The sequence below is a fragment of the Bidens hawaiensis genome, unplaced genomic scaffold (assembly GCF_021521415.1).
Source record: "Bidens hawaiensis isolate Kalapana, Puna unplaced genomic scaffold, B.hawaiensis_p1.1 tig00019313_1, whole genome shotgun sequence".
In the NCBI taxonomy this organism is placed as follows: domain Eukaryota; kingdom Viridiplantae; phylum Streptophyta; class Magnoliopsida; order Asterales; family Asteraceae; genus Bidens; species Bidens hawaiensis.
The window spans coordinates 17,567-89,655 of NW_027492924.1; the positions used below are offsets into that span (position 1 = coordinate 17,567).

General features: G+C 36.4%; 4 protein-coding genes and 1 pseudogene across 5 annotated transcripts; 1 reads left to right on the forward strand and 4 right to left on the reverse strand.

The window, feature by feature from the left end:
- Positions 1-11,625: 11,625 nt before the first annotated feature.
- Positions 11,626-13,541, reverse strand: LOC143557996 (uncharacterized). The gene is made up of 6 exons (XM_077046930.1): positions 13,318-13,541; positions 12,808-12,930; positions 12,537-12,695; positions 12,273-12,445; positions 12,090-12,195; positions 11,626-11,843 (listed from the first exon to the last, which is right to left on the reverse strand). The coding sequence occupies exons 1-6, from the start codon at positions 13,528-13,530 to the stop codon at positions 11,814-11,816; spliced, it is 804 nt and encodes a 267-aa protein (XP_076903045.1). The 5' UTR covers positions 13,531-13,541; the 3' UTR covers positions 11,626-11,813.
- A 2,510-nt stretch (positions 13,542-16,051) lies between these two features.
- LOC143558002 (dihydrolipoyllysine-residue succinyltransferase component of 2-oxoglutarate dehydrogenase complex 1, mitochondrial-like) lies at positions 16,052-24,046 on the reverse strand (annotated as a pseudogene). Its single transcript, XR_013139658.1, has 13 exons — positions 23,991-24,046; positions 23,444-23,530; positions 19,697-19,745; positions 19,504-19,596; positions 19,336-19,403; positions 19,197-19,252; positions 19,082-19,126; positions 17,935-18,198; positions 17,752-17,846; positions 17,577-17,667; positions 17,361-17,471; positions 17,075-17,269; positions 16,052-16,491 (listed from the first exon to the last, which is right to left on the reverse strand). The product of XR_013139658.1 is annotated as a dihydrolipoyllysine-residue succinyltransferase component of 2-oxoglutarate dehydrogenase complex 1, mitochondrial-like (transcript).
- LOC143558001 (eukaryotic translation initiation factor 5A-like) lies at positions 20,584-22,657 on the reverse strand. The gene is made up of 5 exons (XM_077046932.1): positions 22,535-22,657; positions 21,322-21,444; positions 21,185-21,241; positions 21,032-21,106; positions 20,584-20,946 (listed from the first exon to the last, which is right to left on the reverse strand). Exons 1-5 carry the CDS (start codon positions 22,655-22,657, stop codon positions 20,845-20,847), a joined length of 480 nt encoding a protein of 159 aa, XP_076903047.1. The 3' UTR covers positions 20,584-20,844.
- An 8,604-nt stretch (positions 24,047-32,650) lies between the features above and the next one.
- Positions 32,651-33,496, forward strand: LOC143558005 (uncharacterized). The gene has a single exon (XM_077046936.1). The coding sequence runs from the start codon at positions 32,651-32,653 to the stop codon at positions 33,494-33,496; it is 846 nt and encodes a 281-aa protein (XP_076903051.1).
- A 16,006-nt stretch (positions 33,497-49,502) lies between these two features.
- On the reverse strand, positions 49,503-53,077 carry LOC143557992 (uncharacterized). Its single transcript, XM_077046926.1, has 4 exons — positions 52,701-53,077; positions 52,076-52,604; positions 50,459-50,810; positions 49,503-49,996 (listed from the first exon to the last, which is right to left on the reverse strand). Exons 1-4 carry the CDS (start codon positions 53,075-53,077, stop codon positions 49,503-49,505), a joined length of 1,752 nt encoding a protein of 583 aa, XP_076903041.1.
- Positions 53,078-72,089: the final 19,012 nt, after the last annotated feature.

Genomic DNA, 72,089 nt, shown 5'->3' on the forward strand with positions numbered 1-72,089 from the left:
GTATTTTAGCTATTTTTCCTAAATAAACTTCCTAATTTGGTAATAAATTCGCCAAATATTATCGGATGGTCGAAAAATTACCAAATTTGAACAGGGACTCAATGACATGGTCCCTGATGTTATTTAAAAGTTTCAAGTCCTAAAAATATGCACATCATAAACTTAACCAAAACAGCCCGTAAGCGAGTGTTTCGGCATTACTTTAGCGGGTGTGGCTCGTTTTCGACTTTCTAACCAAGTTTTCAGGTTCCTGTGCTTCTATGCAATCTAGATACAAGTCCTATATCACAAACAAAGCAATTTTTCATCAACATAACAGCTCTTAACTTAGGGTTTCGGCTAGTGCACAAAAACGAACTTTTGAACCGTAAAAACGCCGTTTCAACCCTTTAATCCGTGTTTATGGCCAAAAAATTTTATGTTTCTGATTTGAAACTAGGTTTAACATCAAAGTATGTTTTTGAATGATTTTTGAGAGTTTTACATGGTTAACTATGATTTTTAACAATCAAGACATGTTTATATGTTGTTAAACGAGTTTAAACAAGCCGAAAATCGATTATTTAAGACCTCTTTCCCTTGTTTCTTGCTGGTTTTGGTAGGGGAAGAAGATTTCCAGAAGTTGAATGTGGAAAATTGTGTGAAAATATCTAAAATCTAGTTTATATGTGAAAGGAAAATAAAGGGGAAAAGTCTTCTTTGGTGGGCTGGGCTCGTTGGGTCCCCTTTTGGGCCCATTTGGCCCACTTTTCTTGATTAACGTGCCCAAACGTGAAATTCCAAGTCCAAATTTATTTCGGGTTCGGTTTTTGGTACGAAAAATATATCGGGTATGACAAACAGTGCGAAAACGAGTGTTTTTCGGCTATTTTTGTGTAAATTTATAAAAACATACTATACGTTTGTAAAAATCAAAAATATTTTCACGGATCGCTTAAAACATTTCAATTAAGTATCTGGTAAGTCTTTTTCGGCTTAACGGATGATACAATGCTTGTTTTGTAACTATCTTTCGCGTTTAAATCTATAGCGGGTAGTTAAACGAGCATGTTTTCGTTTAACTTGTTTGCTATCGAACTTAGGCCATATTACTAATATTTTAGCTTGCATAGATCGTATATCACTTATAGATGGCACCCCGGGATATCCGGACCATAACCAGACCCGTTTGGTTATTCGTTTGTTCGCTACGCAATAAACAGTTAAACGCTTATTCGAGTTTGTAAGTACTAAGGTGTACTTGGTATTGCCACGGATGTCACAGAGGCATCTATGTAAGTGTTAAGATGACCAAAATCGTTTAAGTATATATAATAAAGTATATTATATTAAATTATGACCATGTTCTGTTTTTATTGAAACTTAGGTCAAAACGTAGAGAAAAATGAGCTCGTTTTAATGGTATATTCATAATTTTATAAAACTCTATATTTTAACAGTTATTAGGAAAAAACAAAATTTGAGCTAAATTAATTATAATAATAATAATAATAATAATAATAATAATAATAATAAAAGGTGCACGTGTGTGCATGAGAAACAAATGGAGTGTACCAAATTTAATATTAAAATAATATATTTTAAGAATACATAACAAATAGAATTCTTAATCCTACATGTAGACTAAACCGACGTGCCATAAACCGACTAAGAAAAGTCGGTCAAATATCCTCTTTATATATAGAAAATCAGTTTTAGTTTTGAACCATATACAACCGTGACCTTCAACCTTCACGTAGCGAAACATGTAGGCTTTCTATAGTATAAATAATTGTTAATATTTATAATATAAATATTAGGAGTATGGTTTAAGGTTATAATCAAGGTAGGTGTTGAGTGACACCAATCTAGTATAGGCATGAACCGATCACTCATTCTTAAATTAGATGGAGTTACTCAAAGCTAACCATGGTAATGACTAGCTAGTACCCCCCACTCCTTATGCGACGAGTGTTTAAGATTGTTCTGTTTCTAATCAGGAAATAAAGTTCGGATTGACTATAGTACATCCATAAAGACTAAGGTGAGTTTTGCGAATGCTTTCCATACGTGAACATGCTTGTCTAAACTGTAACTATTATAAACATGTCAACTCATGACTGGATGTACGCATGTGATATATCATGAATAACTCCCAGGCATAAATACACATGTATACATACATGCCGCTACGGCGGGACTGATTGGCGAGGCGTGGTTGAATCTAATTGTATGTGGGGCTAAACACCAATGATCCCGTAGAGATCTGCGGTGTAGGGAAACATTATGAACATTGCATGGGCGGGTACAAGTCATGAATGTGTTAATATGCTTTTGATAAATTATTGATATTCGTGAACTCACCAACATAAGCTGACGTGTATTTTAAGCATGTGTCACAGGTAATGACGCTTGAGGGCTAGTTACCATAAATTATGAACCTATGAGGCTGGAAGAACCGTTGGACCCCAAATCGATAGTGTTTGGGAAATTTTGTATCTTAAGCTAAGAATAGTTTGATTAAGTTTTGTATTTCAAGTTTCAACCTCACAATGTATGTAAATTAAATAAGATATTACACTAATAGTTGGTATCAATTGTGTAATTTTCATCCTTATCTGGGTAAGGTGTCACAAGTTGAGGATCAAGAGTGGCTAAAACTATAGTTTAGGGATCTAGATGCACATGTTTTTTACATTAAACGATTTTTGAATAAATTAAATCGAGCCATGCGTAAATACAATAAGGATAAAATCGGTTAACATAGATAATAGTCTAACATATATAATAAATATGAAGATCTGATAACGAGTACATTAAACAGATACAAAAATTAAACCAAAATTGGCGGATGTCACATAAACCTAGAATGCTAAAGATATGCTGGGATATACAACCGATTGAAGGGACCCAGTTGACATAGCATGGAAACGACGCCAACATCTAATCTCGAGCATTAACCGATGTTCGAACTCAAGGGCAACCTGAAGGGCGGCAAGGAAAGGCGTTTAAGTATTTAACTTCATGGGAGAAACTTAGGGTTTTCCCGAAATGGTTCGGGGCACCCACCATTCTGGACGCTCGACGATCTAACGTATCATTCTGGGCTACTAAAAAGTCGAAGACCTCATCTTCGACAAATCCGAGCACACTCGCAACACCCTCTGATGCTCATAAATTCGACCTCGTTGACGAAGACGAGGATGACGCGGTTAATTTAGGGGACAACAGAGTACAAGAGTTAGCTCGACCCCGCGAGAGAGGGAAAAAAAGAATACAAAAATGTGGAGAGTTTTTCGTCGCCACAAGCCGATGTGGGGGACCATGAAGAACTCGACCGACTAAACGATGTGTTCAATCATTTCGAAACCCATAGCATGGAACGTACCGCTACCTTCCAACAAACCAACCAAACAAACGAACGACTTGCCGCTATATTTGAATTGCGGAAAATGGGACGAGAATACGACGTCCTCGTCTCCAATGGGTTTAACGAAGAGGCCGCATTATTGGAAGAACGACGGGTACAAAAAAATTGCGAAATTTACAACCTAGGAAATTAGTTTTTAGTTTTATGGGGTTTTTTTTTTGTTATGTATTTTTTTCGGTGTTTCTGTTTTTAATTTTAATGTATTTTTCTTCTATTTAATATATTGTGTTTTTATTTGTTTAATTTGATTATAAAAAGAAATTTAAAAAAAAAGATGATGTGGCAATAATGAGGCTACAAAATCATTACCCCCCTAAAACAAAAATACTTCATTTGCTGACTGAGCGCCACATGTCACTTATCCCCACAAATTTGTAGTCCTCCACTACACATAGCCTAAGTACCACTTTTGTAATTAACTTTACTTTAATGAATCTCGTCATGATGTCAATTGACTAAAATAACCATGTGAAGAAGATAGAGTCCGAGGGTTATATAAACGGACAACATTTAATTGACAATAATAGTTAAATTTACATCATAGACAAAAAATATCCTCTCTTTAAACCATGGGTGACTCTGTCGATGAGCAATCAAAGGTTTCTCATCGACGACTAATTGAAAGTTCGGTTAACAAAAATTCGCATAATTCAATCCTCCAATCTTCCTATAGGTCAAGAGCTCCTCGTTTGCGTTGGTCAAGTGAACTTCATCGGTTGTTTGAAAACGCAATTGGAAGCCTTGGTGGTGTAGAACGTATGTAAATGTGTCTCTTTTAAACATTTCCTTTTAGGTTTAATAATTTAATATTAACAATTACACAAATTGAACGATCAAAAGAGACCCTCTTATTAGAGCACTCATATTCGAGTATCTATCTCCATCTCTATATTTTAGAGATTTGTTTTTCATTTCTATTCTAATCTTCGTCTCCAGATTTTAAAGAAATTAAAATAGTGATTCTCTAAATGTATGGATTCACTGTTCACCATCTCTATAATTTAATTTTTATAAAAGGAGACGTGAATTGCGAATTGATACGTGAGGTTAAAGAAAATTTAGAGTAAACCTAAAAATAAAATTGATTTTCTATAGATGAAGGTAGAGAATCTAATGTGAATGAATCCTTTTGTTAATTGTTAAGATTTTATATTATTTTTAAGGGGCAACTCCAAAAATGGTATTGCAATTAATGAATGTTCAAGGGGTGACGATGTCTAACATCAAGAGCCATCTCCAGGTTAATTACTTTTTCATCATTTAAATTTCTCTCTCTCTCTCTCTCAAAAGATGAAATTCGTTGTAGAACACTAAACTATAGCTATAAAAAAAAGAGACAACTCCATAGTTTTTGTATCAATCGTTTATTTTTCTTATAAAACTTTGTGATTGTTTTACGTGTGTGTCTATATATATATATAAAAGAGAGTGAGAGAAATATCCCTCTCTCTTCTAAAAAATAGTTTTTTTCAAAAGAAAATTAACACATATTGTCTTTACTTTTTAGCCATATTATTAAAAAAACAAAATTCATGTGGTGTCCAATTTATTTTTTTGCACATGATTAATATTACATCATGTATAATGGCTCTAATTTTAAGACCTCATATTTTAACATTTAAATGTATTAATTTTCTTTTATACTTTTTAAGGAAAAAAAATCATTTTTAGCAAAACCTAAACATAATCTATTGGCAGATAATAATCCATACCTATACTAGACATATGATAATCCTAAATTTCATTTAGTTCTTAAGAGTAATCCGGACAACATAATCATCATAGATTTATACTTGAATTTCATTCATTTACTCTTACAAACATAACTATGAATGAAATAAAGAAGCATATTTGCGAAACCTAACATGAATCACATGTAAACTGAAAGTAAAATTATGGTTTTTGTGTCACATGGATTACTCTTGGAAGAAAAAGTGAAAACTATATTTATTACTGGGCAAAGTATAAGTATGAAGCATTTATTATCAACCAACAAGTGGATAATATGGATTATTAAAAGGAACCATATCTTTTACATGTAAAAAATATCATAAATTTTTTTACATGTAAAAAACATATTTTTTTATAATCTTTTTAGAACTTTTACATGTAAAAAAAATATAGAAGCCATTTTAATAATATTTAATTTTTTTAAAATTAGTTAGTAAAAGGTAAAATAATAACTCTTACCAAATTATTTTTTTTCTATCTATTGAAATGTCCTCTGCATGTATTTATTTGTAAAGCTCCAAAAAGTTTTTGCTAAAACTAATTTTTGTTTTACATTTGAAATCAACTTTTATATTATTTTTTTTTACAATATAAACAGGTATACCGCTCGATGAAAAAGAAGATGGGTTCGGAAGGTATTTCAACAAATGTTTGATTAATCGTTTTTTGCTTTGATGACATTGTCATGTGAAGAAATTTCGAGGGTGTTTGGAATTGACTTATTGGTTTTTCCAGGAAACCAATAAGTTAAAATAAGTTAAAAGAGTTTTTGCTATAAATAAAAGTGGCTTTTGCTTTCGATTTCGAAAAGAGTTAAAAAATTGTTTACCAAAAGCAACAAAAACCTCACTTTTTAATAGCATTTGGGTTATTGAACGTTAATTAAATGGTCTTAAAATAAATGACATTGTCCTTTTGGGAGGCTTTTCCCATCATAAAATTAGCTAATTCAAACATTTTTTAAACTCCTTTTAAAATGATAATAAGTCAATCAGCACTATTAATAGAAAGAACTTCTGGGATTAAATAAGCAATCCTAAAAACCCTCTTCATATATCACCATTTTTGTTAACATATAAAAAGGAATTGAATAAGTAATCCAAACACCCTATTCATATTTCATATGTCACATTTTTTTTATTGAACAGTCAAATGTAGTATGCTATAGGCATTGAACCCTTACTTTTTATTTCATACCTAAATCACCATACTACTCTATTAAAGTGGGAATGACCATATATCACCATTAAAACCTATAAACTATCATACACACACACGTTAGCTTTTAAACCGTGTGTTACACAAGATTTGTCAAATAATAAAAATATATAAGGTCTGTTATTTGAAAGAAATAAACAAAATTAAAAGTAAAAAGAAAATAAAATATATAGTACAAACAATAAGAAGTCTAAAATCTCAAATTTACAAATTCTAAAACATATCTTTATATACAACACTTGCCAAAATTGTTTTAACCCATTACCAATGGATAGCTATGATGAATGAAATGATATATTAGAGAATTAGAAGGGAAATTATAGCCCATTTGTCAAAATTGTTTTGACCAATGGCTCATGGATAGGTAGGATAAATAAGATGAGAAATTAAAGAATTAGAAAGGAAATTATAACTCATTTGCAAAAATTATTTTGATTCATAACCCATGAATAGCTATGATGAATAAGATAAGAGATTACAGAATTAAAAGGCAAATTATAACTCATTTGTCAAAATAGTTTTGGATCATAACCTATGAATATGTAAAATGAATGAGAAGAGGAATTAGACATAAAATAAATATAAAATTGCCACATCATCCTCATTATTTTCTTTCATTATTAGATTAGATAAATAAAATACAAGGTATAATGCATAGTATATCATAATTAAATTAAGGGAAAATTCTCAAAATAAGCATTTATCAAAACAAATTTCTAGTTTTAGGTACCATCTGCAAAAAATTCCATAAATATGTATTATTAACTAGTCGTGACGAGTAGTTTGTAGAAACCAATTAGAACTTGCCACGTGTCCTTAAACTAACCGTAATGAGGACGTTCACTAATCAGTTACTCGTCACAACTAAATAAGTGTTCATGCCTCGTAATCAATGCCCACGAGTAATTCATAAGTCCTTTAGTCGTGACGAGTAGATTATAAAGTTAAACTAGTCGCGACGAGTTAACTACTAATAAACTACTCGTGTAGGGCATGTAAACTTGGTAAACTAGTCGTCGCGACTAAAGAACGTATAAATTACTCGTGGCTGTTGATTACGAGGCATGAAACTTATTTAGTCGTGACAAGTAAATGATTAGTGGACGTGCTCGTTACAGTTAGTTTAAGGACACGAGGCAAGTTTTAATTGGTTCTACAAATTACTCGTCACGACTAGTTTATAATACATATTTCTGGAATTTTTTACAAATGATACATAAAACTAGAAATTTGTTTTCATAAATGCTTATTTTTGGAATTTTCCCTTAAATTAAATCACTGATTTAGATAAATATGATTTTTAAGAGTTATAGGAAATTGTCGTTTCCAATTTGTTGAACAGCTTGCGTGTTTACCCCGCTTGAGCCGGATAGGACGGTAAAATTCAGGCAATTAGTTGACACGTATTCGGTTGGTTTCAGTTATGCACGTTATGGTATCTGAACTAAAACAATAAATAAAAAAATATATAAAAACTGAGTTTGACCGATGGGGTGGCATCCATCAGTAAATCCCAAACATTGTCGATCCCAATGTTGAGGCGGCCGGTCTAAGCAAATTCGGTCGGTTTCCGTTACATTTGTTAGGACACCAGAACTAAAACAAAACTCGGTGACTCTATGTGCATTTGGTCGGTTTCCATTACGTTCATTACAGTACCAGAACTAAAACTAAAAAAAATTGGCACCCGACCAGTTTTCCTTACGTTCGTTATGGTACTGGAACTAAAACAAATAAAAAAAACAAATGGCATCAAAAACTAAGCCTTTTCGGTCCCGGAAGTTGATGTGGTGAGTTTACGCGAATTCAGTCGGTTTTTATCACGTAAAAGAACAAAATTGGCCTTTTATCAGCATCCATTGCGTTCATTACGCTACCAATGCTAAAATAAAAAAAAATCACAATGATGTGGACCAGTTTGGCGCCGCCACTTGGCCCAATGAGAACTTAACGGCACCAACCTTATCTTTTACTTTTACGTGAATTCAGTCGGTTTCCGTCACGTAAAAGAACAAAATTGGTCTTCTATTAGTTTTCGTTACGCTACAAATACTAAAACAAAAAGAAAATCAAAATGATGGACCAGTTCGATACTGCCACTTGGCCCAATGACAATTTAACAACACCAGCCTTCTCTTTTACTATATATAATAATAATAATAATAATAATAATAATAATAGTAATTGAGATTTGAAAGCCAAACTTACAATAAGAGAATATATCAATTATGAAATTATTGGTAATATATAAAATATATTCATACTAACTAGAATAATACGTTATAATCTGATATGAATATAGAGGAAAATTAGCGTACAAATTTAAAGTGTACTAAACATGCGAATCAAAGAGTATAATTATATATACAAGTAGTGTAATTACAATGCATACAATGTTTTGTATGCATTGTAATTACACTACTTTTGTATACAATTACACCATTTAATTTGATTGTTAATTTAATTTGTATTTGACCTAAATCATATTATAGTAGAATTTAACTGACAACTCTAAATAGCATTGCTTAAATGCTCCCATTTAATCTTCAATATTCAAGATAAAGAAAAAAAGGGTAGTAATTATAAAGAAAAATGTAATAAAATAGTAATCAAGTTTCAAAAGTGTTTCAATTAGATCACTTATGCATATTTTCTTTAAATCGGGTCACTAAATTTTTAAATCAAGTCTCATCGATTTTTTTTTGTGCATCAAGAAATAACTGGAGAATAAGATGTAGGGGTCGGAATTTGCAATATATGTAGTTAAATTTAAAAAATAAAAAAAACCGTTAATTATATTAAAATTTAAAAATAAAAAGTAAAATTCACGTCACCATTCAATGTCAACACAAAAAAAAGATAAAAAGATTTTCTATGAAATAAAAAAGAAAAGGGCTAAAAAATATGTCAAAAGCTTTAATTTAATAAAATAAAAAGTTGAATGACTTAAGTGGAACATTTTTTAAACTAAATAGTAAACTAATTAGAAAATTTTTTAAACTTGGTTATTATTCTATGAAATTGCGCTGTAAATATTTTTTTTTATTTTCACAATAGACAAAAATATCTTAGATATAATAATAAAAAAAATTATATTCAACTATAAATTTCTGCCTCTAAATTCTGTTAGTTATTGCCCTGTTCGGTATATATATATATATATATATATATTAATTATTGATGGTGGTTACTAATGTACTTTTATATCGTATTATATTATATACACTAGTTTATTTTGTAAGTATAATCAGGGGTGGCTAGTGGGACAGTGGAAACAAGTTGGGGCTTTAGGCTCATATTTAATTAAGGCCCTCAAGTCTAAAAAAACATTATATATAGATATATATTATAACGAGTAAAGTAAACTCAAAGTAATCTATTGGTGTTGTTGTGGTAGGCTTGGTTGTTACTAAAGTATAGGTTATAAGTTTAGAACTTTTAATAGGCAAAATTTGTTTCTAAACAATTGTCATAAAAAGGGCTCAAAATCTTGTTTTGATTTAGACCTCCACATTCGTTGAGCCGGACCCTGAGTATAATATGATGTATAATATGAGTATAATATGTTTGAAAATTACATGATAAATTATATTTTATTTACTTTAATTATATACATATAATCACATCAATAAACGAAATATATAGATAATAAGCTATAGCTTTCTATGAATCAAGATATCTCCAAAAAGGATATTAACGGAGGGAATGGGTATAAAAGGTTGGTGAGGGTTTGAAGTAAAGAGTCAATATTTTTTTTATTGTAGCTGTCACTTTAAAACTATGCGTAGGCAAAACTTTTCACACTTTTACAACACGCGGTAGTTTAATCAGTATTAGAGAGTTTTGTAAAAAGTGGTGTGATAGTAAAAAAAAATCCATAACTCTCATGCAATCTCTCTCTCTCTCTTAAAACGCCTCCCCTTCAAAGTTATGTATACCTTCAAATCCCAACATGAATATTATAAACAAATTTGAAATTCAGAAAGTTAAATCATGGATCCAATCAAAACTTAAAACAACGAATTAGCAATGAATTAATTTTGATTCATTGTATTAAGGAGAAATTCTAGAAGTTAAATGTGATTTAATATAATTTTGAATTATTTTATTAGTAAGAAATTATGAGAATGCATGTTATTTATGAAAATAATTATTTAATTTAATTTTAAGTTATTTTATTAGTAAGAAAGTATAAATGTACATGTTATTGATAGAAAGAAATCTTGGTTCAATATATATATATAGATTTGTATCTAACTTCATTCTAACTCTATTATTTAAACAATATTACATGATTTTTTTAAAAAAGTCGTGACAGGAGGTGAAATGGTAGATGGAGCTATAGCAAATTCCAGCGGTGACCAGTCTACCAGTGTACGTAAACGTTTATATTTTTGTAGGTTTTTTTTTTATTATTCTTGAAATTAACTGGTTTAAATATCAAGGTGACATAATTAATAACGCAGGGAGGTCATGATGAAGCTGCAATTGCTTCTAATGTTGAAGTCAAGGATGATGTCTCCCTTGAGCTAAGTCTTGGTCTTTGCTAGACTGTTAATTTCCTAGCTTTTTTACTGACTATAATAATGTGGCCATGTAAACCTTAAATGGCTTTGAATTTCAAACTGTGTGTGCTTTGAATGGTATGGATATTGCCGGTTTTTGTGATGACATATCAAAGTTTAGTTATGCAATTATGTAGAAATTATGGACACTCCGAGCGGTGTTTTATGCCAAGTTTATATGTTGTTGATGCAAAGGCCACACTAGAAAATAGAGGACAATTATTGTTACAAATCCGCCAGTAAAGGAACTATCCGTTGATGAAACGTTGTCACAAAATAAGACACGGGCAATGGTGTTATTGGCATATCACCAATAGAATGAGTATACCTACAATTATACTTTGATATAGATGTTTGGTCCCTCTGTTTTTCAGTAATTTGTTTATTTTATTGACGTCACCAACCATTTTTTAAAACTGCTCGTCCTAACCCGAACCAAATTAATTGGTTCTGACTTGTGATAACAAATAAACAACCTACTCAGTAAAATACCACTAACACTAAAAGCTGTAGTAGGGTCTGAGAGAATGAGATGATGACAGACCTTTTCCTATCAAAACAACCATTTTTATAATGGTCTAACGCGGCCAGGTATACAAACACATACAAAGACAGCAATGGTTTGAATAAATTTAATAAAATAAAATAAAAAATTAACATTAATGCAGTATCACAGAGAGTAAGAGTTTTATATAATTTTTTTCTCATTATTTTATATCTTAACTCATGTTTTTCTTATGTAACATGACTAATTCTTAGTAGATCAAATGCACACTTTTACAGTAAATAACATCATTAAATGAATGTATTCTTGGCCTAAAATACATCCTTTTTTTTCTTCCTAAGGATTCATAAACATAACAACTTCGTTCTTACCCGTAATTGACCTGCTACACCCGTGGCCATTGTGGACTAACAACCTACAAAAAAACCAACTCACCATATTAACATTAATTACAGGAAAAAAAATCATTTTTTTGAAAAAAAAAAAGTGTTTTCGAGTTAAAATCAATTCCACCCGAGTCGACCCCTGCCTAGAAAAATTTAACATGTTTTGAGACAATACGTTATTCAACTTACCCATTTTTGACACTTTTAACGACAAAATATACAAATTTTTACTGTCTAGTTTCGCATTAAGACTTGTTAAATGATGACACACTAACCTCAAGCGTGCTAAAAACTAATCTCATTCGGCTAGCAACAACCGAAGGCTCTTCTGACCGCCCCACAACTGCCATCTGCTCCATCTGAAGTGTTTTCACCGGAAGCCTTACGCCAAGAAACAGAAATTTAACTATATTTTGCTTCTTAGAATAATTTATCTAAAAGAATATTAATTTTCTCACCATGCCATTCCTCTTAAATAATAAGCATTTGCTATGATAGCACAAAACCCTTTCCATTGAAGCTTGATCTCATCTGAAACCGGAGACGTTGGAGACCACCGCACTATGGTAGGTTGAGGCGTACACAATATAGTTATAAAGATGATACTCAACCACAGTATGCACTCGTTCACCTATATCACAAGACATTATTAAATCAAATAAAGCTGGTCAGCCCAGTCTTAAAATATGTATAAAACTTAAAAACCTGATCCCAAACCTTACCTCTTCATAACAAATCTTGGATTTTAGACTAGTACCTCCTCCATAAGTTTGCATTTCTTCGATTTCAAAGCTGGATTCTTTCATATTTGTAAGTTCTTTTCGTAAGCCTTCATCGGTACACCCCAAAGCGTACGCGTTTACCCCCGCACTAATGAACTCCTAATCAAATAATGTCAAAAACTAGTTAGTGAACTGAGTTTGTCAATGAAATTTGGACTCTGCATATATCAATGAACTGAGTTTAAATTAAATAAAGGTTAAGTGACTTTACTTTCAGATTGTCACCTCCGCCTTTGTCAATGAAGTTTCGATATCTTTTAAACAAGCTGATAGCTATGTTTCTTGATGACCGGTACTCGTCATCATCCGAAGAAACCGAGTCTTGTTGTTGACACTAGGACAGTTACAATAATCAGTTTTGGTCAAAATGGAGTAAATGTGGCCTATCTCAACTCATTTACATAAGAAACAGGCCGATTCAGGTTGTATTCGTTTGATAACGGGTTAAAAGGTAAAGTATAAAAAAAAATTCTAAAAATAAACGGCTCATTGTCAATAATGATAAAACGGTCAAAAGTCGTCTAACATGTATTTAAACGCTTACCACCTTCTAAATCGCTTTATTTACAAGAACTTACAGTTTTATCATAACATGGAGATCTTTAATCATATAAGAAAATTCGATGATTTGTAAAAGTAATAAAAAGAAAAAAGACCAGATTAAACCGGCATATCAAACGCTTACCACCTTCTAAATCGTTTAATTTACAATTCAGCCTACCAGCAATCTTTTGGGTGCTGTTTGGTGTGACGGTTGATGGATTTTGTCGCGAGTAAAGCCTTTCCAGGAAAAAGGTGAAATCTGAAATCCATTACTGCAACATCCTTTTGGTACCACTACAGAAACATTTGTAACTTTACAAGGAGTTATTGTGCAAGGATCTGATATTGTGCATAACTTGTTGATAGCTCCTGGATTTTGAGTCATCAACATGATTTAACCATGATATAGCGCCTACCTTCAAAAGTTCAAAGCTTTGGTTCAAAATGAACCAAAATGCATATATAAACACAAACTGGATCAAAGATGAGACAAAATTGAATAGTTTTCCCTTATTATTGTATGTTCATACACATTTGAATGAAATTTCTAGGTATAATTTGAAGCATCCACCTCAAGAAATCACAATAAGATCATGGCAATAGGGGTGTGCAAAGTCGTTAGGTTATGAAATTAAGACTGCTTAACCATAACCCAATGGTCGGTTAACCATAGGTCGGTTAATTGTCGATGTATTTTTGTTTGAGATTGGTTCTGTTATGGTTTTTAAAGCTCAATTATGAAGTTTCGAAGCTGAAATATACGGGTGTTCCAACATATGTTATAGACCGTTGCAACATAAAAGATAGGTACAAAATTTGGAAAAATATAAAAATTCACTTAGGCATGCATAACCATGGGGGTTATGGTTAATTTAACCGGTTAAGGGTATATTCAGTTTGGGTTATGGTTGGTAAGCTATGACTATTCAAATGCCAAAAGTGAATGAAATACCTAATAAAATAAATAATCAGTGGGCTGCATAAACACACCTGCAACACAAACACAAAACGTGAGTGAAGTAATTATGGGATCATGATCATATATTTATAAAACTGAAAACAGAAAGGTTGGTACTTACGAAATAAAAATAAAAATATAAGAAGATTAAGGTCTTTTGAGCCACAGATGGATGAGATGATATCTGAATGTAATTAAACAGTCTTCTATCTACGTAAACGTCAGCTGAGACGGGGCCACGAATAATAATAATAATAATGAATGGCTCCGGATCCTTTGCCTGCAAAGCTTCTGGTGGTCTTGATTCTTCCATGTATGCGTGGCACCTTAATCCATTGCAACTTACTTCATGCTTCCATTTTTCTTTTTCTTTCTCTTTTTCTTTTTTACAAACATATGCATAAAAGAAGAAGATTTTGGGTTTTAAAAACTTGAAACTACTCAACTTAACAATTTTTTTTGAATTTTTTTTACATATATGTAATATATGTATGTTACATATACGTAACGTAAAAAAATTACATAATTTTTTACGCACCGAATCGATTTTTTACATATGTGTAACGGACATTTAAGTTAATGTAATCAGTGGACATCTTTATTCGCTCTCATACTTAAATTTTTTAATCACATTTAATCTCAACCACATAATCTAATCTATTTAATTAAGAATGAAGTTATTAAGTTCTTAAAACTCAACAAGTTTCTCAAATTATCTCTTCCATACATATATATATATAGGCAAAGTATAGAATGAAAACTCACTTGAGTTGTGAAAACCCATGAAAACCCTATGTAACATCGTTTTTTTTTTTTGGTTACATATAATATAAGTTGTTACATTTAATACAAAATATCGAAAATATAAAAAAAATGTTTTGCTATTTTTTTATATTTTTTTACTAATTTTTTTATATGTTTTCAAGAGATAGAGTATAAATAACTTTTACATTTTTTTATTAACTTTAACTGTAGACCAGGAGATTTAATATTTAATTAAAAACATGTGGTTGAGAATGGGTTTCTAGAGTTTTCACAACTCAAGTTGGTGGGTTTTTATTTTAACCTAATCCTATATATATATATATATATATATATATATATATAGGGGAAGTATAAAATGAAAACCCACTTGAGTTGTGAAAACCCATAAAAACCCTGTGTAATATCGTTTTTTTTTTGTTTTTTTTATTACACACGTAATATGTGTTGTTACATTTAATACAAAACATCGAAAAATCAAAAAAACATTTTTTTTTGCTATTTTTTAACATTTTTGTACTAATTTTTGTATATGTTTTCAAGAAAGAGAAAATGTTATATATATATATGTTTACATTTTTTATTAACTTTAATTGTAGACCACAAGATTTAAAATTTAATTAAAAACATATGGTTGAGAATGAGTTTCTAGATTTTTCACAACTCAAGTAGGTTTTTATTTTAACCTATATATATATATGTGTATGCGTGTTTTGGATGAATTAGTTGGTAATTCATAAATTAATTTTTTTTTATTTAATTTTACAAGTTGCCAATTTACATATTACAAAGTCGTACTAGATGTATTTTATATGATTCTTTTGGTCCTCTCAAAATGTAGTTTCTATGATATACGTAAATCATAGGAGGATTATTTTAGAAAACTCAATACAAACAATTTATAAAATAAAAAATTATTTCAAACCATCAAAAGGTTCTTGCTTTTGCTACAACAACCATACACAGTAAAATCTCAATCATAGCAAAGCTATTAGATGGGTACAAAGGGAGTGAGATATAGGCAAACCATACCTCTAGACCCTCGTTAGACCCTCGTCTCAAAACAGATTTTGTTTGCCGTTTTCAAAAGTGTAGTTGACAGTTCGACCAGAAATTTCCTCAACCTTGCTAAAAAGACCTTATTTTCTTGACAATTACCAATTCTGAGTTTTCAACATCAGTCAACTTATGACAAAAGACACCCCAAACTGTAACAAAACACATTGTATCATCCATTCTACCCTTTTCTAAATTAAAAGAGCTTGTTTGCTGCATAAATAAAACAAAAACCCAAAGCTTCAAACGCACACAAAAAAATAAAAACCCGATCAACTGTATCGTCAAAGTGACTCAATAGCCTACGACATAACAGTTTTTTTATTCTGGCTTTTTGCAAAAAAGAAAGTGAAACACGCGCGCGTTGTTTGTTCATGTGTTTCTTTAGATGTCAAGGAGCAATCTTCTAGGGTCTTCAACAACATCCTTAATACGCCTCAAGAAAAACACAGCCTCTCTTCCATCAATCAACCGATGGCCATAGGTTAACGCCACATACATTATAGGCCTAGCTTTGATTTCACCCCCAACAACCATCGGTTTGTTCACTATCGAGTGCATACCCAAAATAGCCGACTACAAAAGAAAAAAAACATATAAGATCGTTGTTTGACTGCTATCAGTTTTGCTTTCTCAATGCTATTTTAAAGCAGGGGCATAAATGAGCCGAACCGCTCATGCGCTACTTGAGATGGGCTCACTAAAAGCTTGAATCGAATCAAGCTTAAACGAGCTCGAGCAAAATGGGAGCTCGTTTAATAAAACCAACTTGAGTCCAAGCTTCACATACCGAGCTGACTTGACCCGACTGACAAGCCTAAACAAGCATATTATTTATAAAAATATAATAAATTGTATTTGATATATAAAATATTTAATTCATAAAATATTATTTTATACATAACTAGGATAAAATACAAAAATAATATACATTATGTATATACAACATGAATAATTATGTGTATATAAACAAAAGAAACAATTAATTAGCTTAAAAACAAACAAACCGAGCCGACCTTAAAAACTTGCTCAGCACGCTAAGTTCATGCTCGGGAGCTCAAGCCTTCTCAAATTAACGAGCCAAGCGTAAGCTTAGGCAATCTCGGGCTCGGCTCGTTTACACCCCCATGTCAAATAAAATTACTCTAGTTTAGCATACCTGTGGCGGGTTAATGATGGGGGTACTTAAAAGGCTTCCATACACACCCCCGTTAGAGATTGTAAACGAACCACCGGCCATTTCATCAATTGACAGGGAGCCACTGTTGGCCTTCTTAGCAAGAGTGTTGATTGTTTTCTCTATTTCAGCAAAATTCATTGTATCAGCATCACGGATCACCGGGACCACCAAACCCTTCCAAAACATACACAAAAACATATTTTAAAAAATAAAAAAATAATACAAAATAAGAAAACTTTGTAAAAAGATAAAAGTGGAGGTATACCTTAGGAGTACCAACTGCAATACTGATATCAATATAATCTCTGTATATGATGTCGTCTCCATCAATGACAGCATTGATTATTGGTTGATTCTGAAGCCCACTAACAGCAGCCTAGAATATAAAACCAAAACGATAAATTAAAAAAATAAAAAATTAAAACAAATTTTGATGAAATAATGTTAAAAATTTGGTTTTGTAAAAAAAAAAGCAACTTACTTTCACAAATCCAGACATGAGTCCTAACTTCACTCCATGCTTCTCAAGGAAAGCATCTTTATATTCAGATCGAAGCTTCATCAAATTAGTCCTGAATTTATGAAAATCTTTGTGAATTGCAAAGAAAATTCAGTTATAAAATGGTTTAGGTAATTACAAAAATGGCTCAACTTACATATCAACTTCATTAAACGTCGTCAACAATGCAAAAGTATTTTGAGAATCTTTCAACCGTGTGGCAACACGCTTCCTGAGCCTCGTCATTGGAACCTATGATCAATTTTAAAATGTTTAGCTAATTCTGAAATCCTGATAATTAGGTTTTTAACTAATGATTAATGAGATGCCTTATGCTTACCCTTCTTTCTCTATCTTTTGGAGGCAATTGAGGTTCTGTGGCAGAAGGTTTAGAAGGTGGTTGTTTAGGTGCCGCCTTTGGCGGTTGGGTTTCAGATGTAGGCGGTGATGATGGTGGTGGTGATGGTTTCTCCACTTTTGCAGGTGCATCCTGAGTAGACGGCTCAGATGGTGCCACATGTGTAGTCACACCTTCACCTGATTTTGTTGATATTATTGCAACCTTTGTACCTGGCTCTACCGTATCTCCTTCTTTTGCCACAAACTGATAAAAATTAAAAGAAAAAAACATAAATAAGAAAGCGTTACATATACAAAATCCTATCAGTATAATATCAAAATTTATAGATCGGCATGTTTACTTATACACGGGTCATTTTGGGTTATGATTTATCTCTAAGAGATCAAATAGATAAAATAATTAAAAAGTGGCTACAAATGAAGCAGGTCAAACAGGTCAAAAGTCACCTGACTGTATTTCTAATGCATACAAGTAGGGGCGGCAATTTCTGACATGACCCGAACACGGCACAAAAATAATCAGGTTTTGGGTTGACATATCTACCCCGTTTAAAAACGGGTAGTTTTCCGTTGACCTATTTAATAAAATGAGTCATGTTCGGTTGACTTGTTTAACCCATTTAGCTAAACAGGTCAACCTGCCAACCTGTCTATGACCCGTTTAACCAATATCTTTACAGCCCAACAACCCGATTAACACGTTTGCATCTTAATTATTACCCGCCAACCCATTCACATTTAGATATAGGGGTTAAATAGGCCGTGTTTGGGTTACACGACTAAGCGTGTGCGGATTAAGACTGATGTCTTTTAAACGAATAAAAAAATAGGTCTTGTTCTGGTTGAGCATTTCAATCCGTCAACCCGCCAATCGACAGAATTGGCACCCTACAAGCTCTACTAAATCACCGTCTTCAAAAATTCAGATAGTATTTGCAATAATATAATATTTGAATCACATTAAAAACATAAATTAATTATCAACACACATATAATATAAATGTTTGTTTGGTCAACCTAACCTAAACTAGATGGCTGGACGCACATACAAAATTACAAATTTTGGCACATCACCAACCCACACAACCTGCCCATTTTGCACACGATCTACTACAGTTACAGTTTACCTCTTGGATAACACCAGCTTCAGGGCTAGCAACATCAATTGTCACCTGCAAGATTATTAATATTTTTTAGGTATAATAGTAACATATTTTAAGAATGTAAAAAGGCAATTACTACCTTATCAGTTTCAATCTGGGCAATTGGCTCATCAACCTCAACATGATCGCCAGGTTCTGTTACAAGTCAATATAAAGGCCAAAGAAACAAATAAAATTAATAACGCCAGCAAAAAATTCGAAATAAATAGTCAGCATACTCTTTAGAAAGGTTGCCAGTGTGCCATCACTAATGGATTCACCCATAAAAGGCACCTTCAAATCAAGATACAGTATCATAATTAGTTCACAGAAGTTATAAAAAGAACGGGTCAAACAGGTTGGTAAATAAAGTAATAAACCTTTATAAGGTATTATGATATAAGAAAAATGTTCCACTATCTGATGAAAAAGATCGACTCCACATCTGGGTTTAAATGATGATGCAACATTCCTTACAGACTTCGAATAACTAGGAACGCCTTCGATTAAAACATTAATGAAGTAAATGATCAAGTTATACAAGATGCTTTAGTGTGAAGATTAAAGAACAAACACTTTATGTTGGACTGAAAAAACTACCTTGATGAAATTGACGTGCTAATTTAGGATTTCTTCCAAGAGTTAGTGCCTATAACAATAACATAAGAAATAACAAATTAACTAGCAACTGAATGCTCATTCACTTCTAGCTACTCACAAAATAAGACTATAAGGTGGTGTTTGGTATTGAGAATGGAATTGTAGAGAAATGGAATTGAAGAGAAAGGGAATTGGTCTGTAGAATGAGAATTGACTGTTCTGTTTGGTAGTACAGAGATTTCAGTAGAGAAATATAGCTGAGAATCATTTCTCTTGTTTGGTACATAGAAAATAAACAGATAATTATATCAACTTTATCATTAGCACAAGTATTTTTTTCATAACAAATATTTATTAAAAAATAAAAAATATATAAAAAGATGCATAAATTCCAACCAAAATATGCATTGATCAAACCAATTCACATACAAAACATAGTTTTTAAGCAAAAAACATTAACCATAGTTAAAACCAAATCACATACAAAACATACTTCAACCATACACAACTATCTCATTGAACCATCGGTATACAACTCGACCATCTCAATTTTCTCTTCTATTGTCAACGCAAGAAAAGAACGTCCTAGATCCACATCTTTACCAATCAAATGAGCTGCTTTGAACCGTTTTTTCGTAGTGATACCTGGTAAAGCTTTCAACTCATCACTAACCTTTTCATAGATTTCACGAGCCTCCATACCTTCTTGGCGCCAGAAATACCAACTGTCTAGATTATTCGTTAACTACAAGACTGTCTATGTATCATTCCAATGTGCCATCCGACTTAAACTTATGGCAAAACAACCACATACATTGTATTACCTGGCTGCCAGTCGGTCTAAGAACAAGTTCCTAAGTCCATATTATTAAAATAAATACGATGGGTCAACAAACAGCAGAATATAGAGCACCAAGAAAACAAAATGATAAAAAGTAGAAGTGTACATATAACATCTCCCCAATAGCCAAAAAGTCAAAAGACTTCAACACAATAACAAAAACCGGAAACAAAGCAAAGATTGTAAAAAAAAATAAACGGAAACCTAAACAAACATTCTTCAAATAACCACCACCATAATCCAAACATACGGTTCTAAATCAGCCCTTAATTGCATGAAACCGTCATATGAAACATAATAAAAATGTTTACTTGGGACCAATATCCTTGAGAGCACAGATCTGCTCTTCTCCCATGGCAGACATAACAGTCACAACAAGATCCTTCCCTTCATTGAAACCATCCTTAATCTGCACATGTTTTGTTTTATTTAGTCGTGATTTTGAATATATAACAAATAATTGAAGTCGCATAAACCAAATGTTTTCAACTAACCTGTGTAAGCAGAGTGTCATCGGTTGGAAGCTTGAGGTCATCCTTGGTACCACCACTTTCGGTCAACAAACTCACCTAAACAAGCACCAAATAAGATATCAACATATGCACAGTAACGCTCAACAAAACTTCAAAATAGTAAAATGGGCTTACAAATCCATCCTCAGAGATATCGATGAGCTGGTAATCAGTACGGTTAACATGTGGAACCTACAAACAACGAGAAAGTCACATAAGCGAAAAAGAAAGAAAATTCTATGAAAATAATAAATGAGGAGTATAAAACATACATCACAATTGTGGGAAGATGGAACAATATCTTCAAGTTTCTTGCCATTGAAGATATCAATTGCAACAAAGTGACACTTAGCGTGACCGTGCTTGCCAGTCTTCGAAGTCGAGACTTCAACAACCTTCAAAAAATATTTACACAAGTTTAGCACACGAAACATATATAAACAAGAAAACCATATGATAACTTTAAATTGTTTTCATCTCCGAATTCAGTATCTTTATAAGGTCAAAACCCTAAACCAAAATAAAGGTGGATCAAAACCCTAAACCAAAATCATCCCAAACAGGTGTGCATAAAATCAAAATAACCTATCTGAAACCGGAACAAAAACCAACAGTTTGGTTTTATGTTTTCGTAAAAACCGAACCGGCCCAACTTTATAGATTCTTAATTTTACTTTTAAATTACAAAAATTTATTTGATATTTAGCTCAAATATTTTAGCCCAAATGTAAAATAAATCATTTAGTTAATAATTAACAAAATGATTTAGGCCCAAATTCATTAATTTAAGCCAATTTTCTTTCTCATCCCAACAAGTTTCAAGCTCAAATAGCAAAACCAAAAAAATCAAAACCAAATGGTTTTCAAAAACTAAAAGTTTCGGTTTTTAGTTCAGTTTTAGCACTAAACGAATTCGTGCAGACCCCTACCAAATAAGACCAAAATAATCAGCTCATCGAACGAACATGATTGTGAGCAATACATCTCATCACAAACATTATCAAATCCATAACTTCATCCAAAACTTTGTAACAGTAACTTTAAATCAGTAACATATAAAGTTTATTTCCAAACAACTAACCCTATCAAATCCATATATTACTCTGTTTGCTGCTCGTAAACTATTCACTCGCTCAACAAACAAACATGAACAAGACTTTGTTCAGTTCGATTCGGTTCACTACCAGCCCTAAGTCCATAATAATCATATCAACAAATGAACATAATTTACAACAATAGAGCTAATTAACTATTCTTCAATCAATCAAAACCCTATCAAATTAGATCAAAAACATAAAATTTATACTCCAAACAATCAAACTCCTATCAAACAAAATCAAAAACATAAAATCAATTATTCAAACAATCAAAAAACTAACAAATCCATAAACCTAGCATACGAATCAGAGATTATTATTATTACAAGTACTATTAACATCAATAATATCAGATCTGAATTACAATAATAATAATAATAATATAAACCTTGCAAGCACGATTCTTAATAACGATGTAACCGTTCTTCCTGATGGTACCGGCTTGCTGCAGGAAGGTCTTTGAAGCTCCGGCATCGGCCTTTGACTCAAACTGATGCTCTTCGTCAGACATGATTCTACAAGGTTAGGTTTAAACTAGTAAATTATAAGCAAGATATTTTGATTGATGCTGTTTAATCCAGCAGTAACATAAATCTTCTAGGTTAGGTTAAGAAGTTAGTTGATCCAGCAGCAGCGTTAGCCTAATTGCAATTACACATACATATAATATAACAAATCATCACTTTGACATCAGATCTTGGCTAAAATAACAGTTGTGAGCAATTATTCGTGAAATTAGGGCAAAATTAAATAAAATTAAAATTAATAATTACCTGTTGTTGTCTGGCGACTTGTTCTTGAAGCTTTGTTGCCTGTTACCTGATGGCTTCCATTCACCGGAAAAAACAAACTGATGGCTTCCATTCACCGGAAAAACAAGCTTTGTTGCCTGTTTCCTGTTTCCTGATGGCTTCCTGTTGTTGTCCCCCGCTGTGTTCCTGAGTTCTATACACGGAGAGAAAAGAAAGAGTTTGAAAGGAAAAGGAGGAAAATGGGAGAAATGAAATCCTGGAAATCCATTTCTCCGCTTTTTGTAGAGAAACAAAATCAGAGAAATGGAAATGGTTTATTTCCATTTCTCACCTCTTTCTTTCATAAACAAACAAGAGAATTCTTTCCAATTCCATTTCTCACCCCTCAATTCCCTCTACCAAACACCCCCTAAGAGTATTCAAAAAGAAATATTGATAGAAACGGGATGAAAGTGCTTTATTATTTATTACTAAACGTTAAAAAAGGTTAACGCACATATAATCATAAACATAAGAACATATAAATGACAAGATAGATGTACTACCTCAGGTGTCAAGGTTGCATCAACATAACCTTGCGACATAGATCCTGTCAATGCAGGCCGAACCACCCCCAAAGATTGTTTTGTGCTCTAGAAACAACTCAAACAAGTTATACGGACAGATGAACAAATATCTATATACATGCATGTATATCTATGTATATGTGTATGCGTGTCTGTGTGTATATGTATGTCTACAATCTATATCTTTACTCGTCCCTTAATGTTACTTAGTTTGCAAATATTCACCTATTCATCAACTGTGCATGAGAAAATGTGAATGTCATTTTATAGATGGACAAATTCCGTACTCTGTTGTGGTGACAAGCTTTTAACTAATATATGCCTACAAGCTAAATCAATTTACAAATTACAATAATGGATGATGGATGTGAGCTTTGAACATATTTGATTTGAGTATCATCGAGGGCCAATGTCTTCAAAAGTCAAGTAGCAAATAGATTAAAGTTCAATTAATCAAAATCCCTATATCTAATCAATGAAAACAAACTAACAGTTTTTTTTTTTCTGAAGAATAACAAAAACTTACATAAGCCAGGAGATTTGACGAAGCCGCTTTCCGCCTGAGGGCCGCCCACATGATGCCTGCCTCAAATTTTGCCTACAATATCAACACAAACCCTAATTTAGACAAGCACTAGCCAGCCCTAATTGGTAATCAAATCATATGCTCAGATCAGCAGTCAATAGTATGAAAATGAATACAGCTGTACCAAACTATGAGATCGCTAGGGTTTGAAAACGCACAAAAGGGGGATAGATTCGTGTGATCGAGTAAACAACTAGAAGCATAAACAGCAATTTGGATGGTGAAAAAATTAAAGGAATCTGAGTTTACCTTTGGTTGAAGAAGATGAAGAATTGCAGACCGATAGACGTGGGTTTTACAGACAAATGAACCAATTTATTTATTATTCGAATAATAAAAGACGATGGAAGTAGGAGCAGCCAGATTTTCCGCCTCTTTCTTTCTAGAATTATTATTATTCAATTATTTTGCAAAATATATTAAGCATTTAAATATAAACACGTTTAAACTTTTAAATTCAAACAGATTAAACAAACAAAACATTAATCATTGATCCATCCAGAAAAACAAACTTTTCAACAATAATAAGTTAACTATTTGAAAATTAATACAAAAAAAAATAACTAAAATTGGTCTAGCAGGTTAAACATGGTTTATTAGTTCAAATTGTAATTCGCTAAAGTGACTGATATTAGAGGGTAGCGTTTGTTAGGTAGGAATTAGAGGGGAAATGGAATGAGTCATTGCTAAATAATGAAAAATGATGTTTGGTTGATCAATGGAATTAACCCAACGATTACACAAAGAACTTCATTTCATCAAATCCACCCCCCCCCCCCCCATTTTCAATTCATGCTTCTTCCACCTTACTCTCTAGATAGCAGCACCTGACAACCAACACCACCACCGCCACCACCACCATCGTCACTGCCACCACCACCATCATCATCACCACCACCATTGTCGCCGCCGCCACCACCTGACCATCACAGGCGGATCTTTCTTCGCCCCGAACCAGGCCGTGGCCCCATCATGTTTTTCACTCGGTAGTATCCTTCTTTCGGAAAAATCCAGAAAATATATATATGTATTGGGTGCGGCACAGCCAAGTTATTTGAGTCTGGCATATCCATATTTTTGAGTCAAGGCCAGCCTTGAATTTTTATAAATGTAAAGTTTGTTTAAAGGCGAAGATGAAAAATTGTTTACGAAATAAACGTAAAGATAAAGAAAGGAAGGCTAAGAAATAAAACTTCATAAGATCAACCGCAATCCCAAATAAGTTTTAAACAAAAAAAACTAAACATTAAGCCCAAAATCCAACTCTAATGTATGGCCGATGTGTGACTTACTGACTTATGAGGTTCGGCACAGAAGTCAAAATAGAAGCTGGAGAAGCAAGCAAGTGAATTGATGAAATCGTTTGGATGTGAAATCGATTGATTGGGCACTGTCATTGTCTGCTGAGGCCTGAGGTTCAAAACTGACTCCTGTGGGAGTGAAATCGATTAATCAAAACAGTCAACAGAAGCAAACAAAGACCAAATTCGGTAATTCGCATTTCACCATTTTCTATTTCTTTCAATTTGGTAGGTTAGGGTTTTAAATTATAGTTTGACCCGACCTAACCCGAACCGCATTGCCGACCCGAAACTTAAAAGTAGGGAAAAAAATTTGATTGTTGTGACTTTCGGTCTATCCATGCTAGATGCTCAAGATCCGCCACTGCTGACCATCACCTAGGGATGAGCAAATGTAGTACTGGTACCGATTGGTATATGTACCGAAATCGGTATCAAGGTTTTGAGTTTCGGTATCGGTACATGCACCGATATTTCCCGAATTTTTTTACCTTCGGTACCGGTACAAAAAATTTGCGATTTTCGGGACCGGGATTTTTGGTACCGGTATTGGTTCATCCCTACCACCACCGCCGCCACCATAACTGTCGCTGCCTGACCACAACCATCGCCACCATCACCGTCGCCGACGCCACCATCACCATTGCAATTTTCTTTTTTTATTTTTTAGTTTTGATATATGAGTATTTTTATCATTTATATTTTATTCATATGCTTTTTTTATTATTTATTATATTTTTGCTACAAAACAACGTAAAATAATAATTCATTATATTATCACAGGTTAACCAAACATAATAAAGTAATGGTAGTGAGTCATTTCATTTCCTTATCCATTCCATTCCTCCACCATTACATTATCCCCAACCAAGAATACCCTAGTTGTTGACCATATGCATGTTTTGCAGTATGGTTCTTTGTCAAAAGGTAGAAGTAACGATTGTGTGTGAGGTTAAGATTGGATATTAGTTGACTTGGTTGTTAGTCGTATATGAATTTACGAAGGCTATTTAGTTTCGGTTATGATTATTTGATTAGTTTCGGTCAAAGAGTGGTTCAGTTAATTTGCCATTTCGCAATCCATAAGTAAATGTTGCACGATTCTTGATCCTGATCACTCAAAGCCCGCACAATGTGTCATTAAGATTGATCCCCTTTTATGAAGGTTGGAAAACAATTTTGTTGTAATCTTCAAACAAGAAAGTTGAGGTTAAGGGTGTTACTCAGTTGTTTCATTGAACTTAAAAGAACCACCTTGGTCCTAGATTTTTCCCATGACGCTTGAAGATATTTTGAGCATTGCAGGATGCCACAAGCATCATCACGTCCTTTTTTTAGGTGTTCCTCCTCTATGTACAATGTTCATTTCACATGCATCTCCGGTAGATTCCTTCTTCTACCCTCTTTTACCTAAATACAATTAATACACAAATTTCTAGTGGTGAAAAACTTTCTGACTTTCACAGTGCTCTCCTTGGTACTCATGTTCAATATCGTACACTAAAACGCTGTTCTACAAAGGTTAGGTTTTTATTGATGATCAGTGGTGTATACTTGTGCTTTCTTCCAAACTTTTGTGGTGAAAAAAAAGTTCTCATATTGAACAAGATGCAATGTATTAAACACGAATCAAACACTTGTGTCTAAATAATATCAATGTATAAACACCAGTTGCTTGAAATTCACCAAAATCGAGGTGTATCGATTTGAACTTAAAAATGGACATAACAAGTGGAGACATGCAAAAGCGATTAGAATGACACCATGAGTTTCTAAAGATCAATTTAGTTTCACATGAGAACATGAGGTTTAGGTTGAATCATTTTTCAGCTCTTCTATAGTTTTTTTATTGTTATTGTTTTTATTTGTTCATAAATCATTTTTCAGCTCTGCTTTAGCTTTTCGTGTATTTGTTAACAATTCATGGTTTCAGGGTTCATAATACATTGATTTATTCATCTAGTACTTGCCATTGTTCACACTTGTGTATAACCTACGTTAGGATTCTAATCTTTCACAAAGGACTGCATGCTCAACAGACTCATGAAGTTCAAAGCCGGTGAGCAGTAAGATTGAAATAGCTTGTTTGTTTAGATTAGTCTCTTATCCAAATTATAGAATGGACTAATAACTTACTAGCCTCCATTAGTGTTTTGGCATAATAGGCTTTGTAAGAGCAACCCTACTAGCATTTTCGGTATCTGTATGGTCAATACTCAATACTTATGAACTAGTAATCGATTAATCATAAACAGTGACTTCCTTTAACCTAAAGATGAACTTCTGTTTTACTTTCTGGCGGGACCTTGGGATCCAGTATCATCTCCTCCAAAGCCGCTTCCTCCATTAACGAGAATTCCGGTACCAGTACTGGACCCTCAGTTAGTGACACGCTTGGCCTCGTATTGTGCAAGGGCTGTAGCCATTTGTGAAACCAACAAGGCAATGTCAGCAGCCGTCAAAGGAAGTGAGTCTTCGTTGTTGTTATGTGTGTTTCTTCACTTAGGCATCGTGTTTTCTTTCTAATGCATACAATATATAAAAGAAATAAGACAATATATACAACAATATCATCAAGTGAACCACATAATATCATACATAACTTAGACTTGATACATTGTTTCCTAGGGAAATACAAAACAGACATGGGTACATAACCCAGCCAATAAAGTGTTTCAAAATACTAATAATATCACATGGGACAACCTGCCCATCTAAGGAGAGCGAAAGAAACGCTGATACATGCTGAATGAAATGACCAGACCAGTAACCACCATGCTAACCATCACCATCAACTTAGCTGAGGCAACACAGTCCTCCAGAATACGAAACCTATCACGCACACCATAGAGAATATCACAGTCCACATCTTGGGCCAATATCTTCAAAAGTTAAGTAGCAAATAGATTAAAGTTCAAAATTAATCAAAATCATGAACAATGATGCTGGTTAAAGCCTTAATAGATTCTTTCTTTCTCAATTTCACAAACTTTTTTCCAAATTATGTGGTTTAATTGTGTGTATAGCTGTAAACGAACCGAACGAAACCTTGTTCTTGTTTGTTCGTTTAGCATTAAACTTGTACACAAACGGTTCATGAACGCTAACAAACTGCAAGGTCTTGTTGGTGTTCATTCATTAAGGAATTGAATTCACAAACGCAAACGAGCATGTACTATTTTAGAGAAAAAGAAAGAAAAAAAATAGCAACATTTTTAATCCAAAACATCAGACATAATCACCTTAAGTAAATATAAAGTTAAGCACTTGAGAGAAAATAATAATCATAAGCAAAATCATCCCTCATTCGGCGGTTTTATTATGATAATGTCAACGAAACACAAGTTAGATATGTTGTTTGCTATAGCAGGACCTTATAAAACAAATCATTAACGAAATGAACTGAACATAAACAATAAAATTATAAAATATAAATGTGGACTGGTTATTACGATTAAATATTATAAAAAAACCTTTCACTAACGAACATAAACAAACGAATATAAATGAACACATTACCGAACGCTCATGAACACAGATGAGCGAACGCAGCCTCTGTTCATATTTGTTGGTTTAAGTAAACAAACAAAGTTTCTTGTTCGTGTTTGTTCATTTATTATACGAACGAATGTAAACAAACTTCCCGCTCGGCTGGTTAACAACCGTAATTGTATAGGTTAAGTAGGTTTAGATGTAAAGACTGAGACACAGAATCTCCAATTGCAATGAGTGAAGATAAATTAACAAAACATACATTAGCCACCAGACTAAACTTGATTTCGGAAGCAGCTCTCCTCCTCCCTCCACCGCCTTCTCAGAAGCGCCCACATCATGCCTCTAATTACACAAAAACTAGCACTAATTAAATTATATCAAACGCACGCAGATCAGCTGTCAATACTATACAAACGAAGATGCCCAGGGTTTCAAAACGGTAAAATGACAACAAAAAAAAACGGGATTATATTCGTGTGATTGAGCAAACAACTAGAAGCATAAACAGTAAATTGGATGATGAAAATTAAAGGAATCAGAGTTTACCTGGTTGAAGAAGAAGAAGAAGAATTATTGCAGACCGATTAACGTGGGTTTTACATAGAGGTGCACAAACCGGTTTTTTTAAAAAAACCGGTTCGGTTATTAACCGGACCGGTTTTTTTTTTGCCCGGAAAAAAACCGGTTCGGTTATTAACCGGACCGGTTTTTTTTTTGCCCGGAAAAAAACCGGTTCGGTTAATAACCGGACCGGTTAATAACCGGTTTTTTTCTGTCAAAACCCTAACCGGTCTAACCGGTTAGGACCGGTTTAGAAACCGGTTAGAACCGGTTAATAAACCGGTTTTTTTATTAACCGGTTTTTTTTTTTTTTAAATTTCGCGGTTTCAAATACGAATATTTGTTTTTTATATTTTGTACTTAATGAAGACCATTATTTTTTCACAGTATAAACAAACCGGTAACTACAAGGCAAACCGGTAACTACAAGGCAAACCGGTAACTACAAGGCAAAACGGACTGACCGAAGCCATTCTTTGCTTTCGTTGTTAGGGTTCTTTGCTTGGAAGATGAGTATGAGTGTGTGTTGGTGAATGTGTTTTCAACAAACCAAAGATTAAAAACACATAACTTTCATTTATAGTTTTTACATTAAAAATACAAACATTAAATCGTTATCGCATATTCGTAACTCAAAAATACAAACATTAAATCATTAACACTGAAGAAATCTCTGCCAAGAACTGTTGTTCATGATTTAACTCAAAAATACAAACATTAAATCGTGAACTAGCAGATGCTCCTGTTGTTCCCAATCGCAGTTTGTTCATGATTTGCCTCCATGTTTGCTGTTTCTTTAACTAAATTAGAAAAATCCAAATCAACAAGTAAATAAGAGCACATATTAGGAAAAAGAATGCTTAGACACGATTACATGAACAACTTGTTGTTTCTTACTCATGATTTGCCTCCATGTTTGCTGTTTCTTTAACTAATTTTCTTCGCTACCCGATCCCGAGCTATTTCTTAGGTAATCGTCGTACGCGGCTTCTTCCCAAATCATGTAGTACATCCCCATTTCAAGGTCGGTTTGGGATTGGGATTGGGCAACAGCTCTTAACGAGTCATGAATTTGGGAAGACGACCCGTATTTTGTAAGGTAGACATCATACATGTTTGACAAGGTGGTGTTGAAAGCATTCTTTAAAGTTTGGCTATAATAGGGGTTTTGATCGTCGTTTAACCCAAGCTCATCACAAATTTTTTCTATTAAAGCTTCAACACCACCAACATTGATGCAAGGGTTTAACGCAGCAGCACATGTCAAAACAGCGGGTAGTTGTTGAAAATATTTTCTAAATTTTTCTTTCATTTTTACACCCATATCAAAATAAGGTGCACCCCTACAATCAAGTTCACTCAACTTTGTGCACATGACAGCAATTTTTGGTAAAGCAATGGGGCTTGTTGGATAGTAAACCCTGGATAAACTAGTTGTGCAAGATTTAAAAATTTGAAGGACCTCCGTAACGATCTCAATCAATAACCAGTTTCTAGGATCATATGGTGCACATTTACCCCTACTTGACAAAATTTGATGAAACGCAATTAATGATTCTTTTTGTTGGATGGCTTTCTCAAACATATTACAAGTCGAGTTCCATCTTGTTGGACAATCCCAATTTGGCCCCAACCATTGACAATTAGCTTCTACACAAAATTTTTTGTATCTTGAAAATGTTTTATTGTTGCTAAAAACATCTCGTAACATTCTTTTAAAACTGTTTCTTTGCGTTTCGATCACGTTTAACCCATCTTGCACGGTATCTTGAAAATGTTTCTTTGCGTATAATCGAGTATGAAATAAACGAGTACGAGTATGAAATAAACGACTACGAAATAAGAGCGTATGGAGTGGTAATGTGGTATAATTGAGTGTGAGATAACAAAATAATCGCGTATGAAATAAACGTTTAGAGCTAGTAGAGTTGTATAATCGAGTGTGAGCTAACCTACCCAACCTAAACTATATATAGTTGTTTGTGGGGGTAAAATGTTAAAAAAAACGGCTAGAAATCAAGAAAAAACGGGCAAAAAAGGACCCAAACGGTCATATGGCCGTTTTATAACGGTCAAAAAACCGGTTAACCTAAAAACCGGTAGGTTAACCGGTTTTTAGGTTAACCGGTTTTTTAATAACCGGTTTTTAAATTTAACCGGTTTTTTTACTAACCGGTTCAATAACCGGTTTTTGTCCACGAATGAGTAACCGAAGTACTAACCGGCGGTTCAATAACCGGTCTAACCGGTTTTTTAATAACCGGTTTTTCTATTAACCGGTTTTCGGTTAAACCGACCAAACCGGTTCTATAACCGGTTTTTTTGAACACCTCTAGTTTTACAGACAAATGAACGAATTTATTTGAAATTATTACTCCCTCCATGCATGGTGGATGAAATGATTGCTTTTTTTGCTTAGTAAATGACAATAATACATGAAAATATCAATTAAGTAAAAAATGTAAACAAATTTCTCTGGCCCCATTTAAGTTGTATTCTGACAACTTTTTATTTAAATACTCGTAAAAACTTTTGGAGACACTTACTTTCCATTTGACCGTCAAAACTATTTTTGTGAGATTTACTGTACTATTGAACTTTTTAGAAATAAGCCTACGAAGTATTTTTATTTTGACTCCATATCTAACGCCAAACAAAAATCCAAATTTACCGCCAACTTTTTTTTCACCATTTCAATTGTATACAAACCCATTTGTCTGTTGGAGCATTAATGTTAAGAGTACTTCACTAAGCTTGCTTTCATATTCATTTTCTTTACTTTGTATATTTAATGGATATCTTTACCAACTCAAACACCAAACCCAACTTGACTAATTCCCAACGTCGAACCATATATGAAGCCTTATTGCAGCAAAGCATTGATGGGAAACTAAAATATGGATCTATAAGCGATGTGGCATCACATTTCTCTGTATCTACCCGCACCGTAAGTCGCATTTGGCATCGAGCTAGATTTCAAGCACTACATGGATATGAGGTCGACGTGTCTTCAAGGAAACCATATGTAGTTAAACAAAATAGGATTCAAATCAATTTCGATCAAGTTGCACAAATACCACTATGTCGTCGAACCTATATTCGATCAATTGCGAAAGCACTCAATGTTTCAAAATCAACTCTGCATAGAAGAATAAAAGAAGGTGAACTTCGACCACATATGAATGCTATTAAGCCGACTTTGACGGAGGAGAATAAAAAAAAAGGTTATAATTTTGTCTATCTATGATTACTCCATCTTTGTCTAATCCTTCATTTTATGATATGTTTAACGTCGTTCACATTGATGAAAAATGGTTTTACATGTCAAAACCATCTAAACGTTACTACCTTGTACCCGGTGAGGATGAGCCACTAAGAACATGTAAATCCAAAATCTTTATCACAAAGGTTATGTTTCTAGCCGCGATTGCACGACCAAGATTCGACAAGTCGGGTAATGAAATTTTCTCGGGAAAGATAGGTATCTTTCCTTTCACAAAACTTGAACCCGCAAAACGTTCAAGTAAGAATCGTGTTGCAGGGACTATGGAGAATAAGCATATATTATCGGTGACTAAAGAAGTAATGAGGTCGTGGTTAATCGATAAAGTAATACCAGCTATTAGGGATAAATGGCCACACGGTGATATGGGTCCAATATTTATTCAACAAGACAATGCGAGACCACATATTAATATTGACGATGAACAATTTATTCAAGAAGCATCTCGAGGTGGGTTTGATATTCGACTTTGTTTTCAACCACCAAATAACCCAGATTTAAATGTGTTAGATCTCGGGTTTTTTCGCGCGATTCAATCACTTCAGGAACAAGAGGTTTTGGGATCAATCGATGAATTGGTTCATGCGGTCCAAACTTCCTTTGACAAAATGTCATCACATGAGCTTAACAATGTCTTTTTGACTCTACAAACATGCATGAAAGAAATCATGAAGGTGCATGGTATCAACAATTATCAAACACCACATATCGGTAAAGGTAAATTGGAACGTCAAGGAAGGTTACCGTTGCAAATCGAGTGTGATGGCGATTTGATTAATGAAGTAGTTTCGTCATTGAATCATTAAGAAATGCATGTAAAAGAAGAAAACATGAAGCAATAAGAAAGTATTTTGAGAGCATGCATGTATAGCAAAAATTGAAGAAGAAAAATCTTTTGTCTCATTCACTTTCTGTCTAAGTAGTCATGTTAACGTATGAAATCAAGTTACAAGATGTAAAAATGTATGTACTCGTATTCTTGAGAATTGAAAGAAGAAAAATGTTTTGTCTTATTCCTTTTATTCATGTGGGTCCACAAGTATTGTTTATTAATGGTAGTTGTATGTGTTTAAGAGTATTTTTAGAAATTAGCTAATAAATTTTGATAATGGACATTTGCAGTGGGACAAGCAAAAAGGGAAGTGTGGACTCTTTCAGTGGGACGGAGGGAGTATTATTCAATAAATTTACATTTACGGTACACAAAAAAAAGAAAACAAGGACACTCATGTGATTATTTCTATCGATCACTTTTGCCTTGGTGGTAGGAGGTTTTTTTTATGGAAACTAAAGTTTGATCCTCACTTGTGTGACTTTGGTGGATACGATAATGAAAGATTTGAGCTAGGCCTTGAGAGGTTATCAGTTGGAATCTCGAGCTCATCCGGGTTTTCGTCCCACCGTGTGTTACGCTAGAGAGTTCTGCTCTTGTTGCGGCATGATGACTGTCAAGTGGAGTCGGCGGTATGATTTCCCGGGGGAACTCTTAAGCCAAACTATGAAGTCGGCACAGGCTCGGTTAACACAACGTAGTCTGGCCAGAGTAGAGCAACGAGACTCTCCAATTTAAGAAGTGTGGTAACCTAAACAAAAAAATGTTGTCATTCTAAAAAAATGGAAAACAGGATTATTTAAATATTATTCATTTACAAATAAATACGTTGTTTTTGTTTTTTTGTTCTAACCACAAATAAACGCAATATTGTATTAGAAGGCACCAAAAATGCAATAAACAACCAAGTCGGCCCAGAAAGCTACTAGACCCAGCCTGAGTACACCAACAGGGGCAACAACCCAACCTTTATACTACAAAACAAACCCAGTCCACCCATGAAAACGAAGGCCCTCGATCTATTTTTGACCCAAAGAAAGCTTATGAGTCTTTACATTTTCCACCACGGCACTAGCTATTACCACCAAACCTTCATGCACCATTTCATTTCTAGCCTTCCATAATCACCATAACGTAACGAGACAAATCACATGAAAGGGTTTATCAGTCAATATTAATAAAGAAGTAAAATTAAAAAGGGGTTTATTGGTTCAATAGTAATTCACTAAAAATGGTGACCGATGTCGGAGTTGCTGACCTCAACCAAAACAAATGGGCCCATGCATGTTTCTCGTTTTTTTGTTTTTTTTTTTAAGAATAATAAAAAATACTTTAAAAGGTATTGATTACATCGAAACAGAAAGCAAACGGGTAACATGCTCCGCCACTTTATTGAATAACCCAATCTTTTAAAAACCACATTGACTGATTTTGAAGTCATAACATTACTATGTATGACCCGCTGAACTCGGCTAAGTAACTCCACTATATCATATGCGAGGAAACCAAAAGTATCAAATACAAAAGATATAAATACATGTTGGTTATCTACACACGTCTTCTCATATTTATAAAAAAAATGATATAACAGAATACTATTTTCTTATTAATTGAAAAGCACCCTAGAAAAGGGTATATGCATATAAAATGATTAAAATAGGTTAAGCACCAAAATAAAAGAAGATATATCTCATAAATAAAATATGAGACAAACATATTCAAATTCTATACTCTCCCTCAAGTTGGGCACGAAGATCATGAACGCCCAGCTTGTTAAGTAAATTATGCAGCTGTGCGCTCCCAACGACTTAGTGAACATGTTAGCAATCTATTTATTGGTGTCGATATGGCTCGGCAAGATGTCCTTTGACTCTAACCATTATCGGAAAAAATAGTAGTCCATCTCGACATGTTTGGTTGTGCTCATGGAAAAAGGGATTGTTGGCTATGTGTATGGTTGCAAGGTTGTAACGGTGGTATAACGGAGTTGTATCCGGGCAGTAGACTTGGAAATCTTAGAGTGACCATCTGTAACACCCCGGCTAAAGCGGAAACACCTGAGTGTGACATACAGATTGCTTAAACACACGTGACACTATTAGGTGACCATAATAAGTTGTTCTTTGAATATCCTATAGGCATGCTATGTGTCTTTTAACTTTCATCCTCGTATCTTTACACCTGTAACATATGTATAAAATAAAGTCAGCTATGAACATAGCTGGTGAGATTCCCACAGTTTTATATAATACGTAAAAATCATACAATTCATGGAAAAGCGATAAACGAGCAAGTCCTTTCCAATTGATATCAACCAACGTACTCGGGTAATCGCGCAAGTAAGGTCCTTTCCAATTGGTAGCAACCAACGTACTCGGATAATGAGGCCCTTTTCCACTCGATAAAAATGGACCTGAGTGCAAAGGGAGGCGTATGATCATACTTATTGAGGCTACCACGTGCAAGTAAATTCGAGCAAGTAATCAAGTAACACACAAGTCCATATAGTGAATTGTAGTTTGTAATCGAAATAATAACTACTTGAAGTTTTGTAGGATACATATGCTACCCCAAAGTATGAAAACGTTTAAAAAGGGGTTGTGAGAAACTCACCTTATGAGTTGATATGATGATAATAACTGAATGTGTTGTAAAGATTGTAAACGGTGAACGAACCGAAAGCGTCACAAAAGCTGACTTGAAGAACCGCACTAGCTAGAATAAACCAATACGAGACTTTAATTGATAATCTAATGGGATTAAATTGATAATTTAGGTTGAGGTTTTAGAATACATTACAAGTTTTACAACTCTTGGTTATTATATTATTATTTATTGGCGACGACGTAAAGGTTAAAAGGTTCGAGATTCTTGAATTAATAATTACAAGTTTAGAAATTTATTTGACGTTTCAATGAAATGAGTTTTAATATTTTAAACGTTATGATATAGATTATTAACGATTTTTAATTAACGTTTTACGAGAGTGGAAGTTCGGTTTTTAAGTGAAAATGGTGATATATAATTTATATAATTTTTATTTAATTTAAAATGATTTTTATGGTTTTAATTATGATTTTAAAATGATTTATAATGATTTAATAAATAAAAGATTAATTAAAAACAATATAAAAAAAATTAAAGGTTTGACCCGAATTTCGAACCCAGGACCATACGCTACGAGTTAAAGACATTAACCAACTGATCTAGGACCCGAATTTTAATAATAATATTTACAGTTTTTTTTTAAAGGAAGCTTGACCCAGGTTTCGAACCCGGGTCTGTTGTTTGCAAGAACATGAAGTTAACCAGTGGACTGGGTGTTGTATTCGTTTAGGCTATGGTTATTAGTACATATATATTATTAGTTTAAAAGTTATATTAGCTATTAATAATAAAAACAGTTCAAAGAGGTTGACCTGGGTTTCGAACCCGGGTCTTGCGTGTGACGAAACCATGATCTAACTAGTTGGACTATGAAGCAATTCAGTTAACATACGAAAACTGATATTTATAAATAACCAACATGTTCATCATCTTCATATAGAAACCCTAGAATTTCAATTCTCCGGAATGGTTCCATGTACGATTAAATTAAGTTAGGGGTTTGATTTTATTGATGTACGCGAATTAAAACCATATAACATTTACCTCTACTGATGCCAGAATGAGGGAGAACAAACATGGCTGGAAAAACGATCGGGCATAACATTGATTACGACTTCTGGGTGCTATATTATGTTAATTGATGATGTGTGTGGCTTTACGCTTATAAGGTTGATCTATTTATACTGTTAATTGAGTCAATTACATGTTAATGTCGATGCTTTGATCGCGGCTAATTATCCGGCGATGGTTACGGATTTTCCGGCTTTTACAAGATGTTATGATATAATTAATATATCAATTACGAGTTAAAGTTGACGGTTAAGGTTGTTGATATAACAAAAAGGTCAAACGGCAAGTTACGGGGCTTTTATATGCTTTGCCGGCGCCGCTTCCGTTGCCGGGAAGTGGCCGGAAAAACGAGGGCTGGGTGGTTGGGTTGGGTTTATTCAGTAATATTATAATTTAAGTATATTTTTACACTTTTAACCCTGAAGTTTGAAGTTATAATAAAATCTTTATAAAATTATATTTTCAAAGTAAACATTGGACTTTGAGTTTTTATAAAATTAAAATTTAAACATACTTCATGAATTGGATCCCGAACTCTGAGATGCGATAATAAACATAATGTGAAGTTATAATTTTAACGTATTATTAAGATTCGTTTAAATAGAAGCTTTAAATCAAGAAGTCTCGATAATTGAACAAAACGTATAGAAAAACAAGCAATAGGTAAACGTAAATTATCGTGCATATTTTTAACGATGAACGTTAAAAACGAATATAATGAGACAACGAAATGGTCGATTTAACGAGTGCGAATACAACCCAATTATAATAAATAAAATAATAAAAAATGAATACGTGCAAAACAAGTGACATATATATTTACATATATGTATGTTAATAAACAAAACCGAAAATTTAAAATGGATTGAATTTTGGGGTTTGAAAAGTGATGAATGTTACACCATCTAACCCACAAAGCTTCAATATCGATAGTGCCTATGTCACAATATTCCGCTTCAACGGAAAAACGTGAGACTACAGATTGCTTTTTAGTTTTAAAAGAAATTGGAGCTCCTCCAAGTAAGAGAATAGAACCCATTTTAGAGTGATGCGTAATTTAACATATGCTAATTTTTGAACCCGAAACCTGACCCGTTTAAAACTTCTGGTTTTTCATATTTATATTTGTATGTTGGCTTGTGATAAGAAATATTAATTTATGGTTTTTTCCTAGTTACGATCTCTATTTCATGTATTTTGGTGTTTAAAATTGAATATATACAAGTCCAGGGGTCATTCTTGCCACATTTCAAAAGCTATTGTGAAACCCCACCCGTGGTGCTAGGCGAAAGGCATGTGTGATCTCCGTCACGCTATGCCACAGGGCAACTGCAGACGCAAATTTCATTTTTAACTCATTTAAGCCTCCAAATCACCTCCAAATCATGCATGTCCGTCATTACAAGGCCCAATTTCGTCATTAATATGTTATTCGATTACCAAAACGAGTCGATTTCTTGTCCAACAAGTTGATATACTAACTATATAAGCGTATCATAACTCCAAACCCTAGAGTTTACTGAAATCCTTCATTCCCAAACGTCACGTACCTCAAACCAACGATTTCTCTCTCGTTTTTTGCTTATTTACGTGAAGACTTAAAGCTGCAGTTGACTTTGACGTTTGTTTAACCTTTGACCTCGATTCCTCATTAACTCAAGCATTATCCGGGTAAGTTGTTAACCGGTTAATTTTTCAATAATACTCACTTTTCAATAACCCTCAGTCAATTTCTGAGATAGAGGGGTATTAACGGATCAATTCGATTCAAACCCGTTTAAGGGTAAAACATTCAATAACTTTGACCAATAAATTGCTCATGCTTCTGGTCGGAACCGGCTTTCGGTCCAGAAGACTTTTATTTTTTTTTTTTGAGATTTTAAGGCTACTGACCAAAACCCGACTTCTGACTCGCTGTTCGGATTCTGGTCAGTACCAGCTCGCTTATTCGTTAAATATCTCATAACCGGAGTTCTAGACATCTGTTTGGATCGATTCTAGCAGCTATGTTCTCGGTTTTAATCATAGTTTACTATCTCTAAGTTTCAGATCAGTTCAGTTTATCTCAGTCAGCACGTTAAAAGACGGTTCGTTCGTTTACTTGTGTTTTTTGTCTATTTCTCGCACGCTCGCCTAAGCAATAAGGTGAGATATCATTCCCCTTTTTATTTTACTGTTTTTAAACATTTTGGGGATATATGCCTACTAATACTTCCTTTTATATTACATACATACACAAAACTAGCGAACGAATGATTGTGTGTATTCAATCAAATGTTATTTGTTACTTGCTTATGTGCTTACATTCTATCATATTCGAAGAGAAGGTCCATCATAATCACATTATAGTATGATCATGCGCTGTCCTAGTAGCCATAGCCCGTCTTCATGAGGCATGGTCAACCGACAATCACATTTGTATGCTAGTCATAGTAGCCATAGCCCGTGTTTGTGAGGCATGGTCAACTGGCACACTATTTGCTCAAGGTTTGATTGATTATTACTCACATTATTTTGTTTGCGCAGTTATTATTTATCATTTATTATTTATTATATATTTATGGAATATTGGTTTTAAATAATCCCAATTATGGCCTATTGGTAAATATCAGTCCTAACTTTACATTTGCCTACTGACCGTCCCAACTATTGATGTATTTGTTTTTAACGGGCCGCGACTAACGGATGTTAACTCCGTTAGTGATTTGCTGACGTGGACCTTCTTCTATGGCCGGAAACTTGTCGGAAACCTGCAACTCGCCTCCATTCTTCCTAATATCGTTACACCATCTCTCTCTATCTTTCCCCTCATTCGAAACCTAGCCGACGTGCCGCCGTTGTTGTCTTCGGCGAAGTCCACCCTCGTCAATCGTGCACCATTCGAGGTAATTGACACATCATTCGACTCGTTTTTATCCTCTTAACAAAAGCCCTATGCTTATTTTGTAAATTGTGTAACATTGATTTCAAATTTTTGAAAATAAAATCGGGTTTGGTATATAGGGATTTGCCATGAAAGAAGATGAAATCTACTTCATTTTCTAATTTCCAATGTCTTTTGAAGAGGTAGGGAGACTGTGTGACGATATTAGGGAGAATGTAGGCAAGTTGCAGGTTTCCGGCAAGTTTCCGGCCGGAGAAGAAGGTCCACGTCAGCAAATCACTAACGGAGTTAACATCCGTTAGTCGCGACCCGTTAAAAACGAATACATAAATAGTTGGGACGGTCAGCAGACAAGTGTAAAGTTGGGACTGATATTTACCAATAGGCCATAGTTAGGATTATTTAAAACCAATATTCCTATATTTATTATTATTGTATCATGAAAACTGGTGATCATCTCACTCAACATGTGTTGTTGACAAATCTCTTTATTTTCTACGCATATGCAGGTTAACAGTTGATTCGAAGCTAAGGTGAAGAACTCATAGAAAGACCTTAGGAAATAAAATAAAGAATATTTTGTCTATTATTTAGTTTGGGTTTATTATTGTTATATTTGAAACTTGTTCACTTTAAATGAAAATTTGAAATAAATAAAATTAAATAGATATTGTCATATTTTATAATGTATGATAGTATCTTGTGAGCTGTGAACAATCAGTTCGCGCCCCGGCATTTTCGCTTTAGGTTGGGGTGTGACATGAACCATGAAGAATGCAACATCGACAGATTGGACATTACACACCACCATGCAAGGGCATAATTAGGGATGCAATGGTGCGACGTAAAAACCACCACGGTTGGGGGTGATGTGTTGCGTAACCTTTTTAATTAATATTTAATACATAACTAATCATTTCACACCACCACAACATATACGCATGTTACCTAAACCCTTTTTAATTAATATCTAATACATAACTAATTATTTTGGCCATGACTCCCGCGTCATATTGTTCTTATCTCTTAGTATGTATACATATATACACTAGAACATATATATATAATATAATATATATATATATACATATAACACTATGAAATAAATATTATTTTATTTATTTATTCATATTTATTTATTTATTCATTATTTATAGTACTAAACCGATTTATTTCAAGGGTACGAATAAATTCCATATATATATATACATATGAATTTGTTTTTAAATTAATATTTCATTTAAATATCGGTTATTATTATTAAAATCTATTTACTTGAATAATATGAATTTAATAATTTAAATATTGACACGTGTATTTATTTTAGTGTCTTTTGAGCTATGATACAATTATGTCGCGCCCCGGCATATTCCGCCGTAGGTTGGGGTGTGACAGATTGGTATCAGAGAAGAAGGCTATAAGATAGGTGGTTAGACGTAACGGCCTAGTAGCATGTTTAGGGTCCCTATACGTGCACCCTACTTGTTTAAATTTTTGTACATAGCATAATTTATTTAAATCGTTTATCATATACAATTGTACACGAAAGCTCACACTTGTTCCGAGGCTATGCCTTAAAATCATTTTTCAAAATTTTAGGACGATTTTTAAATCAGGAAATTCCTTAAGAATTCCCACCTTTTACCTCCCCTCTCATTGAGGATGATTCGTGTAACGGATACGTAGTAACTGTAAGGGGGGCACACCTGTACACCGATCCCTTGACACCAAGGCTTGTGAGCCTAAGGAAGTGCAATACGCATACATCTCAATCAGCCGTGAGACTTGGTTGACTTCCTGGAGGGTGAGGTGTGATTGTGAAACTTGTTAGGCCAAAGCGTATCACACCAAACGTTCACGAATCTACTACCCTCATTGTATCAATCGTGGTCATGTGATGATCACATCCTTAATTTATAACCGAATTCACGGTGATATGTCACACCCCAGCTCAGGGCCTGGGCGTGACACCCAACGTTGGTACCTGTTTTGTAAATATATCAGAGTTTAGGGTTATAAAGCGGAAGACTTATTAAAATATTATTATATTTAAAAGACGGGATTTTAAAACACCCGTTAATTTGTACATAAGTGTTTGGATTACAAAATCATGTTTCTCAATATTTTATTTATAAAACATCCATTGAGCCATCAGATCGTCTAACGGCTACTCTTCTTCTCCAAACACCTATTCTCCATTACCTGTAAAGTAGTTATAAAAATACGTCAGCAACACATGCTGGTGAACACGCTGACACAAAACATTTAAGTTACTTAGTTATCCCCTCGGGTATCTTATGACCCGGCCCATCGTGGCTTAGGAAAAAACCAAGTTAAATATACTATTATAAACCTCCAGTTATACTTGAAACCTTTCAGCGATACCGTAACATCGAGGTCTTAGCAACTATTCAATATACACGAGATAATCCCCTCTCGGACATTACTTAGGTCCGGCCAACGTGGCGGAGGCATTAGCAAGTGTGGTGCGGTGTGCCCACCGTCTACCCACATATGTAAGGATCCAGACAAACGTATACAATAGCCTGAGGGCCAGCATTACTTTTGTTTATAAAGTTTTAGGGATATAATCCCATGCAAACATTCAAGACTTTGTTTTATAAAAAGTTGGACGTATTCACCTTTCTTCTTGGTTGGTGTTTCTCACCAATTCGTCTCGTTACCTCGGACCTATAGTACGAGAATAACATTTTATAAGTACTAGATCAACGATCTAGCTTCAGACCTTTAGTCCGATTGGATAACCTTTACTTTGACATTTTATCTCTTTATAAATATAAGGACCTCTAGTCCTTTCTTGTTAATCACTTATAAACCTTTGTCTCTTCTTCATGAAGAAACATATATTTCAACTTTCTTTTATTATAAAATCTTTATATATAATAAAGAAGTATTATTTTTATCTAAAATCTCGACTTTATGGAATCTTATTTCCACTTTTATAAAATCAAGGTACAGGCTATATCCCTGACTAGGGTCAAAGCCATTTATAATATAATAATCGGGCAGAACTCCTACCTTGAATGGCTTATTACTCGAAACGCCTATGCTCTACTTGGACCACACTTCTATTTGGACCGCACTTCTACTTGGAGAGAGGTCGAGAGAGAGTAACTAGGTAGAGTTATGGCACGCATTTCGAGGTAAGACTTGTCGGGATATCGCCATATCGGGGTCGTGGCACGCTTATCGAGGTAATGTAGGTGTTTTGGAGTGTGTGAGGAATGAATGGTGAAATCCCCATGGCCTACCTATTTATAGAATTTTTCCTGCATCTTCACGTATCACGAAGCTTCTTCGCGTATCGCGAAGATGCACTAGCTTCGCTGAGTCGCCGCGTAGGATTGCCACGTGTCGCCTAGGCCTGCCAGGTGTCGCCACGGTCTCGCCACGTGTCCTGCATCTTCGCGTATTGCGAAGATGCAAAACGTGGATTCTTTGCGTATCACGAAGATGCAAAACTTTAAATCTGTTCATTTTTGGTTTCTGATCTTTTGGTAACTTGCCATAACTTGATTTCGTCTCATCATCATCCAAAATTACAAAGGCGGCTCGCGGCGATGCGAGCGTGCGAAGTGCAAAGTGCGCCATCAAAGCGCCACATTGTGCCCATCGCCCTTCACCAGTACCTGAGCCCGTGCCCGTGCGCGTGCATGTCGGGGCTTCGCACCCTCCGCTAGGACTAGGGAGAGTGGTTGACCACATAAGAACATTTCCATGGAATTTTCTTTCCTTATAAAGTGCTTAATTTTTCTTTCTTTCTCCGATGTGGGATGAAGTCTCCTTATTCCATTCCTTAACATAAGCTACTTCCATTCTTTGTCTTATTTTTCTCTTTACTTTTGCCATGAATATTTTTAGTCCTTAAGTTTTATTAGTTTGTCAAATTTGGACCAAAATTTTCGTGATGTTACATCCTCCCCACCTTAGAATGAATCTCGTCCTCGAGATTCGCTTAGAACATATGCGGGTATTTCCTTCTCATCTCTGACTCTAATTCCCAAGTAAAATCGGGTCCTCTTCGAGAATTCCATCGTATCTTGACTAATTTAAGCCTTCAACGCACTTAAGTTGCTTGACTTGAAAATCTTCAACTTGTAGGGGTTGTTCTACAAATTTTAGATTTTCTTTGATTTCAACATCTTTTAAGGGCATGGCTAAAGTTTCGTCAGCCAGACATTTAGGTAAGTTAGAGACGTGAAATACATCGTGTATTCCTCTCATCTCTTCTGCTATCGTAAGCGATAAGCAACAGTACCGATTCGTTCTAGTACTTCAAATGGTCCTACGAAACGTGGACTTAACTTTCCTTTCTTTCCGAATCGTACACCTCCTTTCCATGGTGATATTTTAGTAAAACCTTATCGCCTACTTGAAATTCCAATGGCTTACGGCGGACGTCTGCATAGCTCTTTTGTCGATCTCTTCCCGTCTTAAGTCGTTCACGGATTTGCAACACTTTATCCGTCGTTTCATGGACTATTTCGGGTCCAGATATTTGCTTATCTCCTGTTTCGGACCAACATACAGGTGTTCTACATTTTCGCCCATACAAAGCTTCAAACGGTGCAGCTTGAATACCTGTGTGGTAACTATTATTATATGAGAATTCCATTAGAGGTAGATGATCATCCCAACATCCGCCTAAATCGATCACACAAGCTCGAAGCATGTCCTCAAGCGTTTGAATTGTTCTTTCGCTTTGCCCATCAGCTTGAGGATGATAAGCAGTGCTAAGATTCAACCGAGTTCCTAATGCTGGTTGGAAACTATTCCAGAAATGAGACGTAAATCTACTGTCTCGGTCAGATATGATAGATAATGGCACACCATGTAATGCTACGATGTTGTTCACGTAAATTCTTGCCAATCTATCCATAGAATAGGATTCATTGATAGGTAAGAAATAAGCGGATTTAGTTAACCTATCAACGATTACCCAAATAGCATTGTGCTGTCGGGTAGTTTTAGGGAGTTTCGTAATTAAATCCATTGTTATCATCTCACATTTCCATACAGGAAGTTCAGGTTGTTGGAGTAAACCTGAAGGCTTTTGATGTTCTGCCTTGACTTGTAAACATGTTAAGCACTTAGCAACATATAAAGCAATCTCTCTCTTCATCCCATTCCACCAGTAGTTCGGCCTAAGATTTTGATGCATTTTATCACTACCGGGATGCATCATATACTTTGATTTATGAGCTTCACTCATGATCCTTTCGCGCAAATCTCCAATAATCGGTACCCAGATTCGGTTTCCAAGTCTGAGTATGTAGTCATCTTTTTTTACTAAAGAATCAATGGTGCCGTTACGCTTTTCTTCGGAGATATGGTTTTCTTCAATTGCTTGTTTCTGAGCTTTCTTGATTTGTTTGATTAGATCTATTTGTAGTTCTAATCTCAAAGCTCGAACCCTTTTGGGTTTCTCATGTTCCTTTCGGCTCAATGCGTCAGCTACAACATTTGCTTTTCCTTCGTGATAGATGATTTCACAGTCGTAATCATTTAAAGTTTCCATCCATCTTCTTTGACGCATGTTAAGTTTCTTCTGATCAAAGATGTATTTTAAGCTCTTATGATCAGTGTACACAATAAATTTGATTCCATAGAGATAGTGCCTCCATAACATTAAGGAAAAAATTATGGCACCTAACTCTAGATCGTGAGTCGTATAATTCTTTTCATGTACTTTCAATTGACGAGAAGCATAAGCTATTACTTTCTTTCTTTGCATTAGTACGCAACACAAACCTGAATGAGACGTGTCACTAAATACAACGAAATCCTCTGTACCTTCTGGCAAGGCCAGTATAGGTGCATTCGTAAGCTTTTGTTTAAGTAACTAAAATGCTTCTTGTTGTTTGGTTCCCAATTCATACTTAACATTCTTTCGGGTTAATGAAGTTAAGGGAACTGCTATACGGGAGAAGTTCTCGATGAATCTTCTGTAATATCCAGCCAAAACCCAGGAAACTTCGGACCTCGGTTGGTGATCTAGGAATCTCCCATTTAGCTATTGCTTCAATCTTTGCGGGGTCCTCTTGAATTCCATTTGCATTGATAACATGGCCAAGAAATTGTACTTCATGTAGCCAGAATTCGCACTTGGAAAATTTGGCATACAACTTCTCGTTTCGGAGTATCTCAAGCAAGATTCTAAGATGAACTTTGTGATCTTCTTCTAATTTAGAGCAAATAAGTATATCGTCGATGAATTCGATTACAAATTTATCTAAATAAGGTTTGCAAACTCTGTTCATCAAGTCCATTGATGTGTGAAAAAATATATATATAAATAGAATGCGATTCGCAACTAAGCTTTAAAACCAAACAACCTAACCTAGTTCACACAATCGGCAAGTGTACCGGTCGCGTGTAGCAAAGAGCTAAGGAAGTCCGGATATCGAACTCAAGGACACGTGAGGTGGTTCGGATACTAAACCTTAACTAAGTACTGCCTAATAACAATATTTAATTAATTATCTTTTTTTTATTATTTTATTTAATTAATTTAAACTAATTTAACTAACTTACTTGACTTAACAAAACTAACGGGAAAACTTAACGACACTAATGGCACTAACGGAGCTCTCAAATATGATGAAGGGGAACCACCTAGGTAAGGAATCTTAACGACTATCAACGACGCTCGGGTGACAACGAACACAGAAACCGGGTTCTGAAGATAATCTAACTAGACAATAATAAGGGAAAATAGGTCCCCACGGTCAGTTTTACTAAAGACCCCTAAAAACGTCTAGAAAGAATAATAAAGCACGGTTGATTTTCTAAGTACCCTAATGATTTGTTACTTGGTCTGTATCAAAGTCACAAATTCATCTAAGGCTCGTAATCCTAACAAACCTAGAGAATAAGGGGTAATTCAATATTAAAGATTAAATAATTCAGCTTACGAATTAACCTAATCAATGGCTAGAAAACCGAACGTGGTCTCGCAACGGCTAACTAAATCGGCTAGACCAAAGAGATAAACCGACTCCTAATGTCTTGGTCCGACTAAAAGGAGATGAACTACTGAGATAAACAACTCTAACCAATCAAACCTTATGGTGACGTCTACCATAAACGACCAAAAACACCAAGTAATCAGTCTAGCATGCAATCCTAAAAAAAACACGAAACTAATTCATGTAAAGATAAAATCATACGGGGTTTAATTAATATAACAATGAACAAACTCAATAGCAATCATAGAATAAAATCGAAATAATATGAACTTGACAATAGAAAAATCACTTATATGTTCGCTAATTAACCCAAAACTATCATCAACACATCTTCAATCAACCAAACCTAGGTAGTTCTAACAAGTTTTAGCCTCTCATATTAAACATAACACGAAACACAGTCATATTATTTGATTTCATGGTAAAGACAAACAATGAAAAAAAATTGATGTTTAAAAGAAAACCTCAAACCCAAAAATATTCTAAGATTGGTGATGCCTTCTAGTCTTACGGGTCCCCCCCTTTTTTTGGAGTTTTGTTGAGCACCCAAGAATAATCTGAGCTAATGCCTTCGAACCCTTATAAAATTCCAGCAGTCTTTTTCCCTCTTGCGGCTGCCTTCTGGCAGTATACACCCTCCAAAGGAATATAATAATATTCTTCGTTTGACCTCCAAATTGCTTTCTCTCTTATTGGGCTGCTAAGCCTTGTTTCGTTTTAAATAAAACCCAGCCACGTTCTACACCAATTCAACATGCGGGCCACCATCCACTTATTAAGTATAGAAGAAATTAATTCATGGCCCATAACGCTTATTTTGTAAATAGGATTTCACACTCACATTACATACCTACGTAAAAAAAAGAGAATAACTCAATTAATGCCATTTAATATATTCAATAACTCCACTTTGTCAATCATAAAACTTGTTAACAAAATTTGAACACATATTTATTTTTCACATTACTATTAACAGATTAGCAAACTAGTCATTAATTAGATATAATTTTAAAAGAAAACTAGCTAAAACGGATTTAAAGTATAGGAAATAATTATATAATAATATGTATATTTTATACTACATCAAATATCCCCACACTTCAGCTTTTACCTAAATAGCTAGATCAGGCCGATTGTCGGTATTCGACCCACTTAAACCCATGCCCCTAATACTTACCGAGACAGATAAGGTGTGACAAATATATTAGTTTGTGTGACTAAGTGAGACCCACAATTGAGAACAATTTCTTATGGTTTTACTAGACCCGAGCCACCCCAATTTGACTTAAACCTTATATCTAGTTGATCAAAACGTGTTGCACCATTTACAAGAATAGCTAAAGACAATCAAGGATATTGTTTATCCACCTAAGCTTAAGCATTAAGGTCTACCTAGCAGCCAGTAGATATGATTAAGATATGTATTTAGTAACTAACTAGTAAGTGTTCCCCACTACATGACATACCCCCGTTATCAAGCAATACCCCAAAGTCCATCTCCAAGGGTGAGTATGCACAAATTCATCTGTAGGGCTTATATATGATGTGTCCCTTTTTGCCCGTTTCTTAATGGTAATAGGGCGCGAGCAAGGGGACCCCATATGACTAACAGCGTGGATGATCAAGTCAGTAGTGTATTTGTACTTTGAAGTACGAGGTGATCATGTTTAATGACTTATGTTTGGCAGATAAACTGCAGGTTTGTTCTTTGAGCTCTTTTAATATTCATAAATCCACTTAGGAGATATAAATACCCAGATGATATATCGCATAAAGACCCATGGTATCCGTCCCCTGGAGCATCCCATCAATACAGGATTTAAGGTTATAAAACCATACGCCTATGAAGTGTTAACCACTAAAACTAGAAGCATGAAATTATGTTTATATCACAAGATACTTTGGCAAACCTTAATGTTAAACCTACCCAAGCATCATATGATTAGTCTATTCATATTTCTATAAAATTTTTAATTTTTACGATCAAACTAAACATAAGGCTTGAGTATGACCTGACCTTTCATCCCATTTTCTATAGTCTAATATGTATCCCACTAAAAATCAAGCATTTTAAAGGGTTCAATTAAGTCAACAACCAAACCGCCCTTTCATTCTTAAAGGCTGAGCCTACTAACACATCGGACACTGAGTCTAAACTGTTCAGCTACAGTACCTTACGTGTGGGCCTTTCGAAACTGCTCTTATTTATTATATTATATATATATATATAATTTTTTTCTTTTTTATTTATATATAGAATACTTCTAAAATCGACCGACTCGAATGGAGATTGAGTACGAGCGGTCGTTAATAGAGAGATATCCAGAACAGAAAATAAAATAAACAAAATAACTACAAAACTCAAAACTCGGGCTGCCTCCCGAGAGCGCTTAGTTTAGCGGGTCCTCAGCCTGACCCCTCCATCACGCCTATGCGTCAAATGCTGTGAGGCGCAAGACCACGCCTTCCCTTTCTTTCACCTTCTCGCCGATATAATGCTTGAGACAGTGACCATTAACCTTGAAGCTCCCGTTTTTATCTTCAATCTCAGCTGCTCCATACGGGAAGACTTCCTTGACCGTTTGCGGTCCATACCATCGGGACTTAAGCTTTCCCGGGAATAATTTCAACCGAGAATTAAAAAGAAGTACGGTGTCCCCACACTTGAATTGTTTGTTACCTCGTAACTTTCGATCATGCAACTCCTTAGTCCTCTGCTTACAATTATATGAATGCGCATATGCGTGATCACGATGCTCCTCCAACTCATACAGTTGATGAAAACGATGATCTCCAGCAGTCGAAAAATCGAGGTTAACCGTCTGAAGTTCCCACGAGGCACGATGCTCCAATTCGATGGGTAGACGAAAAGCTTTCCGATAAATCATCCAAAATGGTGTAGAACCAGTCGGAGTTTTATACGCTGTACGGAAAGCCCACAGAGCGTCATCTAGCTTGTCGGACCAATCCTTTCGGTTTAGTCCAACCGTCTTCTCAAGAATGCGTTTAATGCCTCGGTTACTCACTTCCACTTGCCCACTAGTCTGTGGGTGGTAGGCGGCCGCAAGTCGATGGGTGACCCCATAGCGTTGCAACGCCTTCTCCATCTGCGCGTTGCAGAAGTGAGTACCTCGATCATTGATCAAGGCTTTCGGAACACCAAACCGAGAGAAAAGAGTCTTAAGAAATCTCACTACAACTCTGGCGTCATTAGTGGGCAAGGCTTTGGCCTCGACCCACTTTGAGACATAATCAACAGCCATGAGTATGTACTTGTTCCCACGAGATGACGGGAACGGGCCCATGAAATCAATACCCCAGATATCGAAGACCTCGCAAACCTGAATAAAATTTTGGGGCATCTCATTGCGGGATGAGATATTACCTATATGCTGACAACGATCACAACCTCTAACGAATGTATGCGCGTCCTTAAACACTGACGGCCAATAAAATCCAGCATCGAATACCTTCTTTGAGGTGAGGCTCGCACCGTGATGCCCTACTGTCGATCCCAAGTGACAATGGCTCAAAATCTGCCATCCCTCCTTAGCATCCACGCATCTCCTAACAAGCTGGTCGGCACCGATACGAAACAAATATGGATCATCCCAAATGTAGAACTTAACGTCAGCAAAGAATTTATTCTTTTGCTGGTGAGACATCCTTTTCGGGAAAGACCTGTCAACAAGAAAGTTCGCGATATCGGCGAACCAAGGGTAACCGGCATCCTGTGCCTTAACAAACATCAAACACTCTATAGGAAAACAGTCATCAAGCTCAACAACTTCATCTTCAACTTCGGCTCTCTCCAGGCGTGACAAATGATCGGCCGCCACATTCTCGGCCCCCTTTTTTTCACGGATCTCTATATCAAACTCTTGTAGCAGCATAATCCAACGGATAAGATGAGGCTTAACATCCTGCTTGCTGAAGAGATATCGAATAGCAGCATGATCCGTGTAAACAACAGTCTTGGACAGATAAGATAGGACCTAAACTTATTGAATGCAAACACCACAGCTAGCAGCTCTTTCTCGGTGGTGGTGTAGTTCTCCTGAGCGTCATTTAAGGTCCAGCTCGCATAGTAGATCGGATGGAAGTGTCTCTCCTTCCGCTGTCCAAGAACAGCACCGACTGCATAATCGCCCGCGTCACACATCAACTCAAATGGTAACGACCAGTTGGGAGCAACCATGATCGGGGCGTTAACGAGTTTGTCTTTTAAAAGATCAAACGCATCGATACACTGCTCAGAAAAGACAAATGGAGCATCTTTCTCAAGAAGCTTAGTCATGGGTCTAGCGATTTTTGAAAAATCTTTGATGAAACGACGGTAGAATCCAGCGTGACCCAAAAAGCTTAGAATAGATTTCACAGAAGTAGGCGGGGGGAGTTTAGAGATTGTTTCAATTTTGGCTCGATCTACCTCAATCCCCGCACTCGAGATTCAATGCCCCAAGACAATGCCCTCACGCACCATGAAATGACACTTCTCCTAGTTAAGGACCAGGTTGGTATCAACGCAACGAGACATCATCTTTTCAAGATTAGAAAGACAATGATCAAAGGAACTCCCGAACACCGAAAAGTCGTCCATGAAAACCTCCATGGAGTCCTCAATCATGTCGTGAAAGATAGCCACCATGCATCTCTGAAATGTGGCTGGAGCGTTGAAAAGTCCGAAGGGCATACGTTTATAGGAAAACGTGCCATAAGGACAAGTGAATGTCGTTTTCTCCTGGTCATCTGGAGCTATCGGGATCTGAAAATACCCCGAGAAACCATCAAGGAAGCAGTAGTACTGCTGACCTGCCAAACGCTCCAGCATCTGGTCAATGAAGGGTAAAGGAAAGTGATCTTTCCTGGTGGCATCATTAAGTCTGCGATAGTCGATACAGACTCTCCAACCGGTCACAGTTCGAGTGGGAATGAGCTCATTCCTCTCATTGGTGACGACAGTCATGCCACCCTTCTTCGGAACCACTTGAACTGGACTAACCCAGGGGCTATCAGAAATGGGAAAGATGATCCCTGCATCAAGGAGTTTGATAATCTCTTTCTTCACCACCTCTTGCATCTTCGGATTTAGCCTTCTCTGAGGCTGAACAACGGTTTTGAAATAATCCTCCATGAGGATTTTATGAGTGCAAAATGAGGGGTTTATACCTTTGATGTTAATAATCTTCCAAGTAATGGCCTCCTTGTGCGCCCTGAGCACCTTCAACAACTTCATCTTCTCGTCCTCCGTTAGTGCAGAAACAATAATCACTGGTAGCTTCCTCTCTTCATCCAGAAACGCATACTCCAAATAAGTGGGTAGATCTTTAAGCTCTAAGGAAAAATGAGGACTCTCGACGGAAGGTCGGTCCTTTGGATCAACTCGCACGATCTCAGTCGATACGCCATAATCAAGGGAGGATGACTCGGTGTCAGCATCAGAGGGTTGTTCGGTCATGGCAACCATCTCAACCTCTGGAATCTCCATATCTAGAATCTGTGTGTCTAAGGTGGAGCCTCCACAGATGTCACTGAAAAACTCTCCCACACGAGTCATGATCGTATCAACGAAATATAGGGAGTCATCAGCCGATTTGGGATGCTTGAGTGACTGTCGAACGTCAAACGTGACGTTCTCATCCCCAACTCGAAGAATCAATTTACCGTCGCGAACGTCGATCAACGCTTGCGCGGTAGCAAGAAAAGGTCTGCCTAGAATGAGCGGAATGCTATCGTCTTCGTTCATATCAAGAATGACGAAGTCCACCGGGAAGATGAACTTGCCGATATGAACGAGCATATTCTCAACAATCCTACACGGATATTTTACGGATCGATCCGCCTGTTGAATGCTCATCCTCGTGGGCCTCGGCTCACCCAGACCTAATCTACTGAAAACAAAATACGGCATAAGGTTAATGTTGGCCCCAAGGTCGGCCAATGCATGACTAACCGTATCATCACCTAAGATGCAAGGAATCGTGAAACTCCCAGGATCGGCCATCTTTTCAGGCAACTTGCTCTACAGAATGGCAGAGCATCCAGCACTAAGAGGAACGGAAGAGACTTCAGCTAACTTCTACTTATTAGTGAGAATGTCCTTGAGGAACTTGGCATATTTAAGCATCTGAGTCAATGCCTCAAGGAATGGAACGTTTAGAAGAAGTTGCTTAAGGAGTTCTAAGAATTTGACGTTCTGCTCCTCGTCTCTGTCCATTTGAAGTCTCCCGGGATATGGCAATTTGGGCTTAAAAACTCTTAGTGGTGGTTTGGCTTGCTTCTTGGCCTATGTTGTACTTGCTGGGCTGCGCCTTTGGTGCACCTTGGCCGGCGGTGACTCCATCTGAATCTCCTCGTCTACCTGCTCCTCTCCATCGACCGCAGGCTGCTCGACGACTCCTTCTGTAGTCACCTCCTGAATCACGGGCTCGTCACGCGCCCCTGCACCACTCCTAGTGATCACAGCTTTCGCGAATCCCTTCGGGTTTTCCTTGGTACTGCTCGGAAGTGTACCCGGCGGCCTCTCATTTAAACAACTAGCTATCTCTCCCATCTGCCGCTCTAGATTCTGAATCGATGCTCCCTGATTTTTCATGAAGGTTTCGTGCTCACGGAATTTCTCTTGGGTTTCCTTATGACGGGAATCTTCTCGTGTCATGAGCTGAGATAACATCTGTGTCTGCTGTGCCATCATCTCCTCTAAGGTGGGCTTCTTCTCTCCACTATTCGTCCCATCGATAGAATCCTGGAATAGGCTTTGACGTTGCTGGAAGCCGGATTGATTCTCGTTCCTCCAGTTTGAGTTTTGATTGCTTCTCCATCCCGAATTATAGGAATATTGGTTTCGGTTTGGATAGCTTATGAAGTCAACAGCCTCTTCCTGAAAACCTACGGGGCACTTATTCGTATCATGGCCCCCTCTACAAATCTCACAAAGCTGACTCTTCACCTGCAGGTCTTTCACCATCTTCGTTAACGCCTCCACCTGTGCCGTAAGTGTGGTGTTCGTGTCGACTGGATGCATGCCACGTGATATAGAATCGACGCTCTTGGAACTCCTTGCTGGTGGTCGCTGGTATCCACTCATGGCTAACCCATTGAACAGGGCTATGCACTCATCGGTATACTTCGTTGTCAGCAAGTTGCCTCCCACAGCCATGTCAAGCATACTCTGCGTCGCGTACGTCACTCCGTTATAGAACTTCTCGACAACTGCCCAGTCTTGTAGGCCATGGTTCGGGCACAACGCTAACAGATTCTTAAAACCCTCTCATGCCTCGTAGAAACTCTCGGTATCCTCCATCTGAAAAGAATGTATCTGGTTACGCAAACGAGCGGCCTTAACTAGAGGATCGTATTCTTCAAGACATTGGGCTTGCATGGCGGCCCAAGTAGCTATGGAACCCTGTGGGAGGGATTCAAGCCACATACTAGCCTGATCAACGAGTGAGAATGGAAAGACGCGAAGCTTAACAGCGTCTTCGGAAATGCCCGTAAGATGGAAGGTGTCGCAGATACGCACGATGCGAGTAAGATGAGAATGTGGGTTCTCGTGAAGCAACCCGTGAAACTGAGCAGAATAGGAAATGGTATTAAGGATGTTCGACGGGATCTGCCAATTTGTGTTAACTCCAACTGCTGGTGGAATGATGCTGGATCTCGCACTAGCATTGGCCGGACGGGCCCGGTCTGCAACGGTCCTCCTCGGTGGTGGTACTGCGTCGCCTATCTCTTCTGCTGCTGCTGGTGCCTTAGATCGCCTATGAAACTCACATTCGGGTTCGGAAAAAGGTTTTAACTCAGATGGTCCCTGTGAACGTGTGTGTGGCATGCACTAGTGAGATAAACAGGTGTAAGCTCAAATAAAAAGGCAAATAAATTTTTTTTTTCAAGTAGCACGTAGAGCCCTTAACTAAACGAAAATAAACAAAATGAAACTAATTAAGCTAAACTAATTTAAATTAGAAAACAAAAATAAACAGGCAAGTTCCCAACTCGGGTCGTTCTCTAATCGCCTCAAACCGTGTCCCCGGCAACGGCGCCAAAAACTTGATGTACGAAAATATATATATAAATAGAATGCGATTCGCAACTAAGCTTTAAAACCAAACAACCTAACCTAGTTCACACAATCGCCAAGTGTACCGGTCGCGTGTAGCAAAGAGCTAAGGAAGTCCGGATATCGAACTCAAGGACACGTGAGGTGGTTCGGATACTAAACCCTAACTAAGTACTGCCTAATAACAATATTTAATTAATTATCTTTTTTTTATTATTTTATTTAATTAATTTAAACTAATTTAACTAACTTACTTGACTTAACGAAACTAACGGGAAAACTTAACGACACTAATCGCACTAACGGAGCTCTCAAATATGATGAAGGGGAACCACCTAGGTAAGGAATCTTAACGACTATCAACGACGCTCGGGTGACAACAAACACAGAAACCGGGTTTTAAAGATAATCTAACTAGACAATATTAAGGGAAAATAGGTTCCCACGGTCAGTTTTACTAAAGACCCCTAAAAACGTCTAGAAAGAATAATAAAGCATGGTTGATTTTCTAAGTACCCTAATGATTTATTACTTGGTCCGTATCAAAATCACAAATTCATCTAAGGCTCGTAATCCTAACAAACCTAGAGAATAAGGGGTAATTCAATATTAAAGATTAAATAATTCAGCTTACAAATTAACCTAATTAATGGCTAGAAAACCGAACGTGGTCTCGCAACGGCTAACTAAATAGACTAGACTAAAGAGATAAACCAACTCCTAATGTTTTGGTCCGACTAAAAGGAGATGAACTACTGAGATAAACAACTCTAACCAATCAAACCCTATGGTGACGTCTACCATAAACGACCAAAAACACCAATAATCAGTCTAGTATGCAATCCTAAAAAAAAACACGAAACTAATTCATGTAAAGATAAAATCACACGGGGTTTAATTAATGTAACAATGAACAAACTCAATAGCAATCATAGAATAAAATCAAAATAATATGAACTTGACAATAGAAAAATCACTTATATATTCGCTAATCAACCCAAAACTATCATCAACACATCGTCAATCAACCAAACCTAGGTAGTTCTAACAAGTTTTAGCCTCTCATATTAAACATAACATGAAACACAGTCATATTATTTGATTTCATGGTAAAGACAAACAATGAAAACAAAAATTGATGTTTAAAAGAAAACCTCAAACCCAAAAATATTCCAAGATTGGTGATGCCTTCTAGTCTTACGGGTACCCCCCGGGGTACCCCCCCCCCCCCCCCTTTTGGAGTTTTGTTAAGCACCCAAGAATAATCTGAGCTAATGCCTTCGAACCCTTATAAAATTCCAGCAGTCTTTTTCCCTCTTGCGGCTGCCTTCTGGCAGTATACACCCTCCAAAGGAATATATAATATTCTTCGTTTGACCTCCAAATTGCTTTCTCTCTTATTGGGCTACTAAGCCTTGTTTCATTTTAAATAAAACCCAGCCACGTTCTACACCAATTCAACATACGGGCCACCATCCACTTATTAAGTCTAGAAGAAATTAATTCATGGCCCATAACTCTTATTTTGTAAATAGAATTTCACACTCACATAACATACATACGTAAAAAAAAGAGAATAAATCAATTAATGCCATTTAATATATTCAATAACTCTACTTTGTCAATCATAAAACTTGTTAACAAAATGTGAACACATATTTATTTTTCACATTACTATTAACAGATTAGCAAAATAGTCATTAATTAGATATAATTTTAAAAGAAAACTAGCTAAAACGGATTTAAAGTATAGGAAATAATTATATAATAAAATGTATATTTTATACTACATCATCCATAAAAGCGGCTGGGGCATTAGTGAGTCCAAATGGCATTACAGTGAACTCATAATGTCCGTACCTTGTTCGAAACGCCGTTTTGGAATATCTTCATCTTGAACTTTCAACTGATGGTATCCAGAACGTAAGTCTATATTTGAAAAGAAACTTGCTCCTTGCAATTGATCGAATAGGTCGTCAATTCCAGGTAGCGGATATCGATTCTTAATAGTTACTTTGTTCAAGGCTCTATAATCGATACACATTCTCATGGAACCATCTTTCTTCTTGACAAATAAAATCGGAGCTCCCCAAGGTGATGAACTTGGACGAATAAACCCTTTCTCTAACAACTCATCCAATTGTTTCTTTAATTCCTTCATTTCCGTCGGTGCCAAACGATAGGGGGTTTTGGCTATTGGAGCTGTTCTCGGCATAAAGTCTATTCTGAATTCGACTTCTCGATTGGGTGGGATTCCTGGAAGTTCATCAGGAAAGACATCAGAAAATTCGGATACTATGGCCACATCTTTGATTTCCTTCGGTTTTGATTCTTCCGTTACATAAGCTATAAATGCTAAACATCCTTGGTTTAAGCATTTGTTAGCTTTTATCATGGAGATTATGCTAACATGACCAGCGTCTTTGTCGCCTGCTATTTGAATTGTTCGCTTGTCAGGGGCTTGAAGTTCTATGGTTTTCTTATTGCAGATGATACGAGCATGGTTGTCAGATAACCAGTCCTAGAACTATATCAAAACCTACTAATGTCATGGGTAGTAATTGTACAGGTATGACGTAACCTGCTAATAAGATCTTTCCATTTTCTAAGGTCTCGGAAATTTTAACTATCTCACCACTAGCCGTCTCAACGTTTATGGTTTTATTTAATTTCTTTAAAGGTTCGTTTAATAGACTACAAAATTTATAATTTATAAAACTTTGATTTGCACCAGAATCAAATAAAACTCTTGCGTAAACGTTATTGACTAAGAACGTACCGGTGATGGTTTCCGGTATGTCTGCGGCCTTCTTGGTGTCGAGTACAAAGACTCGAGCATTCTCCTTCTTTCCTTCATTCTTGGTGTCGCTTCCCCAAGCACCTCTAATACCTCCATTCCCTGCAATATTCTTTTTAGGACATTCAAAGCTAAGATGTCACATCTCCTTGCAATTGAAGCAAGTCATCTTGTTCTTCCAACAATCAGCAGTGGCATGTCCTGGCTTCTTGCATGTATCACAGATGGCAGATGAAGACATTGCAAACTGGCATCGACCCTGATGATGTCTCTTACAAATCTTGCACAACGGGTAGTTGGAATTGAAACTACGTCTCCTCCTATCCACATCTTTTCCTTTGAAACAATTATTTCCTTTTCCTTTCCTGTCATTTGTCGAATATTCCTTCTTGTCTTCTTCTTTGTTGCGGATTAAACCATTCATCAAATAACCAGCCAGCTCCATGGCGGATTCGACGGTCTGTGGCAGATGAGGACTTACCATGTCTCTTATCTCTCTTGGTAAACCCCATATGTAGCGGGTTACCTTGTTTGATTCAGGTGTTACCAACTGTGGCACAAGCCTACAATATTCTTGGAACTTGGTATTGTATTCTCTCAGATTGGTCCCAACTACCTTGTGATTCAAAAACTTGGTTTGAACTAAATCAGTTTCATGCATTGGACAATACTTTTGCATAACCAGATCTTTCAACTCTTCCCCATGTCAACTGATACATGGTCCTTCTTCCTCTTGCCATCAATACAGTGTTCCACCACTCTAAGGCTTCCCCTTTGAACATCTGTGCCCTGTACTGAATCTTTTCCTCCTCAGTCCATTGATGTGTGTCTAATAACCCTATAAAAATGACCCTCACAACTAAGCTTTAATACTAAAACGAAAATCCTAAAACCACACACAACCGGCAAGTGTACCGGTCGCAAGTAGTATAGACCTAGGAAGTCCGAGTATCGAACACGTGGACACGTAAGACGCTAACGATTACTAACCCTAGACGAGACCTACCTTAGAATAATAATATATTGATTTTTTATTTTTTTTTACTTACTTAACTGAACTAACTAGACCGACTGACAAAACTTACCAAAAATAGAAAACTTAACGAAAAACTAACTGTGTTAACTTAGGTTGGAGAAAATCGTCTACCTAGGTCTGAATCAAATTGTAGGTCTAACAAGCTAATGGATTGAATGACTTCAAGACACCGGTCCCTAAACATGACACGACTAAGGATCGCTCAGGCTCACTGGATCACCTCTCGGTCTCACTCAACAAGCCTAAACTACTCAAAATCGCCTAAAACGACCAAACCGGGAAACAATCGCTAACGTGTTCTAATGAAGGATCACCTCTCGGTCTCACCAACACTCGACCCTAATGGCAATGAATACTACACAACCAAGGATAGAGGAACAATTCAACTTAAACCAAAATAGATCAACTAGTCACTCAAAACACCTAAACCTGACAAGAAACGAACTCGCTCTCGCGAAATCCTTATTCTAGCATGTAAAGGCAATGAGATAACCCTAACTTCCTATCACCTCTCGGTCTCAAAGAAGGTGTCTAACGCTGTACTTAAATCAATTAATCATGCAACAAAACCCTACGGTTGTTCCTACCGCAAACAAACCCTAAACACCAAGTCTAGAATCAAACAATGCACCGATCAATCAATACAAAACTAATCAATCAACACACGGGGTTTATGCAATGAATCACTAAAATTTCCAGCCCTTAAACACAACCTATTTTGTGTCTAAATCAAACTTTACAATAACAATTCAAGTCTATCAATCAAACAATCCATAAAACCTATCAAACACTAACAATAATCATCATTCCTAGGTAGAACTAACAAGATTAGCCTAACATATTATTTGGACAGCAGCATATACTCAATAAAAACACCATAAAACTCATATCAATCATCTCAAAAATCATTCAACAATCAATCCTACTCATAAACACTTCAATCTTTCAATCAATCGCAAAACTAGTAATCAATTGAACAAGTATAAAAAGATGATGAACAATGTTATGAAAAGAAAGGATATGGATGAATTCCGGGCTGTTCTTGGCTGCTGCAACTGATGAAAAACGTCCCCGAGGCTTGGTTCTTGTGTCTTCTTCCTTCCCTAGCTGTCACACGATCAAACCCTAAGCCGAAAAAACTTTTTCTTCCTTCCTCCCTTGCTGGAACAGCTGCGATCGGCCAGCTGCTGTGTGCCTAGGGTTTTTTAATTTTTTTATGTTATAATATAATAGGGTCTTGGGCCTCCATGATGTATACGGGTCGGGCCTTGAGTTGTTTACTTGAAAACGTATGCGTAAAATGCTCGTAAACTGCTCCAAAAGCTCGGTTTCTTTCTTTCTTTCACCCAAAACCTACAAGATTAATAAATGTATGTAAAACCTATCTAAAACGAGTTAAAACATATAAAATATAATATAACACATCATCCATTTGCTTATAATAACTATTGATTCCATCTCTTCGAGCCATCTTATGGCGGCTATGGCACCTTTATCGCCATAAAATTCTTTTAGTCCACAATTTTTGAAATCTTTAAACAAACAACCTTCGATTCGTAACTTCTTCTTAAAGGTTTGATGGATCTTTTCACCATTAGTTGATCCCAGATTACTTCATTCGTCTTGAGGGGTAGGATTAGGTCAGGATTTGGATTTGACAGACTTGCTGGGTTGTTGATTTTCACTTTGATGGACAGATTTTTCTTTCATAGCGGATAATAAGGTATTCATGCCATTGATCATTTCTTGCATTTTGGTTATCAACTGCTCATTGTTTTCTTGAGCATGCTCAGTTTTTGATTTGTTGCTTTTTGAAGCTTCTTTATTTGAGAGGGATTATTTTGATTCGACATTATGAAATTATAAGGAAATTGTCTCATTACTTCAGAAGTTTTTATTTATCTCACAAACAGGAGTACCGTATGACAACTCCCATCACTACGAACTCTAGGAACAACGATACCATCATAAATACTACGGACTTATTCTAGAAACCATCGATACTACAACAACGGAACAAGAAACAAACGATAGAACCACAACAGAACAGGGAACAACGGTACGGTCACAATAGAACGGGATCTTCAATCCTTCACGTATTTCTTTATTATCTTCTTCAACTTACTACACTTGTGTAGTAACTTCCTTTCCATCTTTTTCTTTTTGCTACTTTACGTAGCCAACTTTTTCCTCAATTCATCTGTCTCATGCGGTGCCCGATCCAAATGCTCTTCCTGGGATTGAGGAATGAGACTTGGATATCCATACTGGGGAGGGGGGGTGGATCACGATACCCCATCATGACTGTGTCATAATGGTTCCTTGGATACTGCAGTGGTGGACTGGATTTAACTGGCATGTTATGAAAAACTTCTTCAGCCTCTTCTTGCTGCCTGATTTCTTTTGCTTGTTCCGAGATGGTTGGAATGAAACCTGTGAAGGGTGGGAAACTACATGTGAGTGCTTGGACGTACAGGTCTTGTGGATCATAATGATGGTCAGGTGAGACAACGGTGGACAGTCGCATCCTGGGTGGTTTTGCACCTCAGGGTTCCTCTCATCAATGCTCATCTCCCTTGAAACCTCTTCCTCTGGTTCTTCTTCCGGGTCTTCTTCCGATTCTTCTTCTGGTTCTTCTTCCATCTCCTCTTCAACTTCTTCCTCGGGTCTTCTTCTGGTTCAACTTCCACATTACTTTGATTCACCTCAATCCGAATGGTCTCTGATTGCATCACTCTCATCTTAGGTCTCCTTGATGGACCTGAAATAGAATGAGGAGAATCTGTGGGGTTGTAAACTGGGGTTCTTGGGTCAGAGTAAATTTGCATCCAACTTGGAGTACCATCCTTAGGATTGGTTTTAGCTTGTTCATCAATCTCCATATCATTGGAAGGATGATTCTTCGGGGATGGCGGATCACTTGGAATGTTGATTGGCAATTGCTCTATGCCTGGGAAGTAAATGGGTTGATTCCCATATGGGACCACTGGTGTGAGGAGTCTGTCCTGGTCGAAAAAGTTAGCCTAGTATTCATCACTTTGACCATCAAGGGGAACGATAGGTTCTGGATGGCCTGCTTGTCTCATTTCTTCGTAAAAGGATTCTATCATCTTCTTGAATATCGACATCTATGAGGATAAGAATGATAAGGGATAGAAAAGATTAGAATGATAAGGGATAGGAAAGAATACCAACCTATCTTATCCTTATATAATAATAAATATTGAAACTTATCTCTGATCAAAGCTAAGGTATACTTATATACCTAATTCACTAAGATTGATAGCTCTGATACCAACACCTGTCACACCCCAGCTCAGGGCCTGGGTGTGACACCCAACGTTGGTACCTATTTTGTAAATATATCAGAGTTTAGGGTTATAAAGCGGAAGACTTATTAAAATATTATTATATTTAAAAGACGGGATTTTAAAACACCCGTTAATTTGTACATAAGTGTTTGGATTACAAAACTATGTTTCTCATTATTTTATTTATAAAACATCCATTGAGCCATCAGATCGTCTAACGGCTACTCTTCTTCTTCAAACACCTATTCTCCATTACCTGTAAAATAGTTACAAAAATACATCAGCAACACATGCTGGTGAACACGCTGACACAAAACATTTAAGTTACTTAGTTATCCCCTCGGGTATCTTATGACCCGGCCCATCGTGTCTTAGGAAACAACCAAGTTAAATATACTATTATAAACCTCCAGTTATACTTGAAACCTTTCAGCGATACCGCAACATCGAGGTCTTAGCAACTATTCAATATACACGAGATAATCTCCTCTCGGACATTACTTAGGTCCGTCCCAACGTGGCGGAGGCATTAGCAAGTGTGGTGCAGTGTGCCCACCGTCTACCCACATATGTAAGGATCCAGACAAACATATACAATAGCCTGAGGGCCAGCATTACTTTTGTTTATAAAGTTTTAGGGATATAATCCCATGCAAACATTCAAGACTTTGTCTTATAAAAAGTTGGACGTATTCACCTTTCTTCTTGGTTGGTGTTTCTCACCAATTCGACTCGTTACCTCGGACCTATAGTACGAGAATAACATTTTATAAGTACTAGATCAACGATCTAGCTTCAGACCTTTAGTTCGATTGCATAACCTTTACCTTGACATTTTATCTCTTTATAAATATAAGGACCTCTATTCCTTTCTTGTTAATCACTTATAAACCTTTGTTTCTTCTTCGTGAAGAAACATATATTTCAAATTTCTTTTATTATAAAATCTTTATATATAATAAAGAAGTATTATTTTTATCTATAATCTCGACTTATGGAATCTTATTTCCACTTTTATAAAATCAAGGTACACGCTATATCCTTGACTAGGGTCTAAGCCATTTATAATATAATAATCGGGCAGAACCCCTACCTTGAATGGCTTATTACTCGAAACGCCTATGCTCTACTTGGACCACACTTCTACTTGGACCGCACTTCTACTTGGAGAGAGGTCGAGAGAGAGAGCAACTAGGTAGAGTTATGGCACGCATTTCGAGGTAAGACTTGTCGGGATATCGCCATATCGGGGTCGTGGCACGCTTATCGAGGTAATGTAGGTGTTTTGGAGTGTGTGAGGGATGAATGGTGAAATCCCCATGGCCGACCTATTTATAGAATTTTTCCTGCATCCTTGCATCTTCGCGATACGTGAAGATGCAAAACGTGGATTCTTCGCGTATCGCGAAGATGCAAAACTTTGAATCTGTTCATTTTTGGTCCCTGATCTTTTGGTAACTTGCCATATCTTGATTTCGTCTCATCATCATCCAAAAATATAAAGGCGGCTCTTGGCGATGCGAGCGTGCAAAGTGCGAAGTGCGCCATCAAAGCGCCACATTGCGCCCATCGCCCGTGCCTGTGCCCGTGCGCGTGCGTGTGCGCGTCGGGTGCTTCGCACCTTCCGCTAGGACTAGGGAGAGTGGTTGACCACATAAGAACATTTCCATGAAATGTTCTCTCCTTATTAAGTGCTTAATTTTTCTTTCTTTCTCCGATGTGGGATGAAGTCTCCTTACTCCGTTCCTTAACATAAGCTACTTCCATTTTTTGTCTTATTTTTCTCATTACTTTTGCCATGAATATTTTTAGTCCTTAAGTTTTATTAGTTTGTCAAATTTGGACCAAAATTTTCATGATGTTACATGATACGTGGCTAAACTCAGTTTTACGTATTGTGTTTTAGTGAAATAGTTGGGTGAAGTACACAATTACGGGGTGATTCCCGACGTACTTCAACTATCTATCTCAACACCCCTCAAAACTCAATTTTCATCGATTTTGTGAAGTTAATACACAAATATTTCAACTTTTGGTGGTTCATGAAATCCTAACCAACAAATGAAACCCCATGTTTCAATTTTAAGTTATGTTATGACTATTTATTTATGTATTTATTTTATTTATTACTCCTCATTACGTCAACACTTATAAATCACGTCTCATAAATGACTTCATTCTCAACCTCAACCACAAACTCAACCTCAAATTGTTAAATAGAATTCACAAGTATCAACTTATACAAACTCATGCATTTACAACATTTACCCAAGTCTCATAAATTTTACACATTTGATCCTTGAAGTATGTCTTCCCGTCTCATCAACAGTACCCGCCGCGCTAGCAACTCTGGCCATCGCATGTCATCTCGCATTACGAAGGGAATCGTGGAAGCCCTCCCAATGGTCATATCTCAACTCCAAGCCGTGAATGCCGCTAATGTTCCCGCAAACTCTAATGTTTTCACTATCAAGCAATTCACCAACGCTAACCCAACCAATTACTTTGGGACGCTACAACCCTTCTTCAATGGTTCAAGCACATGGAAAGCATGTTCCTCCACTGTGCATGTCTGGATGACAAGAAGACCACATATGCATCAAGTGTTTTCAAATCTAGTGCCCTTACTTGGTGGAATAGCAAAAAGAGAGACCTTGGGGCTGAGGTTGCCATGGGATGACCTCAAGAAGCTCATGCTAGACCAGTTCTGCCCGAAGTACGAACTTTGGAAATTGGAAGAAGAGTTCTGGAATTTGAAGCAAGAGGGAGGTGATAATACCACTTATAACGATCGGTTTCACGAATTGAGCGTCCTCATCACGCACATGGTTACTCCTTTGGAGCGTGCCATTGATAAGTATATCACGGGTTCCAATGCAAATCCAAGATTTCGTCCTTAGTCGTGACCCCTCTACCAATGTAAGACAATCAACTCCATTTGTTAGAACAGCTTCCATCGAGTCTCTGCACCTATCCTTTTCTGCGAAGGAACTTCATGATGCCATCACCCTAGCCGGTACCCTCACTGAAAACCACGTTAAGGCCAGGACCTTGACACGGAAAAGTTCCAAGAAGCCCAATGATAAGCCCGCATCCGGGCCCGTTAAAGAGTCCAAGCCCACACCCTCAAAGCCCGAATCCTCCAAACACAAGCACAACCACAACTCCTTTCATTACCGCAATAACAAACGAAAGCCCAATTCACAAAATTTTGTTATAGCCCAACCACAAGCCCCTCCAACCAAGAAACCATGCACCGGCCCACACCCATATTGCAATACTTGCCAACGTCACCATCCGTTCCAATCTACTTGCCGAGTGTGCACCAATTGCCACTGATTCGGCCACCTCACCCAATATTGCCGAGAAGCACCCCGTGTGCAAGCCGCTCCGCCGCGGTTCGCACCGTCAAACCAACCTAACTGAGCCATCCCTCGTGCTCCATTCACTAACACCATTAGGGCTTGCTATAACTACGGTGATCCAAACCACCTCCGCAACGCGTGTCCTCGACTCGCTCAATCCCATCAAGCCTTTGTTGCCCCACAACCCTACTACACCTCCCAAGCCTACCAAGTTAAAACTTACCAACCTCAATTACCTCAACTCATGCCTCCTCCAAATCCTCAAGCTCAACCTATGCTCAGGCAAGCCTACCAAGCTCCAACCTCTCAAGCTTCAACTTCTCAAACCCAAGAACCTCAAGGAACTCAAGGGCGAGCCTTCACCATCAATGCTCATCAAGCCCGAAACTCGAACGATGTGGTGAACGGTACGTTTCTAGTTAACAAGCATCATGCATCGGTATTATTTGATTCGGGAGCCGATAGGAGTTTCATTTCCTTTGATTTTGAGTACATACTTGATGTGCCCCGTAGTAAATTGTCTAAGTCATTCACGGTAGAGATAGCTAACGGCAGTTCAAACGTTATTGACTTCGTCGCTCGTATTTGTTAGTAGTTCAAACGTTATTGACTTCGTCGCTCGTAATTGTACGTTCACCCTTAATGGGCAAAAGTTCTCCATTGATCTCATTCCGATGCAAATAGGTAGCTTCGACATCATCATTGGTATGGATTGGCTTTCTCTTCACCATGCCGAAATTCTATGTTTTGAGAAGATTATTCGTATCCCCATCGAAGGTGGCGTAATTCTAAACGTCGCCAGAGAAAGACCATTCTCAAAGCTAAACCTCATGTCGTGCCTTGAAGCCCAACATTATTTGCGCAAGAAGTATGTCGCTTTCTTAACCCATGTCACCACAAAGGCCTATGAAGAAAAGCAACTTTCCGATATTCCGATTGTTCGCGATTTCCATGAAGTCTTTCCCGAAGACGTTTCTGGACTCCCTCCCATACGTCAAGTGGAGTTCCGTATTGATCTTGTACCCGGAGCAAACCCCGTAGCCAAAGCACCGTACCATCTTGCACCCTCCGAGATGCAAGAACTCTCCAACCAAACCAATAACTCACGGACAAGGGTTTCGTTCGCCCGAGTTCGTCTCCATGGGGCGCACCCGTTTTGTTTGTCAGGAAGAATGATGGTACTCTTTGCATGTGTATCGATTACCATGAACTCAATATGCTTACTATCAAGAACCGTTATCCCCTTCCGCGCGTTAATGATCTATTCGATCAACTTCAAGGATCCGCTTGTTTCTCAAAGATTGATCTCCGTTCGAGTTATCACCAACTTCGTGTCCACGAGGATGACATACCCAAGACCGCCTTCCGTACTCGTTATGGGCACTTTGAATTCCGAGTTATGCCTTTTGGGTTGACTAATGCTCCCACCATTTTCATGGATCTTATGAATCGCGTTTGTAAACCCTACCTCTACAAGTTCGTGATTGTTTTCATCGACGACATCTTGATATATTCTAAACTGAAGACGAGCACAAAGATCATTTGCGCGCCATTCTTGACTTGTTGCGAAAAGAACAACTTTATGCTAAATTCTCCAAATGCGAATTTTGGCTAAAGCAAGTTCAATTCTTGGGCCACATCGTCAACGACAAGGGAATTCACGTCGACCCCGCTAAAATCGAAGCCGTTAAAAATTGGAAAACCCCGTCCTCTCCAATGGAGGTTCGCTCATTTCTTGGTTAAGCGGGATATTATCATCGCTTCATCTGCAACTTTTCGAAGATTGCTTCACCCCTTACCGCACTAACCCACAAAGGGAAGGTTTATGAATGGGGTCCCGAACAAGAAAAAGCGTTTCAAACCCTAAAGGACATGCTTTGCAATGCTCCTATCCTTGCTCTTCCCGAGGGAAACGATGATTTTGTGGTGTTTTGCGACGATTCTATCCAAGGTCTCGGTTGTGTTCTTATGCAACGAGACAAGGTCATTGCTTACGCTTAGCGTCAACTCAAGGTTCACGAGAAAAATTACACGACGCACCATCTCGAACTTGGTGCGGTCGTGTTTGCCTTGAAAATTTGGAGACACTATCTTTATGGCACGAAATGTGTGGTCTTCACCGATCATAAAAGTTTGCAACACATATTCAACCAAAAGGATATCAAGATGAGACAAAGACGATGGGCCAATTGTTAAGCGATTACGATTGCGAGATTCGCTACCACCCCGGGAAAGAAAATGTCGTGGCCGATGCTCTTAGTCGTAAGAGTCACATTAAATCCGTCTTGCTCAATTGTGTCACCATGCAATCCGACCTTCAATACCGCATCTTCGACGCTCAACACGTCTCCGTCACTGACGAAAGTTTATACGACGAGATGTCGTGTGGCCCGAACTCCAACTTGAAACCAAACGTAACGGTTTACTTTATTATTTGAACCGTTTATGGGTTCCCGATCGTGACGATATTCGTACGTTCATCCTTGATGAATCTCATAAGTCATGATACTCGATTCATCCCGGTGTGGATAAGATGTATGCCGATCTTCGTCCTATGTTTTGGTGGCCGGGAATGAAGATAGATATCGCGGTATATGTATCTAAATGCCTCACTTGTTCTAAGGTCAAGGCCGAGCATCAAAAGCCGTTTGGCTTGCTTGAGCAACCACCGATCCCTGTTTGGAAATGGGAGGACATAGCTATGGATTTTGTCACCAAACTCCCCACTACTCAAAGCCGTAATGATAGTATTTGGGTAATCATTGATCGGTTAACCAAGTTGGCTCATTTCATACCCATTCGAGAAAAGTTCTTCATGAGTCAACTAGCTCAACTCTATGTCAAGAATATCATTTATCGCCATGGAACACCATTGACCATTATCTCCGATCGTGATGGTCGGTTTACCTCTCATTTTTGGAATTCGTTGCAAACCGATTTGGGTACACGTTTTGATCTAAGCACCGCTTATCACCCGCAAACCGATGGTCAATCCGAGCGAACGATTCAAACGCTCGAAGACATGCTCCGCTCTTGTGTGCTAGATTTTGGTGGAAATTGGGATACTCACTTACCACTCGTAGAGTTTTCCTACAATAATAGTTTTCACACTAGTATTGGTATGGCACCCTTTGAAGCTCTCTATTGTTGAAAATGTCGTTCCCCGATTTGTTGGAACGAGATTGGTGAATCACAAATCACCGATCCCGAGCTGGTTCAAGAAACTTCTGACCGGATTGCTCTTATTCGTCAAAATCTTCTTGCCGCTCGTAGCCGTCAAAAGAGCTACGCCGATAAGCGCCGTAAACCTCTCGAATTCAATGTTGGTGATCGAGTTCTCCTCAAAGTATCTCCTTGGAAGGGAGTAGTTCGTTTTGGTAAAAGAAACAAGTTATCTCCTCGTTTTGTTGGGCGATTTGAAATCGTTGAAAGGGTTAGTCGAGTTGCTTATCGTCTAGATCTTCCCGAGGAACTCTCCAATGTTCATCCGACTTTTCACGTTTCCAATCTCAAGAAGTGCTTGGCCGAGGGGAACCTCCACATACCCTCGACGAAGTATAAGTTGATGAATCTATGCGCGCGATCGAGAAACCCGTTGAAATCATGGATCGTATGGATAAAGAAACTAAGCGTAGCCGCATTCCGCTTGTCAAAGTTCGTTGGGAATCCAAGCGTTGCCCCGAGTTCACTTGGGAAGGAGAAGACCAAATGGAAGCTAAGTACCAACACCTCTTCGTTACGGCTTAATCACTAATTTCGGGACGAAATTTCCAAAAGTAGGGAATGCTGTAACATTTCGGGTTTCCAGTTAATGCTTTTGTAATCGTTACCCGACCCGGTTCGTGTTCGGGTGAGTTATTAATAAAAGATTCCTTTTATTTAATTATTTCTTACAAATACTTATTATTAAACTATCAAATAATAGCAAAAAAACAACCCTTAAACTAACGATTTACCATTTTTGCACCTTGACCATAGATGAGGGACCAATATGCAAATTGTATTCAAAGATTATAATAATAAAATTATATTTTTCCTCCTTCTTCTTCCTCATGCCGTATACCCCCCCCCCCCCCCACCTTGCTTGGACCTTAATTCTTGTTATAATCTAGGAATTGATCACACCAAATCGTTTATCATTTAAAAACGATCTCACCGACACTTTAAAATTGGAAAAACGAATCAAAATCGACATCTAATTAACCAAAATCAAAACCGCGGCTCAAACGACTCTGAATCACTATAAATACACAACGAGAATTCAATTAATTGTGCACACACATTCCTCTCAACCCCGTGAACCAAAACCCTAATCTAATTACATTATACTTAGCCGTCAATACCTTTAACCAAGTCAAGAACAGCCGCGACCTAGTTGGTGTTCGTTAGCCCTCGATCTGCGACTATAAACGGTAACTGATTTGTGCATTAAGTTCTTCCTTAACCCAATCACATAAACCCTAAATCAATTTTGTCAAACATTAAACGAATACGCGAATTGCGAAATCTAGGGTTTATAGGTTGGAGTAAAGCAGCACCTGCATTTATAATTATTTCTATTAGTGTTATAAACGAATTAACACCTGCCCTGATGGCAGGTGCGATGCTATGTTATGTCTGGAACTGGTCCAAGCGCGAGTTCGAACCCCCTGGACCCGGTTTTTGTTTATTTATTTTATTTAATTTAATTCTTTGAGTTATTTTTGTCTTGATAATAACTGAAGGTTAATTAAACTTTGTTTTAACGAAATCGAACCTCGGAAGTATTATTTTGGCCATGACTCCCGCGCCATATTGTTCTTATCTCTTAGTATGTATATATATATACACTTAAACATATATATATATATATATATATATTATAATATTTATATATATATATATACACATATAACACTATGAAACAAATATTATTTTATTTATTTATTCATATTTATTTATTCATTATTTATAGTACTAAACCGATATAGTTCAAGGGTCCGAATAAATTCCCCCATGTTTATATATATATATATATGAATTTGTTTTTAAATTAATATTTCATTTAAATGTCGGTTATTATTATTAAAATCTATTTACTTGAATAATATGAATTTAATAATTTAGATATTGACACGTGTATTTATTCTAGTGTCTTTTGAGCTATGATACAATTATGTCGCGCCCCGACATATTCCGCCGTAGGTTAGGGTGTGACATAAAGACGTAGAGCTGATTGGTCTTTTAATTGGGCTTAAAGATTTGTGGCTGATTATCGTTGCAATTGGGCACAAGGCAAGCTCATGCGCATCTCATTCGACAATATTTACATCAAAACAAGCGTCTTCATCGCAGTCACGCTCGTCATCTTCTTAATCACTATCTCGATGATCACCGTTTTAATCACCATCGTCTTGATCTCTAGCAATCTTCGTCATATGCGCATCTTTCTTAACATCCGAGAGAAGTACATTAGAACTATCACTTGTCATGAAACTCTCGGATTTTATATTCAAGTAGCTCCCTATCGTGATAGTGTGTGTTAGGATGTCGTTCTTTGACGGTTTCATCACGTTAATAATTTGGTTCTTGTTTAGAGCATTTGATTCTATTTCTTTTATCAGTTTGTTGTGTTAAGAATCTGATTATTGTAAGGTATTTCTTTGATTCCATTGTAGGTTTATTAAATATACTGAGTTGAATGATCATCGATTTGGGTTTCATGAAGTTTTTGGTATATTTCTGGCATATTGTTACTAACCTTTTTAGTTAAAACTTCTAAAAGAACAAAATTTATAAAAGATAAAAGAATGAACTTCCCAAAAAGATACATATATTAATATTATTAATTAACTTTATTTTTTTATAAGAGAATGGGATCTAAAGTTTCTGAAAAATATACTATATAAAATCATTTATAGGTAAATACAAAGAATTTAAAACTTTTATGATAAAAAATATGAAGTCGAAAGGAAGAAAAATTGAAGAAATTAGACATGGGGTTTGTTTGGGCCCGTAGTGGAGCTAACAAGGATGTTTTCTAGCCCAAATCATTTTACCCACACCCTTATTTAATAAAAGAGCATGAAATGTGCAAATTTAGAAATGATACCCCCCTCCCATTCAAAACGGTTTTGACTTTTGTTGACCCAAACTCCAACTGGAAACATGAACGAACATAAATTTAAAACTAATGGACTTCTTTGATAGTGTTCGTATTGGTTTATCTTGAGTTGCTAATGTTCTAAATAAACTTAATTAGCGCAAACATAATACACTTAAAAACTTGGAACATTTACAAGGCCCAAATATGGCTGAGCTATTTATTTTTTTCGTGTTCTTTTTTTCATCGTCGTGTGTTGATGAGCATCACAGTTTGCTCGCATTTGAAGCCATGGACAACCCTCCTAACACGCCCACTTATACACATAAACCACTTATAAGTTTTTATGCATTATATTAAATAAAA

Bases quoted from the DNA above. Each gene is read 5' to 3' on its own strand.
- LOC143557996 (XM_077046930.1), bottom strand. From the start codon at position 13,530: ATGTTGATGACTCAAAATCCAGGAGCTATCAACAAGTTATGCACAATA. The intron at 12,931-13,317 runs GTAGGCTGAATT...TAACTGTCCTAG, and splicing joins CAGCACCCAAAAGATTGCTG to TGTCAACAACAAGACTCGGT. The intron at 12,446-12,536 runs GTAAGGTTTGGG...CTTGTGATATAG, and splicing joins CCAAGATTTGTTATGAAGAG to GTGAACGAGTGCATACTGTG.
- LOC143558001 (XM_077046932.1), bottom strand. From the start codon at position 22,657: ATGTCTGACGAAGAGCATCAGTTTGAGTCAAAGGCCGATGCCGGAGCT. The intron at 21,242-21,321 runs GTATGTTTTATA...CGTTGTTTGTAG, and splicing joins CATCTTCCCACAATTGTGAT to GTTCCACATGTTAACCGTAC. The intron at 21,107-21,184 runs GTAAGCCCATTT...GTGCTTGTTTAG, and splicing joins ATATCTCTGAGGATGGATTT to GTGAGTTTGTTGACCGAAAG.
- LOC143558005 (XM_077046936.1), top strand. From the start codon at position 32,651: ATGATTACTCCATCTTTGTCTAATCCTTCATTTTATGATATGTTTAAC.
- LOC143557992 (XM_077046926.1), bottom strand. From the start codon at position 53,077: ATGGCCGATCCTGGGAGTTTCACGATTCCTTGCATCTTAGGTGATGAT. The intron at 52,605-52,700 runs GTTTGACGTTCG...AGAGTTTTTCAG, and splicing joins GTTGGGGATGAGAACGTCAC to TGACATCTGTGGAGGCTCCA. The intron at 50,811-52,075 runs GTTAGTCCAGTT...ATGTTTGTTAAG, and splicing joins CCATTTCTGATAGCCCCTGG to GCACAGGATGCCGGTTACCC.